This window comes from Amblyomma americanum, chromosome 1 (assembly GCF_052857255.1).
Source record: "Amblyomma americanum isolate KBUSLIRL-KWMA chromosome 1, ASM5285725v1, whole genome shotgun sequence".
NCBI lineage: Eukaryota > Metazoa > Arthropoda > Arachnida > Ixodida > Ixodidae > Amblyomma > Amblyomma americanum.
Genome location: NC_135497.1, coordinates 153053799 through 153125887, shown reverse-complemented (window position 1 = coordinate 153125887; position 72089 = coordinate 153053799). Strand labels below are relative to the sequence as shown.

Sequence of the window (72089 nt, the reverse complement as noted above, 5' to 3'; positions counted from 1 at the left end):
AAATTGAATGCAAGCAACATATCTCCTTTCAAATCAGGCGCACAGCATACAGCTCAAGTGCATTTCACTTGTCTCTGGTTTCACGCTTTGTACAGCCACGTGTGGGAATTTTCAGATGACGTCGCAGTGGGTAACTGGGTGTCGTTTTGCAGCTTCGCTGTCCAACCACCTTCACAGCCTGGATTGGAGCCACAATGCCTTTAATGACTCATACTCCCGGTCGCGATCCTTTACATCCGCTACGTCGCCAACCGGAAGTCACGGCAACGGAAGTGACGGTATACCGTCCGTCCGTCCGTTACGCTCTTCAACTCGATAAGAAAAGAATCTTTGTGCTCGATTGAATTTGAACCACAATCCTTCCGTTCCGCAGACGAGTGTGCTAACGACTACGCTACTTTCTGCTACCGCATGTGTAGTTCTGTCTAGGACGCTGGAGAGTGTTTGCGGAAAGGCGTCGAATCAGACGGACGCCTCCCAAACGCCCTCCAGTGTCTCTAGCATTTAAGATTCACAAACAACTGTGCACTTAATTACCATCTTAACTACACATACGTGACACAATTTAAGAAGCAACACTGCGCTAAAGGCTTTCGCCGCACCGCACTTTAGGTCAACAAAGTGCCCCCTGATTTTTTTTTTCAATCTGAACGATCAGCCAATGTTCTGGAAATGTTTCTTCGCATGTCCCGTAGCTGTTTATATTTGTTTATCATGTTACTTCCCGCTTGCCGAGAGACCCTCTTGCACCGCCGGCTCCGTATGGCAGTTAGAGGAAACTGTGAAAAAAAAAAAAATCCCGTCTTTTTGCACGCGTTCGACTTGCAGAGCGGAGCGCAGCAGTAAAAAAAAAAAAAAAATGTGCGTAATTGTTTGATCAAGTAGTTGAGTGAAAACTTTAAACTCGATTACGAATTCAGAAGGAGTTGACTGCAGAACATAGCATTAACCCACGCGAAGCCCGCCTCTGCTCACGAAACTTAAAATCGTATGATGGACTGAAATACTTAAAAACGTCCAATTGGCGCAGTGGTCTTCAGCATGCCTTGACAGAGAGCAGTTTGTCGTCTTTAATAGCCACCACTCTGATAGACTTAAAGTTAATTCTGGCGCTCCCCAAGGCTTGGTACTTGGGCCTCTTCATTTTGTCATATTCATCAATGACAGTGTTCAAGACAGCCCTGAGAAGATCAAGCTGCATGCTTGTAATTGCTTTGTTTATCCTGATTCCGGAAATGCTTTTGATAAACAGCTGTTGAACAATACTTTGCGAAAGGTGGGATGCATAAGAAATGAAAATTAACTTTGAGAAAACAGCCTTATAAAAAAATTACTAACAATAAAATGCCACAGAAGTTTGATTACATAATAAAACGGTTTACGTTGTCAGAAGTAGCTCAGTGTAAACGCCTTTAAAAACGAACTTTATAACCCTTAATAAACAAGTATAAACAGCCGCAGCTTACATAGACATATTGACACCATGAGATCCGACTGAAAACGAAAATTGTTCTTCCTTTAAAGAGGTTTAAAATCAAATTATCCTGCTTATTTTAGACTACGATTTCTGTTACACGGGATCTTTTCACCTAGACTAAAATTGTTATGGTAAAGGGTGTACAGAGAACTGCTAGTTTTGCATTCAATAACTGTACTTTGGTATGGTTGGTTTAACGTCCCGAAGCGACTCAGCCTATGAGGGACGCCGTAGTGGAGGGCTCCCGGTAATTTCGACCACGTGTGGTTCTTTAGCGTGGAGTGACATCGCACAGTAGAGGGGCCTCTAGCATTTCGCCACCATCGAAATGCGACCGCCGCGGCTGGGATCAAACCTGCGCCTTTCGGCTCAGTAGACGAGCACAATCACCACTGAGCTACCACGGCGGCTTTGAATAACTTCAGAAGATCTTCCTCTGAACTAATAGCCAGAGCTAATCTACAACAAATACCAGAAATAAATCGTTTTCTACCAGCTAAAATTGTAGCTGTTAATTAATGGACACTGTAAGATAGACCTCGCCACAGTAATACCTTTCTCGTCTGCGTATATCACTAGAAAATGTCACGCAAAAACTATTACACCCTCCCGCGCATGGGATAATTGCTTTAAGTACTCTTTTTTGCTCTAAAACAGGCCGCAAGCAGTGGCTCAGAGGTTACGGCGCTCGGCTGCTGACCCGAAAGACGCGGGCTCGATCCCGGCCGCGGGGGTCGAATTTCGATGGAGGCGAAATCCCAGAGGCCCGTGTACTGTGCGATGTCAGTGCACGTTAAAGAACCCAAGGTGGGCGAAATTTCCGGAGCCCTTCACTACGGCGTCCCTCATAGCCTGAGTCGCTTTGGAACGTTAAACCCCCATAAACCAAACCAAGCTTTTAGGCACTCGTTCCCTTGCGCTTATCTTCCTTGCCGTCGCGCAGGACAGTGGTTAAGTGTGCAACGTCAACTTCAAGCTTAACCTCATCCACCGGGCAAGCTTCTTTCGCGGCCGAGTCGCTTCTCGGCTTACGACTGCTGCTTCCGAAAGTGGTCCTGCTGTCGATTCGCCGTGGAAGAAGCTCTGGCCAGCTGTTGCTTCGTCCAGGCGAAACGCTCAGTGGGGCAAGTTCGCGCATAGCTCGGGCGAGACGAAGCGCTAGAAGATGACACAGGCACGAAAACGTTGGGACTCTCACTTGTCTCGTCGTCTCACAGTTTTCGTGTCTGTGCGCTGCCTTCCAGCGCTTCGTCCCGCCCAAGCTTTGTCCTGGTGGCTGTGACATTGGGTGAGATTGCCCCACGAAACTCTTTTCGCCTCTTGTAACCCTCCCCCCGTTTTTCTTCTAATTTGATCGCCGCGGCCAACTTCGTTGCGGTTCATGTAACGCCCATTTGCGTTTATGTTTCGTGGCCCCGTTTAGGCTTCTTTGTGCTGTTTTTCTGCCATGAAGCCGCTGCTTCTCAACACTTAACGTAGACCACTTATTTTCGCGAGTGCAAATGTCTGAACAAAAACTTGCATACAGCAGCGTCGCAGGGTTAGCTGAGCTATTTTAAGGGACACCGAAGACAAATAGCAGTTCGCCTGTGTTGATGCGGTACCGCGCTATAATCACAGAAGCCACTGTGCCTGTAGATCGTCACACATGCTGCTGGTTGCACACCCAAGAAGAGTAGGTTCGAAGCCTGGTGGTATCTAAACTTCTATCGGTTCTATTTTATTTTCGGAAGTTTACAGTGGTGTGTATGGACGGACGGGAGGACGGACAAACATTCGCGGAGAAGCCGAGGCGAAGATGCAGGCGTTACATGCTTTCCCGCATTAATCAGCAACTGAAATTATTTTGAGACAAAACAACCTCACCGAAAAAATTGTTCCCTACCGGAAGCGTAACCGGTAAGCGTGACTAAAATAGGGAAAAGCACCTTTCATGTGACACTGCTCGCCTGTTGTGTTATCATTCAAACTATAGTCCACGCTTTGTCGCGAAATGTGCGGAGAACACATGAAAAGAGCTTGTTTTCATTCCTACTTGAGGAAATGATGCAATATGACATCCGTGCCCATTCTCGCTGATCATTACTTCTTCGTAATTCATGCAGGCTCGCTAAGAAATAATGAAACCTTCGTGTTCTACGTATAAGGTTGATTGCTCAAGTGGTAACTGAACTAAAATATTTGGCCCGAAATGGCAATCAATGCTTGATGTTGCACCGTGAATGACTGCATGAAATTTGTAAAAGAAATGCCTGAAAGTGGTGGTTTGGGATATGAGATACGTGTTTGGGCATGGTGGGGATGTTGCTAGTTTATTGGGTGTTTCCATGTCTTGTGGGTCTAGACCATCAGGTGGAGCAATTTCATTCGTAGGCTAAAGATAATATTCAATCTTCATTGGAACGCACGTGCTGATGTTTGAGGAGGTCTCGTTGTGCGAAAAAGTGGAAACGTTGCCGCACTGTAGGTGTACGATGTGAGGCGTTGCTTGCTTGTTATGTGAGCAACATAAGTGCCGGTTGACGTCGGGTCGGGCTTTCGGCGTTTTCTTAATTGCTTTATCGTACTTCCATTTGCGTAGTACGTCCTCTGTGAATGTCATCCTGGCTCTGACTTTACTGAAGAACATGTCTGCTAATCTGCAGAGCTTTGGGGGCGTTAGGGCCTCTATCTTGGGGATTTGCGACCGCATGGCTGCATTTCTTTCTGGCTTCCGTAGCTTGTGAGAATCGCTCAGGTCGCTGTCGTGCCCAACAATTCTGGGCAAAAATATTTTTGAGCGGAAAACCTTCTGTTGAAGAACGTAATTTTTTCATATAATGTAAGATTTCACTACTACGATCAATATATCCCTAGATCACCCGACGGCAGTCTTGATTTTTTTTTGTATTCCCTTTTTTGCTATCGTCAAAAGCGTTCCCCATTAATTTTCTATGGCAGTTTTCATCGATGCGATCGATGGAAACACTTTAAAGGAATGATTTTGCTACATATCAGAAGAATGGGCCATTGCCTTAAATATTTCCATCTTACAATTTTTCAATTTTCAAAATATTTGTCCGAGAATATTGGGCATGATATAGCAGGAATACGGGCGAAACGTTCAAATCCTTACCGGGTTGTCGTAGAATGTTTTTTTTTTTTTTGAGAGACTGTAGGCTTGTCCATTCCCACGAACGCATCGATATCCGGGACACTATTTCTATGTTTATCTGAATAGACTATACGGCAGTCGGTTTACTCTTTTTGAGAGAGTACCAGCTTATAGAGTGCATCCTAGCTGATGTGTGCTTTATCTTTGTAGTTTCTTCCTTTGATCTGCGAGTTTACTGAGATTGTCTAGGGTTGCTTTCATTTTTTTTTGTTCATACATTGTCATTTCGGCTTTTCATTTGGCTAAGAGCCTCGGGTGTTCCGATGCTCGTGTGGATCGGTAGTCCCGTTATCGCTCTGCTAAGCTGCTTGCAGGTTGTGGTTGTTGATAGGCTGCCTATTGCTTGCCTTCGCCTGCTTTCTGGTGCTCGGAACCACCGATAATGAATGAATCGACGCAAGACGTGGTTTCTTAGGCATCGCGTCTACGGGAACACAAATTTCGCTTTAAATTCTAATAAAAATGTGAAGGAAGGAATCAAAATCCAGAGCAGACGACAACGCATACTGAGACGGGGAGAGCGCCTTCCGTTGCGTAAACTGGCTGCCTCGATGCCAGTGCGCCACGCGCCCATGCACCTAGGAACCATATATGTAAAGAGCAAAATCCAGAGCAGACGACAACGCATACTGAGACGGGGAGAGCGCCTTCCGTTGCGTAAACTGGCTGCCTCGATGCCAGTGCGCCACGCGCCCATGCACCTAGGAACCATATATGTAAAGAGTATGTGTCGCCATCTGGTGGGATCCTGACGAAATAGAGCCGTATAAAGGCAGACGCTCCCGTTTAAAAGTTGCAATATGTCGCTTGACATTAAAAAAAAAATAAAATGAGAAAAGCGTGCTGTTAGCTAGCATGGTCTATATGAACGTGTACTTCTTTTCTACTTACTACTTTTGCATTGCCTTTTAATGTTCTATGGCGTTACAGAGCACTTTGTCTCGCGCATGCTCTTACTGCGGGGCTTGCGCTAGCGTTTCACTGTGATCGCTAATGGACTTCATCTTCAGGGCCAGAGCCGTGACAAGGAATGTCCTTTGGAAAGGTGGGTGAGGGGAGTAGGTCGACACACTGTTCCCGGAGCGATGGGAAGCGGGGAGGCGAGTGGGGTTTGCCCGGCCCCTAGCTGCCCTCCTGAGTCGCACGCGAAGGCAATATGGTGTTTTAAACCCATCGTTTCTTCACCCAGTCAAGGGAAATGCTTTCGCAATGAGAACTAACAAGGGTTTCTTGCACAGGATACATTCGCGCTCATTCAAGCATACTGGCGGGGATTGTGTGATGCGAGCAGGGCTACACAGATGTGTACACGAACACGTGCGCGTAAATGCAAAGCAAGCGCGTATATCCCTGAACGCAGTTGCCCGGAAATACATGCACGGCTAGCAACGCTTATTAATTCTCGTATGCTCTCTCGCTCGCCAGCCAACGAAAACGCGCTCTTGCGTGCAGGCACTAGAGCCGCACACACATGCTGTTGACCTGCATGCAGTTGCGTGCATATGCCTAGACGCGCACCCTCACACCGACGTTTATGACACAATTGGTACCTCGGACAAATATTTCTACACTCTAAATTCTAAACTTTATGACGACCTAAACTGCTTGCTGATTGTTGTCATGTTAACCGACTGTATATAAATCCCTGAAAAACAATTTTTTTCTTATTTACATTCCATCAAGGGCCTCTGTTTCCTTCACTCTGTCTTGGTAATCAACCCGTACGTGCAAATCCTTAGCGCAATTGCTTAGCTGGGCGTTGAATTAGATCGCAATCCTCCATTTATTCTGCACATAGCTCGAGTGAAAACAAAATTTCGAGCGGAATAAGACTTATAAGAACACGTTGTAGTGTTTAACCCTTAAACGGTGCCTTCTCTACCATCGATCACCACGCGGCATTCGCCAAATGGCGCTAAATAATTTGTAATTAAATTTATTCTCTCAGCTCTTTCCGTTTCAAGAACCGAACGAGGGCTGTGGCGTCAAAGGTCTGTATAGGTGACGCGAGCATGAAGGAAACTGCAGTATGATCCCTCCTTTTTCGGTCCTTGCGATTACGGCTCTTGAGGCAGGCTGTCTTTTGCGTTGTAGTGAATAAAAACGATGAAGCAGCGATAATATTGTCCCGTTGTTGTTGTTGGTGTGTGAGGTCAACAACAACAACAACAACAACAACAACAACAACAACAACAACAACAACAACAACAACAACAACAACAACAACAACAACAACAACAACAACAACAACAACAACAACAACAACAACAACAACAACAACAACAACAACAACAACAACAATAGTGACGGCAGTACGGCGTGCAGGAAGAGAGCGAAAAGGGTTTCTAAACGAAACTCTTTATTAGGCTGACGCGCCCAAAAAGAACTGAACCACTCGGCGGCGGCGTAGCAACAAGCATGCTCGGCGGGTGTCGGAACAGAATGCCCGCCGCTCTCGGCCGTGCTCAATTTAAAGCTGATAGCGACCTTTCGAGATAAGGCATGCAAAGTTACTAGAACATTCTGGAACAAGGTAAAGTCGGCCCCGCATGGATGCGATCAATCGAGATAAATCTGGTCGCGTCTTACATCCACAAAAAAGTTGGTAAAGCTGCGTGGCGGAAACTTTGAAGAATGAACAAACACTACAAAGATTCGTGGAAATATAGTAGTTTTATTCATGTCTTACGTGACCTGTACTGGCCTTAGACATCATAGCCATCACTCGGCTGTTGCAACCTAAACAGATAACAGAAGAAAGTCAGTTATAATTATTTAGCGACCGTAGGCTCATATAAACTAATTATTAAGGTATACTAATGCCTTGAACATCATTACAAAGAAGGAAATACGCAGCCAGAGATTTCGTATCTTTATTCGTTTGACTTCTGGTTGTTACCATCAAAATGTCGAAGTGCAACCAACCCATGGCTTCTTAAGCAGAGGCGATATTCGATAAACTTTACCTTGGCACGTTTGCCTTTAGACACATCAATAAACCCTTCAGAGATACCCTGATACCCCAGAGGTTTTTAGTAAATAATAATGCCTCCAGGTTTGCTTCAAACATTAATTATCTTTTACGTAAGGTAAACACAATTTATCCATATTTCATCTTTTGCCTCCCGCAGCATGTTTCCACTGGATATTAGATCAACACAATTTGATGAATTTAAAAAGCAGCTCAACAGATATTTTTCTGCTACTACTACTAAGATTATTACTCAAATTATTTATTGCTTTCTCTTACTATTGTATAAGATTACTTCTTGTTGGGCTAGAACGCGCCAAAAATCACACACGATAGAAGGCAGAAAAAAAAGTTTTTTTTAAACGATGCTTATATGTACGACTTGAGGTGTGAATATGTTCCTTGCGCAGGCGCTGGCATAGCCACTGTGGCTATGCGTGTCTTATTTCTTGAATTGCTAACAAAGCGTTTGTATGGGCTCCCAGCGCCATCTGTCCTTATTTTAATGCGTTCGGATGAGAATTGTTGGTGCAAGCGGAAATGGCGACGGCCGCCTGTCAGTAGCCAATGACAGGTGGCCCACCTGCCACGGCGCGCAGGCGGCAACCTGCCCATCAGGCTGCGAACGAACTTCACATACTATCTATACGAACATAGTATACTACCTCGGATATAACGAACCTTAGTATGTCACCTCGGATATAACGACCTTTCGTGTGTTAGCCTTGGACGTAACGAGCTCGAGTGTGTTAACGAACTTAAGTATACCACCTCTGATATATCAATCAATCAATCAATCATTTTATTCAGACATGAACTTGTATGCACAGTACATGCCCACGAGATGAGACAAAAGGAAGAAGCTGCTGGCATTCTTCCTGACGACGCCTCACCCCGGGTATCTAAGCTTATTGTCATTTTCGGATATAACGAATGTTTGGCTGCTAACGCATGTAAACGATCCACCGAGGATCGCCTGAGTTTATTGTTAAGGCCGCTTTCTTGTTCTTAGTACGTGCTGCTTTTTAGTGATAAGTGACGTAGGGTGCTTTCCCGCCTAAAATACTTTGTACATTTTGAAATACTGTCATTGATTGCCGTCCTAGTGTACTATTAGTTCTATAAGTAATTTCTGCCTCTTAAGCTGTTTTCTCAACTGTCTAATCTCCGGGCCGCCGCGTTGGCTCAGTGGTTATGGCGCTCGGCTGCTGACGCGAAAGACGCGGGTTCGATCCCGGCCGCGTCGGTCGAAATTAGATGGAGGTGACATTCCAGAGGCCCGTGTACTGTACGATGTCAGTGCATGTCAAAGAGTTCCAGGTGGTCGAAATTTCCGGAGCCCTTCACCACGGCGTCCCTCATATCCCGAGTCGCTTTGGTGCGTTAAACCCCCGTAAAACCACAAGCTATCTAATCTATTTTATGATCATTTGTGAAGGATGCCCCATTACAGTCTTTGGCTCTGGCACCACTTCCCGCACGTGGTTGTGTTGTGTGGTTTTACCGTGTTAATAAATGTGATTTGATTTCTGATTCTGATTCCCGGATTGCTAGGGGCTCTCGCATAGACGGTACTTCCCAAGCGGCAGTTCCCTCTTCCTCAAATTCTTGATCACAATGAACCTTTAAAAATTATTTTTCCGATTTGTAAAAAAAAACGTATAAAACAGGCCTCAAGCTGCTTTCTAACCCGCCGCGGTGGCTCAGTGGTTAGGGCGCTCGACTACTGATCCGGAGTTACCGGGTTCGAACCCGACCGCGGCGGCTGCGTTTTTATGGAGGAAAAACGCTAAGGCGCCCGTGTGCTGTGTGATGTCAGTGCACGTTAAAGATTCCCAGGTGGTCGAAATCATTCCGGAGCCCTCCACTACGGGCACCTCTTTCTTTCTTTCCTTCTTTCTTTCTTTCGTTCTTTCACTCCATCCTTTATCCCTTCCCATACAGCACGGTTCAGGTGTCCAACGATATATGAGACAGATACTGCGCCATTTCTTTTCAAAAAAAAAACAATTATTACCGGAGCCCTCCACTACGGAACCTATTATCCTTTCTTCTTTCACTCCCTCCTTTATCCCTTCCCTTACGGCGCGGTTCAGGTGTCCAACGATTGATGAGACAGATACTGCGCCATTTTCTTTCCCCAAAAAACAATTATTATCATTACCCCTCCCTCTCCACCTGTGCTCAAATCACTATAGACACCCCTTCGATGTAGCCAGATTTTAAGCACTGCTGCCATCACAACGCGACCAAAAAACATATATCGATCAGAGCACTCCCCAGCAAAACCTGTCACGCTGATTGTACAAACTCACTTACTCCCTCTTTAGTGAGAACGTTAGAACACACAGTAAGTCTGCGTCACAGCACGTATGGTTGGTCACACTTCAACGATGAAAAATACGCTCAGGAGTCAGGACAGCAGGAGCAAACTGGACGCGCTCGCAGAACAGCATTAATGACGTTCATTTAAAACCTCCGGGCCCTGTGGAGCTCCAAACAAATTAGGAGATTGTGGATAAAAACTGCATTGCAAGTCGTGCTACGCATGGGCTAGGTGGTCATGCTGGTGTGAATGTGCGCGCGGGATTAACCTTATAGTGGCCTGTCGGCAATTGCTTTGCCTGAGTCACTGATTTAAATTATTGCTTCTCTGCCCCTTCCATAAGGCCAGTGTCATCTAAAAACTTCAAGAATGATTGTGACACTGACCGCAGCTCATTTAGGGAGCCATCAGGGTGCACCATGCGAGAGAAGTTGTCCAAAGAACCATTCAGTCTCCTCAGGTTTCTATAGGAGTGCCTCACGCTCCGCACAAAAACGCGAGGGCGTTAAAACAAAATTGATCACACCACCCACATAACAGTGTGCGCGCTTAAGTGAAGTGGCGCGGTGAATGTAGTGCATCCATATCTGCGTAAAGGCAGAGTTCGTACGCAGTCGACGCAACAGAGCAGCTCCGTCGCGCGGCAAAGCTCGCGCAACGCAAGGAGGTGGAGAGGCAGCCCGAAGGCAGAAAAGTGTTGCACCACTTGCTTCCTTACGAAGTTCTCGTCCTTTGGGACAGCCACTGAAGATGGATAAGACCGGACTTCTTGAGCAAGAAAGTCTGCCGCCGTTTTACCAGCGACTCCAACCTGAGATGTTAGCCACTGGACGCAAACTGTAAAACCTTTCAACTAGAACTTCCTCAGCCAGGTGAGAGACTAGAGGCAAAATTTGTCATCCTGAGTCGCTCGTTGCAGGCGCGCTTGTGTAGATTTGGGATCAGACAGAATGATGACTGTGGTTTGCAGAAAGACAGACGTAATTATATCCCGCCAGGTGGCACCTTTAGCACCTGGCGACGACGACGAAGTGTGTGCGCGTGCTCCTGTGTTCTGTGAGTTCTCATGGCAATTTAACGCAACGTGTAGCAGCCCCATGTTCTCTAAATAAACCCGTATCAGCCCTTCCTCGGCCGATAATACGCAATGATTTAGCCGAATGGACGACACTATACTCTTTGCAGGCACCCGGCCCAAGACTTTTCAAGGTCATGCACTAGTCGAGGCAGCAACGAATGCCACCATAAAGGCATGGCGGGTTCTGCTTCCACTTGCGTCCCGTGGGTGACCAACCCACGTTTCTTGTATAGGGTGTGAAGGGCTGCAAATAAGTGACTTTTCATCCTAGTCAACGAAGCAGGATCTGACCTGTCCGGGTATCTCCAAGGAGAACTAATTGTGGATGCAGTTTTTTCGAGGTCTGAAGACGTAACGGAAGGCAAAGAGCTTCTTCTTAGATCTCGCTAGAAGCTTGGTGTAGAACTTCCAGCGCGATCTTCAGGCCTAATCGGCTGGAGGTATGCATGCGTGAATCTTTTATTATGAATGCATCACGTAGATTTGACCAGCCGTAGTAAAGGCTGTCATCTCGTCGCTCAAAAGTTGCTGTGCCCCCGCTTTATCGAGTTATCTGGAGACTTATAGTGGTTTCCTTGTGATGTTTCAAAAAGAAACAAAAGAGAAATTTTTCCGCCGGTATCTGCCCGCATGCTCATTTCCCGATTAAAACAAACTGGTCAGCCCTGTCTCCAACAGGGATCTACAGAGGGGAAGACACAAAGATAAAGGTTCAGTGTCAGGAAGAGCGCATGGGTTTGCTCGGAGATCGTCTGCCTATTTTTCTACTTCCCACCGGAAAAGTTTGTTTTGGGGGGGTTTAGCGCCCCAAAGCAACTCAGGCTATATATGAGGGACGCCGTAGTGAAGGGCTCCGGAAATTTCGACCACCTAGGGTTCTTTAACGATCACTGACATCGCACAGCACACGGGCCTCTAGAATTTCGCCTCAATCGAAATTGGACCGCTGCGGCGGGGATCGAACCCGTGTCTTTCGCGTCAGCAGCCGAGCGCCATAACCACTGAGTCACAGCGGAGGCTACCGGAGAAGTGATAAGGGGAAAACGAAAAGACAGAGAGAATGAATAAGGAAGATGAAGCGGGGCTTCCAGATCCCAGGGGAGCTGGATTCGCCACTTAGGTATTTCACTGAAAGCCTGATAGTAAGGGATTTGTAAGATCCTGCCACTCTGAAAAAATAACATGACACTGTGTAGTTAAAGCTATCAACTGTGCAAGCAACGGACTGCGGAGCAGCTCCTGCACGACTGAGCCGAACGGCAGAGTTGTTCATGAAGGGCTTAGCATGCACCATCAGTGTCAAATCAAACGCGAACAAAACTGAAACACTTGCGCAAACAATGAAAACTATTAGCGGCTGGATAGGAAATACAAGCGGGGCATATTAGGCCTAACACTTCGAAAAAGCGGTCTTTACGCATTCGATGTGAGAGTCAACCGGTTTAGTATTCTGACTTCTTAGTGTAACATCTTCCAGTTTTTCAGTTCGCTTTTCGATTCTCTTATCCATGATTCATTTGACCCTGATAGTATGGCCTTGTAAAACCTGCTGGTTGGCGGCAGTGGAGCTGCGGTCGTTGGTTGTGATCGACTTGGTTGGTAGCTATCACCTGTCCGCAGCGCATGCCTTTTTGGTCTGCTTTTGACGCGTGCAGTATTTTGCGTCGAAAGCATGGCGACAAAGTTATTCGAGTGAATAAAGATATAGCGATTTATTTTTATAAACAAACGCGATGCTGGTTACGCTTGTTCTGCTGAACATCCACCTAATTCGGCGAAATAACGCTGCAAAACAAGCTGTACGCTTTCATAACCTTCCTTACCGAAAAGGTGCTACACAAGGCGTTTATGTCCAAAGTAATTCGGGTTGACGGCAGTTATTGCTGAGAATCGTTTTTATAGGTGAGGAAAGAGAGGAGACTGCAAGTTTATTTTCTATTTTATTATCCTCTGCTTGAGCTGAGACACAGTCAACCATTTCATTTTTACATTTCGAACATGTCGCAAGCAGTTTCGCATTCATTATCGTGTTGCATTTTTATTCATTTTTTATTCCAATGCTGCCACTCCAAAAAATGTTTACAAAATCCGTGTTCGCGTAAACCTGACCTGGATCGGCAGTAACAATTAAGTGCGTTCATGCAATTTACCGCGCACTTCAACACACGGTTGTGCAGAAAAAAAAAGTTAGTAGCAACAGCAGTTATACGTAAACGACTTCTTACCCCACATGGTCAAAATACAAAAGTGCAAGAAATACGGCAAGAACGAAAGGAAATGAGTACGCCAGTTGCAGTTTGTATATCTACCTGGAAGAATAGCACGCGGAAGAAGTTAGGAAAGCAAGCGCCGCGAATGTGCTTTTCTTCTACATCTAGAACTCAGCCATTGACGACAGCCACTTGAGTGTGTGTGTGTGTATGTGTGGGGGGGGGGGGGGGGATAGCAAGCAAGCATGAGCGCAGCGCAGGCACGGCACCACACAGGAAGGCTTCGGGAGCCTAGAGCCACGCACCCACATGATTTTCTCATTGCGCCAGTTAGCAGTTGGGAAACCGAATACGGGATCACAAGGCTGAAAACCACTCGGCTCAAAGCATGACCGGGCACTAGTCGTCTACTCGGTGGTGCCGTTCGGTGCTGCGTCGGGGGTGGCTTCTTCGCCCTTGACGACAACCTCCATGAAGCCTTCTACGTCGGCCAGTTGCGTCGATGAAAACTTGGCTGCGATGGACCTCGGTCCGCTCGTGGCTGGCGTCAACGCGAACTCTATCCAGGCTTCGCTCCTCGGCTGCACAGGTCTGGAAAGCAGAGGGAGGCAGGCAAGACGTTGTCAGAGCAGGAAGGGCGGGCGCACCGAGCACGCACGGGCAGCAGGGCCGTTTGTTTTGCCGAGAGAAGTGAAGGGAGAGCATTACTTTATGCTCACATTTTATCGCTGAAAGAGCGAAATTTGTTAACCGCTGCGTTCACTGTAAGTCACCTCTGTGATGAACCGCAACGGCGGAAAAAACAAGTAATTTAAAGGCTTCAAGAAGAGCAAGCTTGAGGGGGACTAACTCTCTCAGGGAAATGTAGTAAGGCCGGCTCAGTCCAGGTCCCTCGACGGCGAAGAAGCACCGGGTGAGCCTGGTCGGCAGGGGGTTCTGGAAGCTCGCGGTGAACTTCTGTCTCTTTCCCACGACGACGGGGCCATAAGACTGCATGAGAGGAAGGCACGCGCAGAAAACGGAACCCTCAGCTTCGGTCAGCCACCAAGGATACGAATCTGGTGACATTAATTTTACGACTGCTTGCTGTGACGTGACGCTCTTTGCCTTTTCTTGTACGTGATATTGAACCGCAAACGTTTTTAATTTTGCACAGTCAATTGGTACTGGTGCGGATGCTCAAACTGGAAATTTCCACATATTCTGGTTGAAATGTCTTGTTTCATGTCATTACAGCCCGCGGTATCTCTTTCCTATTTTAGGACATGCATCGACAGTCTGTTCATAGCCGTCGTGAACCCCCTCGTAACCGCTGTAAGAAAAAAATTGGACGTGGTTTAACCCTGGTTAAACCTGGAGTGACGCGATAGCTACAGCTGTCCGAGTGGAACTTGGTCACGTGACCAACCACGTGATCAGGCACGGTGCCACGCCGCCGGCAGCTGCTCCGCACCACGTGACCAACCACGTGGCAGCGTGGCGGCGCAGCCGCAGGGTGACGGCGCAGCCACAGGGTAGCGGCGCCGCCACGTTGAAGCTTTGAAATGCTACCGTAATGTATCTATCGCTACAAAATCTGTCAGAGCCGGAAGAAGGGCGCTTGCTCAGAGCGTAAACGTGAAGCGCGAGGCCAGGAGGACCGACGCGCGCTCAAGAAGGGGCGAAAACATCGGAGGTGTTTACCTTGATCTCAATATCCGGCATGGTGAGCATAAAGTCTTCTTGCACAATGTAGTCATACTTGACTTCCGGAACGTTTCCCATCATAGTGACCTTGAAAGACGCTTGGTCTGACACATCTCTGCTGTAATCCTTGTACCCCACCTCCAGGGTGATCATCTCCTCTGCAATGCGCAAAATCAAAAATCGCTTTACCCCCCTTGCGGCCCCTTTCTGTTCACTCCTGGCTTTAAACGAATATATTTTGATAAAAAGAGTGCATGATATAAAAATAGCTCTGTCACTGATGAGAGAGAGCATATACAGGTTTTGCCACGTCAGCTGGGCTAGGATTTAAAAATTTGCCGCTGTGGCCTCTCACTAGAACGAGTCCGAGTATTTATTTTCGTATTCTGCTTAATTAGATACTACTTCGAATTTAATTAGTTCACTCCTCAGTATTTGAATTAGCGTACAGCTTCCAGTTAGGCAGTCGAGGAACATCCCCCTAAACAATGAATAAATTATTCAATTTTCATCTTTCTAATTTTTACGCCTCAGTTTTTATCTTGTTGAAAAAGAAACTCGGTGATTGTGCAAAAGAGGAAAAAATCACGTAACCAACTGCGCGTCGCGGTATCCCTGCTCACGCCAATTTGTTTCACGAGGATTGCGTGGACACCTGGTATATATGTATGTGGACACGGAGCTTCTAAGCGTGCACAGCGAAAAGCAGTTCGTTTTATTTATGGTAAATATGGGAAGACAGATTCTCCAAATGCATTAAATCTAAAGAATATTTTAAATTCTTAGAAATAAGAAGAAAAGTTAGCCGTCTAGAATTGTTTCACAGTTACACCTCCGGTAATCTGAAGGCAGATATTTCCTGACTGTGGGAAATTGGCGTGCACTAAAAGAACACGACATGAACACGAACATTCATTAGCCCCAATTTTCACACGATCCAATGAGTATAAGTCCAGTTTTTTCCCCGAGTACTGCTGCGGAGCGGAATCGTCTTCCATTGGGTTTATGTAAATCCAAGTATTTTGTGAGGAAGTTGGTTGATTTCTTTATTGTATGGCTCCTAGCATTTTTCTGGTCTGTTCTGATGTATTATGAGTTGCGGCTGTTGTGGCTGGTGGTTTACTAGCTTTTATATTTTAGTCGCATGCCTCTCCTGCTTGGGCCAAAACTATGGCTCGTAGTATGTGCAAATAAATACTAAAATTCCACCTTAAGGAGGGCTCCTATGCCACGTAGGTCTAATGAACGATATCGTGACCTTGTCAGCCGAAAATGTGGCGTTTCATAATAACACTGCGCTGTCGTAAATTGAATATCTCGAAATGGCTTAGTTCTCAGTACTGTAACGGCTAAGCCGATCTAATTTCGTGGTGACGAACGTTCTGACGCCGCTATTCCCGGAATGTCGCTCTAACGGGTACTGCTGTACAACCTGCATTGAGAGCGTCCGGCAAAACAACAGAAAGCGACCACTGACAGAGTAAGAGAAAATTTGTTATGCTTAAAATCTTGCCTGACCTGTGCGTCCACAGCCTTGCCATGTCGAGACACCCCGAGTAGTTGAATATTCGCTAGCAGCAGTCGCACATGTGCACCCTATTTTGTTTCGCTCAGGAGCCTCACAGAGGCTCAAGTAATTTGCGTAAAAAATAATGCCTGCTGGGAACAAGCTGACACGAAAAACTGAGCCAAATATTTATTCTTAAATGAATATACACGGTACCGTAAAATACCGATCAAGCGCCCACCGAAAACTTGAAGATTATCGCGAAATATTAGGGGATGGGCGCTTGCTAGTTCCAGGCGTGAAAATCCAGAACGGGGACGTGGTGGAATGGGCCCTTACTTGGCTCGACGATGGATCATTAAATTCAAGATGGTGGCCCCCGAAAAAGGGTGGGGGTGGCGTGGGGAGGGGGGGGGGGGGCTTGGTATTGCCTGAACACAGCAAATGCGAGAAGAAAATTTTGAACAGTTTATTAGAAGATGTGAAAAACCTGGTGAATAAAACAAGGCTAACCTTCGTCACTGAAACCGTCGGACAACTTCAGTTCCAAGTACTTATCAGTAAGGGCGCCGCGACCTTCGGGCACGCATGGCGATCCCATTCCCGCTAGGCGCTGATTGGGCGCTCCGTCCTCGCTGCCGTAATGCCTCAGCCCTTGAAGGATTCCCGTATCACACCTTCCGATACTGCCCCCCACGCTGTGGACACGAAGTTCAGGACATGTTGTCCCGACAGCTTCCGTCGGGTCCCTTTGTCGGTATCCCTTGGAAACTGCTTGACCATGAGCAATGATCTTATTGCCGCGTTTACATCCCTCCCCTACCTCCACGATAAGCCTCACAAAGATACCGAACAATGGGCGCTTGATGCGTCATCGGGTTTTTGAGCGTACCTCGGATATGGGACGTAATCGCATGGGCGCTTGCTCGGTTTTTTGGGAAAATTCAAATTCTCAAAATGGGGGGGGGGGGGGGGGTATTCTAGTATGGGCGGATGCTCGATATTTTACGGTACGTTCGGCATGCTGCAAATTCGCTACATTAGGCACTGGATGGTTCCTTAACGAAGTTTCTGCAGCGCTACCACAATCTACCGGGGAATCTACCGGAAATATCCCACCCGCATGCGCTCTGGTCCTTCACTGTTAAACGCTGAATGTGTAAGCTTCAGTTAGTTGGAGTCAGCGCCCGTCCTGTGTACTTCTTTCTTTCTGTGTCCGCGTTTTTGTCCGCTGAAGAAACTTCGTCAAGAAAGCGTGCTTCACCAACTAGCCCCACAACGTGTTTTGTTGTGCACTGGACGGTCAAGCAAAAGGCTAAACTGCCTACCCGAATGATGATTTCTCGCAGGTATCATGGGCGCACCTCATTGGTATGCCTCATGATGCGACCGAAACACACTGGCCCTGTCCTCAGAGACAACATTCGACGGGATGTAGGCCAAGAAGAATGACTGCAGGAAGCTCCAGAGTGTGCTCACTTACCAGCACCTGGCTGTAGGTTGAGTGTAAAGTTCTGGTGCTTAAGCGCTCTTCGTGTGACTCCGGTGTAGTTGACCGTCTCCACGCGCAAGATGACCTTGCACGCATAGCGCTTGCTTGCGCTTTTGTTGACGGCTTTAGCACGCACCTGAAAGCATCGCCAAATTTTGAGGCTCTCGTCGTTTCAATAAGTTCAACGCGTGCCAAATGATTTTAGTATCCGTTAGTTTATTTCATCTCACCGCTTTCGCTTTTAATACTAAAAAGCAGGAGACCGGGTGTAACAGTGTGATAGGCAGCATGAAAGGTTAGTGGATACGGTGACACCAGGAAAAAGAATGAAGGAACTCGGCAGTCGTAAGAGTGTAGCTATATATAACGAGATGGTGGTTCTAATACGTAATCGGAGTGCGACAGTGCCATGCATAAGGATGCAATGCTACAATTTTCCGAAGGCATCTTCCTTTTTTTTTTTGTTGAATCATAAGCGAACGTCTTTATGGCACCGGGCGTGATCGGATTTCGGGTATAAGCTCATTAGTGAACCCGACTGCCGAAAAGAGGGATAGCCTGCCCCTCTTCCGAACGTACAGCTCCCGCTGCCTTTCAGTGGGCAGATAGCTGGCTGCCGATACTCTGTGGAAGGGAACAGTCGCATTTAGAGTTTCCGAGGAAAGGCCCCACGCCTCTGAGTGATACGCAATCAGCGACGCTGCCAGGTGGATGTCTGCGCAGGTCATAAACGGTCCCGCAAAGGGGGCAGGACGTTTCAGACTGCAGGAGGTATTCGGGAGATGTTTGCGCTTCCGGTGGCGGTGGATGAAAATGGATGAGGGAGAGGTTTGAGCCCGGGGGAAAGAATTTCGCTGTGAAGATAGGAGGAATGCAAATGGAGAGCTAGGACGCAGGCTACGAATCCAGTTGCAGCCGGGTCGTGGGGTCCTAACTAGGCCTAAAAAGAATTCGACAGGGCGACCGAAGCACGGGAAAGCGTACAGCCCCGCCTGATCAAGTAAAGATTCCTGTTTCAAGGAGCCTGCAGGTGAGCTTGAGCAACCGATTCTCTGTATTGTACCCTACAAATGTCTACATGTGAATCCTGAATTTATATCGATTTTGTTCAAGCTGATATCTTTGGTATTTCCCTCTGTCGGTTCAGCCTCAGCGTGCGTGGACGTGAAGTGGATCGCGGAAAGAGAAACCCTGGCACGCGCCCTGCCTCCAGGCTCATTCCTTATGATTCGCCGCTCCGACTTCTTGCCCCTGGGGGCAACGACAGCACAGGGCCCTCGAGCCAGTAATAGAGAGAGAGAAAAAAAGAATTGATATTCGAATGAAATTAGAATATGAGAGCTGCAGATGTAATATACTGGCACTGAAAACCGAAGTGAAACTGTTCATTAAAAGTTCTGCAAATAAAAAGCACGACAAGGGGAATACATTAAGAAAATTCGTACAGTAGCAAGCGGTAAATAATAGCTTTACATTTGACAACTTCATATATTTCACTTCCTCTCTACATTACTTTGAATGACGTGATCCCCGTACAAGTTTATTTGCTTCGTTTCGTTCACAAAGCATTCACTCCACGTACCACTATCCCAGATCCGACGAGGACGTCCTTGATGGGCTCGATGTTGAATTGCACATCGTCCATAGAGTCATTCAGATAGAACCGAGAATAGGCATGGTTGTTGTCTCTTAGAGCTTTCAGAACAATGTCCCTCTCCCTTTCGGTGCCTGCATGGCAAAAACGCACCAGTTAACGAGTGTCGAGCAAGTCATTATAAGTTGTTTTGTAAGTCTTCTGTGACAAGCAGGATTATTTACTTTCTGTGCTCGATTATGGGAGCCATTAATGCATAGAGAGTAGTTCTGTAAGCTACTGTTTCCGAGCAGTGTTGGCTGAGCACAAAGTTTCAAATGATGGCCGTCACTGATACTTCGACGAGGCTTGCCGCCTGCCGGAAATAAAATTTACACATGCCGCAGATCTTTGCAAAAATTAAGTAGGTAACAAGGTTTGTTTCTTAATTTGTCGTGGGGCACATAGATGTATATCACCTTCTAAGCTCTAAAGCTGTGTAAGATAAGGCGGACTCTTGTGCTCAGCTGTCGAGACCTTTTGGTATTCAGGGGTGCCGTAAGGGCTCCAGTATCAGGCAGAGAAGCAAACCACATTGCCTGGATACTTTTAGCAAAGACAGCATGCACTAAAAGCGCAGTTTTTTTTATTAGTACCTCTTTTTCTAACAAGAATCTCTCGAAGTGCCTTGTGAATAACTTCACGATCTGAAGGCTCATCCTAGTACTAGTCAAATGGTGCTTGATGGGACAGGTATTTTCGCGGTGTATGAAGCTATCAGTCTTAATCCGATTGTTACTGCCTTCGATGTCGCTGGGAGGCAGGTCTTGACGCAACTTGCGATTTTGTTTGGGGAAGTATAGAAACATAAAAGCGAGCAACACAAAAATATTTTGACTGGGCCGCACCCAGCAAGCCAACTTCGTTTCTCACTTTTCACAACCCGCTACCCTACCCTTGGTTTTTTTTAAGCATGGTCTTCTTTTATCGCCTTTCATTTTGAGAATTATCTAAGGTACTAACCCTGTATGAGTAGGGAGATAAGAGTAAACTGAGTAACTACAGGCCTACGCCACTGACATCTCCATCTTGCAGACTCTTGAAGCACATACTTCACAAGCACATAATTGAATTGTTTGAATGGACCAACTTATTACCTAGACACGGTGGCTCAGCAATTAGGTGCTCGGCTGCTGACCCGAAAGGCGCGGGTTCGATCCCGGCCGCGGCGGTCGCATTTCCATGGAGGCGAAATGAAAGAGGCCCGTGTACTGTGCGATGTCAGTGTATGCTAAAGAACCCCAGGTGGCCGAAATTATCCGCAGCCCTCCACAACGAGGTTCCTAATAGCCTAGTCGCTTTGGCACGTTAAACCTCAAAAACAAAACCAAACAAACTTTATTCAACGTTCTACTCGGTTTCAGACAAGGGCTTAGTACTATAAACAACTAGTAGAGCTTGCGTATGACCTCGCTCAAAGCATCGTTTGTAAGGGTCATGTTAACGTAATATTTACAGATTTATCTAAAGCGTTCGATGCGATACCTCATTCCATATTCTGAAAAAAAAGGTCCAAGTCACTTTATATAATCCTCGCCCAGTTGATTGGTTTTCCTGTTTTCTTACTCACCAGCTCAGTAAGAGTCCTTCAACGATACCGAAAACACCACAGTTGGCCTAACCTCATGAGTTCTCTAAGGTTTAGTTATCGGACCATTCCTCGTTTTGACTTATGTTGATGATTTTCCACGCAACATCGCAACCAAGATTCGTCTACGGGCCGATGACTGCGTCTTGTGTTGCTCAAAAACACCTTTCAGGATCACGATCGCCTTAGTGACTCATTTTAAAGTTTCTTTCTTGATGTCATAAGCGGAGTATGAGCATAAACTCAATTAAAACTGTTGTATTCACTTTAACTAACAAGCCGTCTCCTTCAGACTTCAATTATTGCTCCGACGGGTCATTATTAAACCGAATATCTGAGTTCAAGTATCCTGGGGTTGTGGTCGTGGTCAGCGCATATTGATTCAACACTCGGTAAGGCTTCGAAAAAGCTTTGATATTTGCATCGCACTTTATACAGCGCTCCAAAACAAACCAAACTTCTTATGTGGAATCAGTAGTCCAACCGCTTCTTTATTATGGGCCCGTAATCTGCAGCCCGCACACGATAACCGAAATTAAGAAATTTGATGCTGTACAGATGCAGGCCATTCATGTACAGGCCCTTCATTTTTTCAGCGTCATGATCGTGACTTCTCCCCTTATTCCATGCTGTCTGTGAATTCGTCTCCATTTTCAGAGCACCATCGCTATTATGCTGCGAGGTCTTTGCACTGTATTGTTAATTCTATTAATTGCCTCTCAACAAACAGTTACCTAACGTTCGCTAAACCATCCTCACCAAGAAGCTACCATCCGCTAAACAGTGCTCCTTTCTACTCATGCACGAACTTATTCAAATGTAGTTTTTTTTCTGCTAACTATAAAAAAAACTGCAAATCACTTTCTAAAAGTTATCCTGTTCTTCCACTGAATCAGTTTGTATCCAAAATTGAAACAATTTAGATCCCTTGGAAGACGCCGATAGAGCGAGAGAGAACAACTTTATTGAAAATGCCTGCAGAATCGGTTAGGCTCCCTCCACGCAGGGAGGACAAGCTTTTACCGCGACGCGGCCACTACGTCAGTCTCGTGCGTTGTGCTCCTCGAGGTCTTGGTGCCTCGCTACTTCCGCTGTTGAGCGTGCGTTCAGCTTTCCGAGCTCGTTTCTTACACGGCCCGCGCACTCGGAAAAATTTCGTCCCTCTCAACTTCGGCAACTTCGAAACGAGGGAAAAATTCCTCGTTGTCTGTGCGTGCACTCTCGTTTCTAAACTTGCAATTCAGTGTTCGTGTACGCTAGACAGACTGCAAAGAGGACGTACGTTGGCTACAACAATATCCTGGCCAAAGTAGCCCATATGGTTCTGTGGTTAAGTACACATATGTATATGCACATTTTAGTGAGGAAAGGTGGACACGGCGGACGGATGTAAGGGTAAGGGTAAGGGACGACAGAGCAGCATTCCAGACATACAGAGCATATATATTTTGCTTCTACAATGAGCTTGTTTTGTGCTTTGCAGGCGATAGCATCATGTCGCGTGTAAGCATGCGGAGAAAAGTCGGACTGGACGTCATCTGTAAAATTCGGAGGAATGCTAGATTACCCGTTCATCGGCCTTGGAAATGGATGTGCCATATCTTTGATAAATGGCACGTAAGAAACGGATGCAAACGGGGCTATAATTGGAACAAATCCCTAACAGGGCATGACAATGAATTTCCGAACGTATTTCCAGCACACGCATTAATACTCACGTACCCTCTGGGAACTTGTACTCGTGAGTGATGTCTTCCCTGTCCCATCGACCCACGGCCTTCGTGCTCAAATGCTGCCCAACCCTGGAAGCATAGAAACGATGCCGTGGTGGGTCACACAGCGACAGTTGCGCCGAAGGTAACTAAAAGCGTTTGAACGTTTCCAAAAGAAGTTTTCGAGATTTTGAAAACCTACTTATCGGTGCTTTTCTTCAGCATCTTCAGAGGTTTCCTAGGGCTTTCATAGCGCCAGTAGATTTGGTCAGCGTTCACTTCAGCAAACACAAAAGTGCAGTCATATGGCTTAGCAAGATCTCCTGCCTTAATAGCCTTCACACTTGCCGGTCCACAGCTGAAGATGCCTGCAATAATAAGAGTGGCAGTTATATGGGCGTCCGCATACCTTGTAAGCTCCTTACATAAACGAAATGTGCGGCACTACAGCAGTTAAATTTTTAACCTAATTGCAGCGAGAGCTGTGTTTAGCGACTGCTAACTGAGAAACTGAGGAGTCGGTTATGCGCTTGACTTTAGGGTGCAGAAACTTGAAGCCCTGAAGCGTGAAGCTTCACTCGAGCGTAACGCTTAGCTTGACAGCCAGCGCCGGCGGTCAGAGCGCGCAACCGCTGGTTTTACGGCGAAAGCCTTTCATGGCTCATGAGTGGCGTGGACAGGATGTGTCAGGCTTTCACCAATTCATAACCAATCTACAATTCAATTCATAACCATCCAACAAGCCAATCCATAATCCAACAAGACAAACCATAATCCACAATCCAATCGATAAACCAAAAAGGCACGAATTGTCAATGGAGAGGATATTTGGGTCATGGCGGGAATCGACCCCGGGCCTTCGGCGTGCGAGACTGGGACGATTCCACTGCGCCACGATGGAGCGGCGTTTGCAGCTGAATAAATACGCTTCTAGTGAATACAGAGTTGCCTTAGCAGCGTACATGAGTAATTATGAGCATATAAATTACAGATGTCGTAATTACCCGAGTACAAAAGCACGTTTCCGGTAACTTTACTTCTTGGATGGATGGATGGATGGATGGATGGATGGATGAATGGACGGACGGACGGACGGACGGACGGACGGACGGATGGATGGATGGATGGATGGATGGATGGATGGATGGATGGATGGATGGATGAATGGATGGATGGATGGATGGATGGATGGATGGATGGATGGATGGATGGATGGATGGATGGATGGATGGATAAGGCTGAACCCTTTAAATCGGGCGATGCTTCAAGCCACCTAGCCATGGCTTCTGAAATTTTAATCTTGTCTTGATTTTAGCCAGCAATCAAATAACCTTCGCTTGGTTACTTCTACCCGCTTAAAATCTACTTTTCCTTCACTGTCCTTAAACCGCAATGCTTTGAATAAATCAGCGCCGCTGCTTTCCACTGCAGGGTGAAGCCCTTTACAGAAAAGTGTCAAGTGTTCAGCCGTTTTCTCCTCCTCTCCACAAAAACCGCACAACGTGTCTACCTCGTAGTACCTGACTCTATACGTCTTTGTCCACAAAACTCCCGTCCTGGCCTCAAACAACAAAGAGCTTCCCTACAATTATCATAGATATTTTCCTTGGCAATTTCCTGCTTAAAGATCCTATATGTTCCGAGTGCCGATTCCGTCAGCATCCCTGTTTTCCACAGAGCTCTCTCGGTTTCTTCAACCTTTTTCTTAACCAATAATTGCGGACATGCCCCATACTGCTGTCCAGATATTTGCTTGTCAATTTTCTAGTTCGCTTTCTCCTTTTCTTGCTTGGCGTGTCGTAGCGCCATGATGCGGCACCCACTGAAACTCAGATGGCGCCATAATTCATGCACAAATGTTTTCGCGTTACAGCACGTAAGTTGTCTTGTGCCTCCTTGAATTTGATTTCTTATTCATAAAAATGTGAATAAAGGACTTCGACTAATTGCGAAGTTATCTTACTAGAACCTGCTTTGCCGCTGTTCTCGTTGAGATGGGCTCAATATTGAAACTCGAGTTGCATGCAAGACTTGTGCCCGTTGTCGTGTTATTTTGAATGACGAGGGGGCAAATTATGCCCTGCATAGTCTACTGTGCCGAGTGCATCGCCGGTCGGGTCGGCAGTGCTGTCACACAGGCCCGTTTGGGGGCTCACAGGCGACTGCCCGTTTGGGCGTATTTGGGGTTCGGGCCTGGTTCTCCGCGTTCATAGCGGTTTGATAATGTTTATATGTACGCTTTTACAGATTTAGTATCTGCGTTCTAATACATCGCCCATGGAAACTGAAAAACGCAAAAATTATTTATTAAAGGTGCCACTTATTTCTTTGATTTCTTCATGGCGACTAGCAGACTAGTGTCGGAGGCTTGATACATGGACAGTAGGAATCATTTTTGCAGCACCCATGAAGGACTTTAAATTGTATTTCTTTCATGCAGCTTCGTATTTCTTTTCCTTGTCTAGATCAGCATTACTTTGAGCACTTAATATCGTAAGGTTTAAGCCACGAAGTCTTGGATACTGTTAGACGGTCTTATTTTGGCCTAATACTTTTCTTGTTTTTTTTTCCTTGTTTCATGAGCGAAAATTTCGCCGTTCTATACAATGTCACGTAGTGCATTATGTATTTGTTTGCATGTTGGTGTGCACATGCTCTTTTGCTCTGTATTTTTACTTTTTTTTAACTTGTCCTACTGGGGCCTCGGGCACCTCTCAAGCTACCCTCATAGCTTTTCGTCCAGGGCGTATTTCCTGTATTTAACAGAGAAAAATAAACATTCAATTCGATTCAAGTGTTCGCTATCGGAAGTCAGAACTGGGGCTGTGAATTTTCTCAGAGCGTCCCCATTCGCAAATGAAAGCATTGAATAGGAAAGATGAGCAAATAACTGCAAATAATTCCAGGATGCACAGGCAGCTTTTAACGAAAAAAAGTTCAACAGCGTTCAAGTCGAAAAATTAATGAAACGCTGGCCACTAGGCAAATCAAAAGAACAAATAGCTTCAAGCTGGACATGTTCGATTGAATACAGCTATGATGTAACAACTGACTGTTTAACAGCTGACCGATAAATGATTGCAGTATCACTCGTATCGCTTTTCTAGATAGTGCACATCATAAAATAAAAAGTAAAACGAATATTAAAAAAGCCCCAGTCTTGTTCTAAAAGAAGTGAGACGGTACTAAGAAGTGGCTAAACTGGAAAACGTCTTGTCCCACCGGCAACACCTTTTCTTTTCAGTCGCAAAGAATGTCATCAAAAGGAAAGGCTGTGTTACCGAAGTTGAAGCCAAATATCATCTGTTAGATTGAATGTACAAAACATTCTCCGGGTACACAATCCACGCATATGTGCTGCAGTTGTTATCATCGAAGCACGGTGAAGCATAATGACAGTGATGCGTACGCGGGAAGAAAGGAGGCAACAGTCAGTTTTCTTACTCCCTCGACCTCAACTTCAACGAAGAAACGACATCTCTGAGCGTCATGCTCTGAATTAAAATTGGAGTCAAATCGTTGGTTTCACTTACTCAGCTTCCAGACTTCAATGACTTGCGACAACCTAACCTTCTCCGGGTACTTTTAGGCTGACAGTGATAGCAGCTTACATTTACAGCCCCGTTCATCGGCTGTAATTGGTGACTCAAGGTGAGATGAAACTCATGAAGTACAAATCTCGGGAGTCGTCGGCTCTTTTTTTGGCACTATTAAGCCGTCGTAAAGAAGCATTTTTTTTTCGCGCTGAAATTTTCGCTTTGTTGGCGTAGATTTAGGCCTTGCTTCGTGAAATCACTTATCTGCTAAAATACTGGTTTCTTGCGGTATTGCTTTGCATAGTTACGTGGCGGCATCTATTACTGAGCGGAAAGTGCACTTTCCAAAGTCTTCAACGCAAAGTGAATCACGTCAGAGCTTGCAGATTCTCACAAATCTTAAAGGTTCTGGAGCGGCAAGTTAGATGCTTTTATAAAGAATGATAGAACAGGCACGGCGCTAAATAAGACATTATGCTGAATTCTAAGTCATGCATGCGCCAGCTGTGGCCACTCTATCACTTCGAATTTTCAATGCTCACCTCACTCTCTGCCTCCCCTGCCTCTCTGTTCCCGTAACTGCTCATCAGCTATCTTTCCTCCACATTACATGCACTGCCCAAGCCCATTTCCTTTTGTTGATCTTATCTAAGCTAGGATATCGTTAACTCCTGCTTTTGTTCCCAGCCCTCTCTGCTCCTTTATGTCTCTTGAAGTTGCCACTACCATTTTAATTAAAAAAAGCTCACTGCACTCTGCTCCATTTAATTTCCAGCCATTTAGATAACCTGCATTTACCGTTCTATAGGGTAAGTATTGACAAGATATTATATGCTTTCCTGTTGAAGTATGCTGGTGAGCTGTTATTAATGACCCGCGACTACTTTCGGAATGCTTTGTACCACATTCATAATTTCTATAGTTATTTCGCTTTCGTAATACGCATCTGCGGTCACTACCCAGCCTAGATAGTAGTATTTCCGGTCCCCTTTCAAAACCATGCTGCTTATCGAGAGCGTTTAACTACATTACTTTAGTTTCCTTCATATTAATGTTTATCCCCACAGTTTTCCTTTGAGCATTTAGGTTCTGAGTCATGTCCTAAAGTTACTCTGCAGACTTTCCTAGTAGAGCAATGCCATCAGCATAGGGAAGGTTACAGAGGTGTTCTCTATTGATTCTTGTCCCCAGCACCTCCCTAGTCAGCCCCAGCCAAGTAACGCCAGTAGTGGCTCTACAATAAGCGAGCACCTGCATGAGCGCAACCAGAAAGCACCCGAGCTGTCGCCCAATAAAGTACTACGCAGCCTTATTATCACTTCTTCCATGCCGGGAACCGCGAACACCACAACCGGCGACGAGTATGGCGGAAGCAAGGCAAGACGCAGGAAAGAAGCGCTGAAGCTGGGCAAACGAAGTACCGAGGCAACAGTCTGATGAGCAAGTCTGGATTCAACCGCACCTACGACCAAAGGCAACAGGACGTCGGAGATGGCAGCATCCAGTCAGATTGGTCAAGTAGAAGCCTTCGACGAAACTGTGAGTGACTGGCTATCTTACGAAGAACGCCTGATTTCCTCTTTTGCGGTGAACAAAGTTCAGGAAAACCTCAAGGTGCATGCTTTGCTAAGCGTCATTGGGCCGAAGTCGTACAGCCTCTTGAAATATTTGACCGCACCACATAAGCCATCGGAAAAGACGTTCAAGGAACTAACTGAATTGCTTCGTAATCACTTCACTCCGAGAATGTCTGTGATCGCAGAGCGAGCAAAATTTCACAGATGTCAGCTGCAACATTAAAGTATCGCACAGTACGTAGCCGAGCTCAGAAAACTCGCTCAGACCTGTGAATTGCTTCGTGACAGGTTTATGTGCGGCTTATTCCGCACCGATATTCAGCGATACTTATTTGCAGAAGGCAAAACGTTGACATTCCAAAAAGTCATTGAGCGCGCACTTACGTTGGAAGAAGCTAAGAGAAATGTTCAGGAAGCGCACGCTAGAGATGCTGTCAACGACTTTCACAAAATGAGCGCTGAAGACGCAGCCAAAAGAAAGCATTCTTTCGAGTGTTATCGCTGCGGCCCTGACAAGCATTTTACCCGCGCCTGTCCGCATATCGTATATAAGTGCACGAACTGCGGCAAGAAAGGCCACGTTCAGCGTGCCTGCCGTGGTCCCAAGCAGAAGCCAACGAGTTTAAGGAAGTTTGGTTTGTTTAAGGGCGTTTAACGTCCCATAGCGACTCAGGCTATGAGAGACGCCGTAGTGAAGGGCTCCGGAAATTTCGACCACCTGGGGTTCTTTAACGTGTAGTGACATCGCACAGTGCACGGGCCTCTAGAATTTCGCCTCAATCGAAATTCGACAGCCGCGGCCGGGATCGAATCCGCGTCTTGTTTAAGGAAGTGGATAAGCACTCCTGAAAGTGTCGACACGGGAAACGTCCAGATGCTGTCTCGAAAAACCTGGCGTAGCATCACCGTCGAAATTCAAGGTGCACCTTTGCGTATGGAGTTAGACACAGGCGCTATACGGTGTTTGTAATATCAAGGCAACAGTTCAAGAGACTTAGACCGCCTTTAAAATTCGACCCGACGGAACTGCGACTGAAAACATACACAGGAGAAGTCCAGCCCTGCGGCGTATTTAAAGCAGCCGTAAGGTACGAGGCCCAAGTCGATGACCTTCCGTTGTACTTCGTAGACTACGGCGGACCAGCTCTTCTATGACGCGAGTGGCTCGAAAATTTGCGCTTAGATTGGGACGAAATCTGCGGTTTGCACAAGCTATGCTACGATTTGCACCTCGACGCAAACCAAGAGAGCTGCGGCAAGAGACTGAAAGTACTCCAAGACAAATATATCACCATTTTTGTCGACACCCTTGGCAAAATAGAAGATGAGCAAGCTACCTTATTTCTCAAGGATAAACGTCCAAAGTTTCTCAAAGCTAGAAACGTGCCTTTCGCACTGCGTTCAGCTGTGGAGGAAGAGCTGTGAAAGCTAGAGGAGATGGACGTCATTACGCAAGTTTCTACTAGCGAGTTTTCCACACCTATCGTGCCGGTAAAAGACGGGACAATACGTGTGTGCGAAGATTACAAGATGATCCTGAACCCTGTTCTAGACACAGAGCCGTACCCTCTCCCTAGGCTTGATGAGATACTAGCTGCACTTGCCGGAGGGCGGTATTTTTCGAATCTGGATCTAAACAGAGCCTACAAACAAGTGGAGATGTCGGAGGACTCTAAAAAGCGTCTCACGCTGAATACGCATAAAGGGCTGTTTGCTGTAAACAGGCTACCCTTCGGAGTCGTCTCAGCACCTGCAATGTTTCAGCGTATTATGAATAACATATTGAAGGGACTGCCAGGAGTAACATGATATCTAGACGACATTCTTGTGACAGGAGATACTGCCGAAGAGCACCTCAAAAATGTTGAAGCTGTGTTTCAAAAACTAGCGCGAAAAGGTGTCCGAGTCAAGAGCCAAAAATGCAAGTATTGGGCATGTTATCAGTAAGACTGGCGTCAAACCAACAAAGGAAAAAGTTTAAGCTCTACTGAAAGCCCCGGCGCCTACTAACGTGGCACAGTTGCGCTCCCTACTCTGTCTCATTAACTACTATGGCAAGTTTACGCCGCAGCTGGCAACGCTTGCAAAACCTTTCTACAGATTGTTACAGAAGGACGCCTCCTGGTCCTGGGACCGAAAATCTGAGGACTCATTTCAAGCCATCAAAGCAGTGTTGTCATCAGGCGAAGTGCTTGCGCACTACGACCCGGCCCTACCGCTGCAGCTGTCGTGCGGTGCGTCTGCGTACGGTCTCGGCGCCGTGTTATCGCACGTTATGAAAGACAACACTGTAAGACCAATTGCTCACGCTTCCAGGAATCTATCAAAGGCAGAAGAGAACTAGAGCCACATTGAAAAGGAGGCGCTTGCCCTAATTTTTGGCATTAAGAAATTTCATTTCTATATTCATGGTCGGCAATTAACGTTAAATCACTCCATAAGCCGCTACAAACAATTCTTGGTCCGAAGAGCGTCATCCCAGCGGTAGCTGCCGCAAGACTACAACGGTGGGCTGTAACGCTTTCAGTTTACAAGTATAACCTTGTCTACCGAAAGTCAGCCGACAACGTGGACGCGGATTGTTTTTCGCGACTTCCGTTAGGAACAACGGACGGTGAGGACAACACGAGTGAGACATTTTATGCGCTTCGCTTGGCATCTCTTCTTGTGACGAGCAAAGAGATCGCGCGCCACACAGCTCGTGATCCTGCTTTCGGCCTAGTCTTGAACTTCACCAAAAAAGGGTGGCCTTCGCATGCTGATAAATTGCTGAAACTCTACTTTGACAGACGCAGCGAACTGACTGTCCACGAAGGGTTCCTGATGCATGGAATGCCGGTGCTCGTGCCACCAAAGCTACAACATCCAGTTTTGGAGGAGCTACACCAGGGACATCCAGGCATCGTACGAAGCAAGAAACTCGCCCGAAGCTACGTATGGTGGCCATCCGTGGACAAAGATCTCGAAAATCAAGAGCGGACCAAGATGGCTCAACGCAACTCTCTGGCAGCGCACCGGGCCAGTGTCGTACGAGGTCAAGGTGCAGACACCCTACGTATCCTGCACGTGGTGGCGACACAAGGACCACTTGCTGCGATCCTCGGCTGCGACAATGGCGTCCCCATTTGCGATGCGGGAGGAGATCGACATCTGTTATCCAGAACTTTCAGACGGTCCGCCGCCATCAACCGCTATCTCCGCAACTAGCCCCGTACCCGTGGTGAGCGGAAACAGCCCTACGAGGCGGTACCCTCAACGAGTCAGGAAGCCGTCTGACCGATACGAGCCACCGTGACTCTCCAAATTGCGGTGGAGGAAGTGATGCATGCCGCCGAAGTGTTACCGGCGTGATAAGTGACGCACCAAGTGACGTCAGCAGTGGCTCTACAAAAAGCGAGCACCTGCTTGAGTGCAGCCAGAAAAACATCCAAGCTGTCGCCCAATAAAGTACTACGCAACCTTCTTATCGCTTCTTGCTTGCCGGCACCCGCGAACACCACAGTCACCTTGCCTGACACCCTTCCTGATTAGTATTCTATCGCCCTTCCTGTGGAGGACTGTATTTGCCAGGCAGTTTATATAAATATTCCCCAGTACCTTTGCGTACGCCTCTTCTACACCCCGGCTACGCTACGCTTGCATGATTGATGGGGTTTATACTGAATCAAATGTTTTCTCCTTATCTGTGAAGGCTATATACGGGAGCTACTTATATTTTGCGCATTTATCAATAACCTGATCGATGCTATGAATGTGGTCTGTTTGCGAATATCCTCTCCGAAAACCAACTTGTTCCTTTGATTGATTGAAGATGTCGTGGTCACTGCGATTCTATTAGCGATTATCTTAGCACGTACCTTGTCAGCAATGTACAGTAGGCACATCGGGCTAAACATTTTCAATTCGTTGATATCCAATTTCTTATGGATTAGTATAATCGCATTCTTTCATGCTACCTGTGCACTTGAGGTCATAAGGTATTTCGTATACAGGGTGGCAAGTTTTTCTAGCGCTATATCTTCATGTCCTTCAACAGATCTGCAGTTACTCTATCCTTCTCTCGCGCTTTTCCTCTTTGCATTGCTTGTAAGGCTTGCATTACTTCCTCTTTCGTCATTAAAGGAGTATCTATTTCTTCGGCCCCACTACTAATTCCTAAGTATAAAGCTGCAAAATTAATATAGGCTGCACGAATACAGTGCATGACAGATTTTTGCGTCGCTGTATTGTTCTGTGTCGCGTCTGCGGCAAATCGACCGTTAAACAGCGTACATGAAAATATAAGCATAAACAGCACAACCACGTAAATGGGGACAGGGAATGCGCTTGAACAGACTTTTTGCCCGCGGCTGAGTGTGTGTTGCGCTTCATGCTTCAACATTTACAATAGTAGTCGGCCAGGGAAAGGCAATGAAACACATATAGGCTTCGATGCAGATGCAAATGCTGAGGCTGCTGCCCCGCATAATAAAGAGAACAAATAACGTACGAAACATACAAGTAGGCAGATGGTGAACGTCGCATGAAAAGTAAAGCTATAATGATTACAACTTTTCATCGTGCTAGTTCTGCATTGTGCAAATAAAGAAATGCAGCGAGACAAACGCCCTCAAGCGACGCAGTGAGCTGCAGCATTGGTTTGAATATTGCGCAAACAATACCTTTATGCAAGCAATATCTTTAAAACAAACCAAAAAAAATTGTCGACACGTCGGGCATACGAGACAAGACTACGGCAGCAATACACGCGCCTTTCCTTTCCTCAAAACCTCTTCCTTTTCGCAACTCAAAGAGCGACCGAGCAAGGAAGGGGCGCAGGGCTTGGCGTGGCAGTTACACCGTCTTCGCTTTGCTGTTAAGGTGGAAAGCTGGGCTAGTTGGTTGTTCAGTTGTTCTAGATTGTTCAGTTGGTTCAATTTAATGTTTTGTTCTTCTTTTATCAAGAGCTTCCATATAAGTCCATGGCTATCCTTTACGTCTTTATTGGCACTTCTTGCTGTGCTTCATCTTCTTTCAGGTCCAGCTTGGTACCATTCATATGATCTTCTGCTTCTAGTGTTCTTTAAATAAAATGGCGAATTTGACTAATTACAATTTTCGGCGCCTTTTCCTCTGCTCGTCTACTTATGAGAGCTCCCGTGGAGCACATTCATCATGTCCAGGTTGCTTTCTTATTCGTCTGGTACTTTTCCTTCCTTTTCTTAAGCTTCTTGTTTCGAGCCCAGAAGAATAACATTGTATTATCTCTTGTCCGTATTATCTTGTATTGTCTTGTCTTGTATTATCTCTTGTTTTGTCCAGACCCGTAGAGTATCTGTTACGGGTCCAAGTTGGACTTATTTTTGGCAATGTGGCGGCGAGTTTGAAGGATGCTTCACTCCCGCCACCGGTTGGCCCGGTATTGCACTACCTCCGGGATCAGCCTTGTCTTTAGCGCGTCTTTACTATCCTGTCTTTCTATCCCCTCTTTCAACTATCCTTCTATCTGCACGTGGTAGCGATTGTGGCTCGGCTTGAGCCAGTGAGCAGGCCTGTGCACTTTCCTTTCCTTCTTCCTGGCAGTAACAGACAGACAGACATATCTCTTCTGCTTCCAATCCTACCTGGGCGTGGAAATTTCGTTTTTCTTCGGATAAAAGACTGCGAACGTCGCGAACGTCGCAGCCAGCAAATGTAGACGTTAAATGCATTCCGGACTGCATTAAAAGGAAATGTGTTTACCGCTCAGAAACCATTCAAGACATCTAAGATTCGCTTACTGACTGGTTGGGTCATGTCAAGATGATGGCATTCTGAGTATAACACAGTTTTTTCTCTAGAATAGTTTGGTCCCTGTTACAGCCATAAGCGGCTTGTTCACGAACCCGCCCATGCTGCCCTGTACGCTTCATCCTCACTAACTACTCTCGCTGCACCATGAAGAGTATATTGCCATGAAATGTACTTCTGTCGTGAAAACTACTTTTCATCGCCCAGGTCTTTCCATCTGCCCGACGCAGTCGAACCCGGATATGTCCAACTCGAAGGAGATCGTGGAATAGTTCGATACACAGATAAATCGCCATACCGCGTGATTTTTTTAATGTGTACAGATTATCATTTTAAATCAGTGAGAGAATCGTCGGTGCGGTCTGTGCAGGCGGACTGTTCAACAAGGCGGACATTACGTTCGTGATAGAACTGCCCATTTAGACCATTAATTAACTAAAATCAACTAATCAAAATTTTATTTTTTCATTTGAGCCCTGTCTGCAACAGCGGGACACATATGTCTCACTTGCTGCAAGAGCCCGCAAACGGAAAACGATGCTCCTACGTTCTATATTTTTGCGTGGGGAATACAACCGCACGCAACTATCAAACAATCCATTCAGTGTGTTTTTATATTTCGCTAATAGGCCACCGTGGTGTTGTGTGTGTTTTTACAAGCGCGGGAGTAGCGTTTAAAGAGACCCACCTTGGAGGGGAGAATAATAATAAAAAAAAATTCTCAGCTTTTGCGCCTTTTCATTCAGTCGACTGTCTCATAATACTTCTTGAAGCAATTTTCAGTTCTAATATAAGTTGTCAGATCTGTGAAAAAGACCGAGTTAAGGATACGTACCACTTTTTAGGTGTTTTTGCGAAGTCATTGGGGACAATGGTGTACCACTTTTTTTTTCTACAAAACCAATAGTCGAAGCGGCTTAAAGGTGATGTCGTTCAATCTCTGGAGTCATTCTGAGAGCAATTTTACGTTTTCTATGCAGGTGAGAAATGTACATAACTTCAGCCGCATGACGGGTTATGGAGCAAGATTATGTATTGCGAAATTTCAGGCCGTCAACGTCGAAGGTGAGCAGAGTTTAATTTTTTTTTTAATCAGCCATCTGTTTCGAAATATCGAACGACAAAAATACGCATTTGAAAGCTCGCTGAGTTAGTTTTCCAATACTGCTCTCCAAATTTAAAGCACTGCTCGCGAGCTTTTTGGCCCGCGCAAATGCAATTACAAGTTTTTAGGCAGCTTTTTTGTTCTCCTTCGTGTCTTTAAAAAGCTACTTTAAAAAACACGCGCTGACAGGATAAAACCAAGGAACGGAGATGGGGTGGAAGAATGGCGAGGAGGGTATCGCGAAGGTGTGGTTACCTCCAGACATTTCCTGAGGGGTCGCATCAATGACCTGCCAGCCGTCGTACTCTTCTTTTCCAAGATCCGGCCGTTTCATCCAGACTTCGTTCCACACATGAAAGTTCCTGCGGGGCGTATGAAACACAGTGGATGTATAAATTAATAAGAAAAAAAAATAAAGGCGAAAACTGACAGCGCGCAAAAAAAAAAAAGAAAAAGTTTGTGAATTATTTCAGTCGGAAGGAGCCACTGTTCGTTTCTAGTTCGCAGCGTTGCCACACCGTACCATTAAATGCACGCCAACCGATTTTGTCCTCCATTTCATATTTGTGCGGCGCAACTTTGTGCTGTGCACAAGAAAGCGCATTTGCTTCTTTAAACGGTAGTCTCCACCGCTGTTTAGCTATCACGCTCGTTGACGCGAAGGAAGTGTCGCTTTTCGGAGCTTTTCTTCCCAGCGGGGAAAACTCTGAACCGAGCGTAGACGTTTATAAGACATAACAAAACCACCTTTTGAAAGTATAACCACGATGCATATAACAACAGTAAGTTATGTACGCTAATGTACTGTCATATTATGGGATTCACAGATAGCACCAAAGCTTCACCGTGAAACATTGTTTCAGCTCGTATAACGCAATTTTTAGTGATAGATTAGTGTTTAAAACCGTGTTTAACCGACGAGAACATGATTGGTGTTGTCAATATACGGTGACATCTTTTAGTTTCCACCTTAGTCTCATGTCGTGACAGGTTTCGGTAACTTGATGATGATGATTATGAATATTTATGGCGCAAGGGCAACTATGGCGAAAGAGCGCCATGGCACAAGGTATTTTCGATTTCTCAAGGTGGGGTCAAAAACCCATTTTTCAAGCATTTCACCGTGATTAAGCCGAGCACCAGGCCAGGGGAAGCTTGTACCTATTGTATCACTGGTGGGTACCCCGCGGCACTGGGAATCAAACCCCGCACCTCCCGCATGCGAGGCGGATGCTCGACCACTTGGCCACCCCTGCAGTGCTTTGGTAAGTTGTAGGCAAACTTCGTGCATGGAGAAGAACGGCTGACGTTTAGAGAGCACGCAAAGAAAAAGAAATAGGGATCCTATTTTGTGGCATCTATTTTTTCAGTTAATTATTTTGCCTCTTGACTGTTGGTGAGCGCCGGCCATGACGCCAGCCAGCGAAAAAATCACTTTTCAGCCATGAAAATATTTGTTACACAATACGGCATTCGCCAAAGAAAGCGTGCGAAAGAGTGGGCATTATCAGTAGGTTTGCTCTAAACATAAATACAAACTTTACGTCTCAACGCGACAGGATATTATGTAGATTGTAGTTGTTAAAGACCAGATTTTTCACAAGTAGACGTTACAATGCACATAATAATAATAATAATAATAATAATAATAATAATAATAATAATAATAATAATAATAATAATAATAATAATAATAATAATAATAATAATAATAATAATAATAATAATAATAATAATAATAATAATAATAATAATAATAATAACAATAATAATAATAATAATAATAATAATAATAATAATAATAATAATAATAATAATAAACAGAAGGATACTTGTATTTTATTGTTTACATGTTTTTGTCGCATCGTTCAATATCTGCCTCGTGATATCTCACCAGATTGAGTCGGTGTTGAGCTTTTCAACAGCTTTGCCCTGGTCGTCGTAAAACTGATCCACCGTTGCGCTAGCGTGAGTGTCATGGGCCGAGTAGTAGTTGGTCACAGTCCTCGCTGGGATGCCGAGTGCTCGACACACTACAATGGCGGAGGAGACCATGCTCATTATTTTAAACGAGGATGCATTTTTGCATTTTACTGCTGCTACACCGCATATACATTGTCGCCAAAAACCACCACGTTACAAATGAATCTTCCATCATGTCATGAGGAATTGGCATATATCATTCAAACCTCTCAACATATGATTTCTAACAGAATGAGTGTCATGGCTGTACAGAAAAAAAAATCGAGTTATGTTCCTCTGCGCCTCCCCATACGCTTGATATAAAGCCCCTTGATAATCTGTGGCGCCCTCTCTGTTTTGAGTTGTACACTAAAGTAACAAAAGGAGTATTCTTACGGGCGCGGGAGATGGCGGCAGCCCATGCACGCGGGAACTGCCATTCAATCGAAAGGAAAGAGAAGAGGCAGGGGGTAGGGATGAACGTCGACGAAGCGCGTGTTTCTCACTGTCGACGCAGATAAGCATGTCACCTCCAAAGCGACACCACGGTGAAGAAAAGAACCGATGCCAGGGAGTTAACTAGGCACACGTGGGCGATCCTGATAACTTTTTAGAGGAATCTTTGCCTACTTCCTGCTGCCCTTCTAGTTATATACGTTGGCAGTGATTCCTCCTTACGAGTAAGTAGCAGTTGCTGCTATATTGTGACAAGAGCGAAATTTCGTGGAAGCGACTTTTCTCAGTTTCTCAGTTGTGAGTCAAGCGATAACGCTACGCGTTTAGTACTCAAAAACAAGCGAAAAATGTGCGTTTTTCGAAAGTACACCTGCTAGCGCAGCATAGGAGCTGCAAGTCATGGTCCGCGATGGGGGGAGAGGAGGAAAGTAACCCAAAACTTGTAGATCTGCTGAAATACGGTGCATCTGTTTCCCCCTTCATCATCTAAGAGATAACTGACGAGATTTTGCTGAATAACGCTTTTCCTGTAGATTCTGCTTTTAGTGGAATGAGGAAAGTGCGCAAAGCAAATTGATTTGTGTGAAAGAGACCTTTGCAGACATATTTTGTGATGCTGCAGACGACAGCCTTCATAATGCGTAGATCACCTTTTCTGCGATATGTTCCGTGAGGAACATGAAAAGAATGCACATAACAGCAACACTCCGGAGCAGCTTCTGTCACATGAGATTTCGGCTCCTTGTAGAGCACTATGAGGAATTTTTTTAACATTGATTTTTCTATTAAGTCTGGTGAAGGTGTTTCGGTGTGTGCATGTGGACTGCACGGCAAGGAAGACATAATGTTCGTGTTATAGTGCGCTTAAAAGGTAATTCAGTAACTAAAATTACCTAATGGATTATTTTCCGATGCCAAATTATATACTGCGAAATTGATGGCCATCAGTACTGAAGGCAAGAGGTGCAGAATTTCTGAATAGTAACTGTGGTTCAACATTTCGAATGTGAAACAGACAGTTTTGAACATTCTTTAAGTTGGCTTTCCCATTGACCAAATGGCCACATTCAAAATTTTTGCGTCATGTGTTTTTTGAAGTTGGAGGTGCTAACGTGGCTCCTGTGATGACACTACGCACAGCTGCCAAGCGCTAGCAAGCACGATCAGTGGTTCGTCTTCGTATGACTGCTGGTTAGCGACGCCATTTCATAGATGTGCAACGCTGGAAAGCCAAGTTGCAGATTTTTATAAAAGTCGAACGTTCGATGTCGGGAGCCACAATGATAAACAAATGTTTTAGAAACTGGGCTTGCCTTTCTTGCTGCCACCCTTCAAATTCGCAGTATGCGCCATAACAAGAACTTAGAATGTTCATAAGTACATTTTAGTCAATTGAACGTTTTTTTTTAAATTCTACTCTGTCACGTACACAATGTCCGCCTTAACGTACCATCCACCTGCACAGAGCGCATGTAAATCTCTTTAAGAACTGAAGCTTCGAAGTGTTGCGCCGTTTCTGCTTTACTTTTTGAGGGCACGCTCTTGAATTTCATATCAGGGAAGTAACCCGTGGCGACATTTCCTTACCAATGATGCAGCCATAACCATCCTGACGCACCACATGCAAAGCCACAAAGAATAGAAAGCGATATAAAAAAACGCAGGAATGGGCTCACATAAGTCTTTATTGTAGGAAACTTCTAGCACTCAACTGTTTGGAGTCACTGACGACATTTAAGATAATATCCTGACTTACCACTCGTAATACACTTTTGAAACGTGCTCGGATAGGAAGAAAGGAAGAGGAAGGAATGGGGTTTGTTTCTTAATTAAGTGCAAATTTTGCAAAAGCGGTGCACAAATAACTTCCAGCGTAAGACTTGGACATATCAAAGCCACACTTGTCGCTTGCGCTGCCGCCAAGTTCTTTGTGCTTAAGGGGCAAGCTACCTATTACATATGTGCGCATGTACATGGTCTGCACACGAGAATTCGTGTAGCTCACCAGCGGTAGTAACTCCGGCAAAGACCCAACACTGCCCGTACTTCACAGGCTTTCTGGTCTTGAAGAACTGCTGGAGGATCGGGTGACTGCCAGTCCATGACACCGGAGGGACTCCGCCAGCAAAATTGCTGGTCCAATTGCCCATGAGTACGCCCTGATCGTCGGACGAGTTCACCTGTGGTGACGGCACATGGTTCGTCTTACGTACTATGCATGACGTTTTGTGCGGCTAGGGGCCAGATGTGGTGTCTACACACAGAAGCAAAGTATCGATACAAATGCGCTTATTAACGCTATATTTCAGCGTGCTTTCTACATAGCTCTTAAATCAGACTGGCCCCTCAGCGAACAATACCCGTACGGCAAGGACTTATTCTTGTATGGCGTTTCAGCTCTATGCTAACAGAAGATAAATCAAACAATAAAAAATATTCACAGGTGGATACCTTCACTCCACAAAAAAGAATTAGTGACATGTGGCATGATGAATACATCAATGTAGACATTATACTTACAAATGAATGTCAAAACATTAATCTAAGATTGATGGATGTAATTGAAAGTGTTGCTCAAGTTAGCAACATTTTTTTTTCCCGAAACATTTTTGCGCCTGCTAAGAAACGCACTTTTTTATTATTGCATCAATAACGGTTCTTGAACACTTTTGACAATATTGATGTTTCGTTGCATAATTTTCCTGCTGTTCCTTCTACCTGCATCAGCAAATGATTCACTGTTAGCAGTTGGTGCTTCGCTCTGGTCGCTGATTCAAAAATACCGAGCGTGGCTGATATACTCCTCTGGAGATCTGAAAGCATTCGGCTAGGTCAATAATGCTTCACGTTCAACTAAAAATATGTCAATTTGAGGAGTTAATGCCGTCACAGCGACACTCACCACTGCTGAAATATGGCGCGCAACCAAGACCGGATTGGCGCAATCTTGCACAGGCAGCTTTCCAACATTCCTCAGCAGGTGCAGACAGCAGTCCAGGACATTCTCTTCGAACTGTAAGTGGGAATCGGCGCTCTTAACGCTGTATGGCTTCACCGGCGTTACCTTCTCATTGCTAGCTGAAGGCAGAAATAAATTAAAACTAGCTACGATTTGTGTTCACTCCGAGTGTCACAGAACTGCGAGTGGTCCCTTTGGAACACCTGCATCCTGTCGTAACCTGCTTTCAGAATGAGCAGCGCAGTATTGTCATCCTTTATTTAAAGGTGCATGACAATAATTAACGTGTAAAAATTGCCGCTTTATTTACGTGCTGCCGCTTTCTAATTGAAAAATTCTGAGTTTTTCGAATGCTTTAGAGGTTGAATAATTGATTTAGTTGATTAATTAAGTTAATATGAAGTGCAACACATTCCAGCTTGCTGTTCTCGACCTCCAATAATAATGCGCGAGCTTCACCGCGGCAACGCGAACCCCTGCTTTTTAATTCTCAGCTCACGTTACACAAGTCGCGCTGTGTATATATGGCCACGCGTCTTTTTTCATTATTTGGCGTGCTTATTAAAGTATTGCTGCTATGTATTTCGACTTGGTTAGTGATGCGCCATCTTTGAGAAAACTTCAGCTTCGGCGGAGTTTATTTTCTCCGGAAAAACTAATAAACCTGGCCTTACCGTCCCGTCTATGCAGAACTGTCGTCGGAGAACTTACATGGCCGTACTTCCAAGGGCTGGGTCTCAAGCTATTGTAGCTTCCACGCCAGATGATGCCGGTGTGCGCAAGCACGTACTCGAACCTCCCTTCGGCATTTTCCATGTAGACGGTGTCATCTACGCATTAGGCAAAGAGGAGCAGCTTGTTTTATTTCTTGGTCTTCAGTGCACGGGCCCAAAATGGTGCCCTTTTATGCCACCGTTAAGCTTCGTTCTCTTACTCAGTTCAAAAGTTGTTTAGACCGACAAGCAAGCGTTTTCTAACTGTCTATTGAAGGATACCATCGTTACATTGTTTATGTAACTTACTAGAAACCTTACGATAGTTTAATGCAGTTACGTATTAAAACCTAAGGCGTTTGCTTCTCAGCTGGATAGTGGGGCCTTTTAGCACTCCTGGAAATCCTCAGGTCCGGTGGATGAGGACGAAAGGTGTTCTCACCTTCGAGAGATTCAGAATGCTGAAGATTACTCGCACTGCATGGGCGAAAAACTAACTTTATGGACTGCATATTTTTGACAAAGGTCGTATGTATTACTCTTAAACTAAGTTTTTAAATTTGTGCTGTGACCGCTATTTTCTCATATCGAATACGCTTATTACGCCGAACCAGGAGTTACATTTTCCATAATACTAAAGCCTTTCCACAGCCATCGAAATTACCCAGCGTACTGTTACATCGACGCTTCTCTTTCTATGTTCATTTCGGCACTAATGCAGTGAAGAATAGATGGTTTGATCAAGACCACTAAAGAGGCATTGTCTGTCAACGAGCTCACGTTTTCGTCCAGAGACGGTTAGCATTTTCTGCGTCAACCAGAAGAGGGATCAGGTTAAGGCATGCGATACCTTTGCTCCACGGGTTGAACAAAATGTAAAGGGGATCTGGGTATGTGTAAGTGGAGCCAGATGAATCCATTGCGCTACGCAGCTTGGAGTCAACATCCATGTACCAGGATCCGACGATGCAGGTCACTGGTGCCATCACCTGAGGAAGAGAGAACAGCGACAACGCGGCTGGTGCTCTGACAGCTCTCAGCACACTCCTCAACGTGAGGGACTCGCTTTAAGCTATTCTGCTCAAGGAATGAATCTGTCCTCTTTGCATAAGCGCCGCCTGTTCTTTTATTATCGTATGGAAGAACATGCCGTGCTTTTGAAAAAAACAAACAAACATATCAGCAGTACATGTTATAAATTAAACTAAAACATTCAAGCGGTGAATACAAGGTGCATATCAGCATTACTAAAGAGTTTTAGTATGGGGGGACCCTGTTGCTTCGAGCCAAAAGGGATAAAAGGGTCTCCATGCGAGTCGCCACTGGTCGCCAATAACGAGGTGCCAGAACCTAAACACCTTTTGTCTCTCCTCATCCTCCTCCCCCAAACATCGTTTGGGTTTTTTGGTAAGCCGCCGACGCTAAACCACGAACATCGAAATAGCGTGGCCTCCTAACGCCGAATAGGGTCGGGCAACATGGCGGCGTCCGGTCGAAACATGGGGCCGCTTGCTTCACTGTTAATTCGCCTTTGCCGCTTCATTGGTATATGTTTATCGTATTCACGGTAAATAAAGTGTCAATAAAGTAAAGCAAGACGGCCGCACACAGTGCATATAGGGGGCTCGAAAGTTTGAGTTCCCTATTCTGAAACCCACTAGTATTTGTATTAGTACTAATATTTCAGCTTTAGTATTCGTACCAATATATATTTATTAGCCCTAAAATTTAAGCATTAATACTAATATTTCTGCTGGACGAATTTTAAATAAGCTGCACGCGACCCTTCGACGAGAGAGCAAATTCAAGCGTGTGTGTGTGTGTGTGTGTGTGTGTGTGTGTGTGTGTGTGTGTGTGTGTGTGTGTGTGTGTGTGTGTGTGTGTGTGTGTGTGTGTGTGTGTGTGTGTGTGTGTGTGTGTGTGTGTGTGTGTGTGTGTGTGCGTGCGTGCGTGCGTGCGTGCGTGCGTGCGTGCGTGCGTGCGCGCGCCGTCTCAATGATGGGCAGTAGCCGAGGAAGTGCCCTTGAACCAGTCAAACTGAGAGCAATTTTCATCGCTCTTACCTCAAGTTACACACCGACAGTACTAGCATGTGATGGAGTCATAGCTTCTGTCATTTATCGATGTTGTGTTTAAACATCAGAAAACCCATTTCGCTGGAAGAATGCGATAATGTAGCGGCACTATCATCAGCAGTGCTTCGCCGCCTCGGCTCGTGACGCGCTGGCTGCGTGGGGCCACGTGCGGCGTAGAATAAAATGCAGTTGATTTCTCGTTCCCGGCCTGCTTGCTTCGTCCTTGTCACGCCACGTTAATTTGTAGAGGACTAAGCCTCTGTCCCTCTACAATAATAATACGTGGCTCTCTTTTCTTTCGCAGGAGCGCGGCACTGGTACCCGCCAGGTTACTCGTGGTAGGAAAAGGAAGTGAATTTTTAAGCATATAATGCTTGTAAACCCCGCTGCACAATTTTCTCAAGAAAGCCGACTATGAATATTTGCGAGCAATTTTATTCGACTTCACGTGACATAATGACCTTTGCCGATACAAGCATTTTCGCGAGCCGTTTTTACACTGACCGCGTTTCGATGAGATAGGTAGAGAGGCACTGCTGGTTGCCATATAAAACTCGCTGATGTATCTACTATCGCACTAATGGATAACGTACGTAAATAAAGCACAATTGCCTGCACTTTATAGTAACTTAACGAAATCTATCTAGAATTATGCAGTTGCCGGTGTTAATCAAAATCAATGGTAGCCATCACATATGCCACGCCTGGCGGCCATCATTTATGGTTGCCGTTGACACCTGGCGTAGCACGCCGCCTACGTTTCGGTTACTCGACGTTACATGCTGTTTGTGCAGCCGCATGAAAATGGGCAAAAGAATGCAAATGTAATAAATGTAAACCGGTACTATCAGCTTGAATTAAAAGCGTTCAGGCTTTAACAACGCTTAAAGTGCAGCCCACTAATTTGATGGAGCAGTGAATGCGGGGCATTTCAGCGAAGCCCGCAAGTAATTTCGAAATTCAGCTTCTTGACGGACAAAGGTGGCTCTTGCCGTATAGTGGCACCAGTGGGGCGAATTTCTGAGGGGAAGTGAATTGAGCCAAGTAATAGGTCGTCAGTAAACTAAATTCTAATCGTTAAATTTGAACTGCTGCAGTTCGGCGCCTGGTTGTAACCAGAAATTTGTAGCAGACCGTTTGTAATAGCCACACCAGTTTCTAGAATACAGCGAACACGATTCTGCTCTTCGCTGCACCACAATGAACTCTGGCCCGTCCGGTGCGCAAAGTAAAAACAGCGCTGTCAAGGCGCAAGTGTCGCGTGACTGGAGCTTTCTTTTTATATGGGAGCGAGAGGGGAAGGTGGGGGGGGGGAGGTTGTAGCAGCCCGAGCGTCTATTACGCTTGTAAGAACACAGAAGAGGACTTCGCAAGTTTGTCGTCGAATGACGTTGCTTCTGTATCTTGAACAACCGCGAGTGGTTAGGTTTTCACGCATAGATTATACACAGAGCACTTCGTATTGGGGGTTTATGAGGCGTTATTTTTTAGTCAAAGTTAAGGTACAAGAAAGAGCGTGCAGCGATGGTGTAGAGGGACAGCATCCGCCTCGCGTGCAAGGGCATCAGGGCTCGGATCCCAGTGCCACGCAATTCTCCTCCGGGTTAAAAAGAAATCCGCGTGTCGATGGGATTGCATAACCAGGCCTGGGGTGCAACCTAACGCACTCCACAACGTACTCTCCCACCTGAATAGGATTTAGCGTAGTATTTGGCCACAACCTCTTATATGAATACGCCTAACTACATGCGTTAAAAGACAAAATAGGGCAACGCCATTAGCGATATGGATACCGTAATTAAACTAGTCGAACAGTTCTACATAAGTCTGTACTATAACCAATGTAATCAGGACGTTAAGAGCGGCAGTAGCGCAAAGCAATGGGACATCTCGCCAGTAACGAAAAGGAGTAAAGCCATGGGAGCAATGCAAAGAGGGAAAGCAGCAGGCGAGGATCAAGTAACTGCAGATCTGTTGAAAGACGGAGGGGAGATTATGCTAAAAAAACTAGCCACCCTGTATGCGCAATGCCTTTTTACCTCGAGCGTGCCGAAGCTTGGAAGAGCGTTAACATTATCTTAATCCATAAGACCCATAGGCAGCGGGCAAGGGCTTGAAAAATTTCAGAGCAATAAGCTACTTTACGTTGCCTACAAGGTATTTACTAAGGTAATCACTAATAAAGTCAGGACAACCTTAGACTTCAGTCAACCAATATGGTCAGGGAGGCTTTCGTAAAGGCTACTCGACAGTCGCCCATATTCACACTATCAACCAGGATTATAGTTTATCGTGTTTAACGTTCCATAGCGACACAGACTAAGAGGGACCCAATGAATCAGGTGATAGAGAATTGCGCAGAATATAACCAGCTGCTATATATAGCGTTCATAGATTGCGAGCAGGAATTTGACGCAGTCGAAACCTAAGCAGTCATGCAGGCATTGCGTAATCACAGTGTAGATGAGCCTTGAGTAAAAATACTGAAAGATATCTCTAACGGCTGCACAACCAGGGCCTTATGTAAAATACTGAAAGATATCTGAAAGAAATATGAAAGAAACACGGCAGCACAGCCGCCATTGTCCTCCATAAAGTCAGCAATAGCATTCGAATAAAGAAGGGTGTCAGACAGGCAGACACGATCTCACCAATGCTATTCACTGCCTGATTACGGTAGGTATTCCGAGGCCTGAATTGGGAACAGTTGAAGATAAGAGTTAATGGAAAATACCTTAATAATCTGCGATTCGCTGATGGTATTGCCTTGCTAAGTCACTCAGGAGATGAATTCCAAAGCATGATCAATGACTTAGACAGGCAGAGCAGAAAGGTGGGTCCAAAAATTAATATGCAGGAAACAAAAGTAACGTTCAACGTTTTCGGAACGGAACAGCAGTTTACAATCTGTAGCGAGGGGCTGGACACTTATTGATGGAATACGTCTACTTAGGGCTCGTAGTGACCGCAGATCCGGATCACGAGATTGAAATAATTAGAAGGATAAGAATGGGGTGGAGCGCATATGGCAGGTTCTCTCAGATCATGAATAGCAGGTTACCAATATTCCTCAAGAGCAAAGTATACAACAGCTGTATCTTACCGGTACTCACCTACGGGGCAGAAACATAGAGGCTAACCAAAAGAGTTCCGTTTAAGTTAAGGACAGCACAGCGCGCTATGGAGAGAAAAATGATAGTGGTAACGATAGGAGACCGGAAGCGGGCAGAGTGGGTGAGAGAACGAACACGTGTTAATTGCACCCTAGTAGAAATCAAGAAGAAATGGGTAGGACATGTAATGCGAAGGCAAGATAATCGATGGTCATTAACGTTAACGGAGTGGATTCCAAGAGAAGGCAAGCGTAGCAGGGGGCGGCAGAAAGTTAAGTGGGCGGATGAGATTAAGAAGTTTGCAGGTATAGGGTGGGTGCAGCTGGCAAAGGACAGGGCTAATTGGAGAGACATGGGAGAGGCCTTTGCCCTGCAGTGAGCGTAGTCGGGCTGATGAAGATGGTACAAATCAAATTATTCAATCAAAACATCAATAATTCGAGTTTAACCAGGTTATTTATTCTAGTAGAAATAATTCTGCAATAACATTTATTACCAGGAACATAAAATTCATTTATTTTTGCTTTCCATTTGCTTAAATAAAGGCACGGTATGCCACGCTAAGAAAACGCTTGACAAATCACATATTTCTTATTTATATCAATTAGTGCAGTTAATTCGTCTCCTACGTTATATTCCACATGGTCAGCACATCCGTGTCTGTGCTGGACCTGCCGTTTTACACTGTAAATACTTTGATTCAACATTAGTTTTTTTTCATACGCATAACAACTTTGAAACAGGACGTCGTTGGTGGATAGCCCCTGTACAGTGATTCCAGCGAGGCGCCGGTCAATGCCGGTGCTCTTTTCCCTCGCAAATAAAACATATTTTTAAAATTTATTCTCAGATTAAGCCATGTCAGAAATAACAAGCTTAAAATATGCTTAAAATCAGCTACAGTTTCAGATAACACAACTTGAAGTACAACACATCCCCCTATAGATTATGCGTGGTGCCATTAGCCTTGTGTGCTACTAAACGACATTGTCTTGAATACCCATTATTTAGAAATCCGCTTTCACCTCACCTGGTTTTTAAGAAGTCCCGTCGGGGGGCGTAATCGGGCTATACCGGGTTTCACCCGAAAACGAAGGCGCTAATTTTATACATCTAGTTTCCTGCTGACGATGCACCAGCTAAGAGTGGTCTAAGTAATGCCTTTTTTTCTTTCAAACGAATTTGGAGACTCCTTCGGGCTGTACGTGGATTAGGCCTGAAATCCGGAAATGACATTTAAACAGGTGCTGTCCTACATGCAAACCCTTCGTGATGTCATTGTGCTGTTATCGGCATCGAACGTGAAGGTTTGTGCGAAAAAGTTAATCGTCCCCAAACGCTGACGGTACGGATTAAGATGACGATGATGAATTTTCAGTGGCACAGGGATAGGCTCGCCCAAAAAATGCCATGATACAATGTTTTATTGGTCCATACAAGGTGCGGTCAAAACACCAGATCAGGGGAAAGCTTTTACCCACAGGAAACCGTGGGTACCCACCGGCACTGGGATCGAACCCCGCACCTCCCGCATGCGAGGCGGATGCTTAAACTACTTGGTCGTGCACTGCTGCGGTAGTACGAGTGGAATGAGGATGGTGTACATGACGCCGCCGCCCGTGTGGTCAGGCCTACATCAGCCACAAAGGAAGCAGTGTGAATGTCAGGCTAATGAAGCATATGAACTGATGCACTTTTTTAACCACCCCCTAGAAATCCCTAGGTGCCCCTAGGTGCGAGTGTGAACCTTTGTTTTACAAGGCCACATTCATCCTAAGGTACCTACAGAAGCTGACTATAGAGCTTTTTGAAGGTTTTAGGCTGATCGGAGTAGAAGGCGCATGTATAAGTGGAGCCTCATTATCTGTGAGAAAACGAGATATTCACTTCTTGAACTTTGTCAAGTTACATGGCCATCCAGTCCTGCCTGAGAATACGCGAGTGCATTGAGCGGACTCAGGCCTTGACGCCCGCACTCATTTTTTGTTGATGGTTTGTTTCAAGAACTCATGCACAAAAAGCAATTGTCGACAAATAAACACACTTGATAGTTTGCGCTATTCCTGTTCGTGCAGTTTTTACGCCCCTCTGTGGCTGTCCGTACCCAGAGTTGCGCTTTACTCAAGTTAATTGTGAAAATAATGATACTTCTTTTTTTCTCTTCGAGAAGTGGTATACGTTTTGTCAATATATTTGCACGCATATTTGTTTTACCGTTGCTTGGTTTGGTTTGTAGGTTTTTAACGTCCCAAGCGACTCAGACTATGAGGGACGCCGCAGTGAAGGGCTCCGGAAATTTCGACCACCTGGGGTTCTTAAACGTGCAGTGACAACGCACAGTACTAACACACTTAGCAGGGATTGCTAAGTCTTAATGTGCGCATAAAAATATGGTTGTCGACAGGGTACCTCGACAAGAAGAGATTTTTCTTCTGTCTTTCTTATAGCGGCGCTCCATGCACCTGGCGTCAAAGCCTCAGCCCCCGTGGAATCTACAGGCACCAGGGAGACTGTTTCCTTGCTGTACGGCGTTGCGCGGTCCACACCTGGGAAGAAAAGGAGGGTGGAACGCTCGCTGCAAATGCGCCCTACACTCTAAACACTAATACGCCTATGTGAGAGCAAAACTGGAGTAAGCTGTCCTCTAGCGCACTCCATTTTATACAAGGAATGTGCGCTAAAGGACAGCTCACTCCCTTTTTTACTCCTTTCTGTTTAGAGCGTACGTGGCGTTTTTCTGCTAACGCTTACAGCGGAGGAAGCAAAGGCAAAGAAGAGAATACATAGCAGCAGGCCATGCTCACTTACAGGTAGCAAAGTGCGAGAGTATTAAGCAAGGAAAAAAAAATTATTTATACGAGCTCGAGTGTAGTATTAGTACATAAAATCTAACACAGATGCTGCTTGAGTAATCACATGTCTTAGGTTACAGACAATTTTTATGAGCGACATTACACTACAAGCGACGCGTTCTTATGCATTTTTTTCGCAAACGTTAAACTTGAGTCATATGTACACGTTCATGACAACGTTAGCAGAATTGTTCTGCTGTCAAGCAGCAGATGTTTTTAAGTAAAGCTCCGTACTGATCATGGTACAGTTTATTTGCTGTTACAGTGAAAGAGATGAAAAGAAAAGCGGTGAAATTGCACAACTTTTCTTGAACAGGACAGGGGTTAAATTAATAACTTTAGGCTTTGCTTTCTAGTGATCCAGGAGAAGGTGAAAATAATAATGCTTTCATGTTCTTCTCTGCAAAAGACGGCAAGAACACTTTAGCGTGACATGCATTAAAATTGAGGAGCTACTGATTAATAAGCATGGCTATAGTAAAGAAAAACTGAAGCAGAATGTTGTAGAGAGTTTGTCCAAGTATGGCACTGATCCTGGTTCGTGTAGAGGACAGTAATCTTTTGTTGTCGAATTACTTGGTTTTTGTTAGTGCTATGCGTTGAAGGAACGACTCAACGCCCCCCCCCCCCCCCCCCCCCCCCCCCCCCCCTGAATTTACTTTTGGCAGACGCCGCTATAAGCTTCTTATTGCTGTCATAATCGTGCACTTATGTACTACACGTGCCATCATTGTTGCTCATTGGAGTAGTTCAGAGATAACGCTATAGAATTTATGCTGAGTGCTACACTAGAACACTAACTAGCTGCAGATTCGAACAAACGATGAAAGCAAGAAAGTCGCTGGTATATGCCATACCCAGGGCTTGTGGGATCGTTTATACATTTTCCCATGGGCTTCAGAATTATTGATTGGTTATGCCTTTATTTGGTCCATATTTGGTAGTCATTATTTATTGGCTCTAAGTGAGGTTTCTCCACACTAGCAGCAAATGTTAAGCATCGTCATCTTCAATGCCTGTGTGGCGTGTGTGTGTGTGTGTCTTAAATGGTTTCTTTCCCTGGGCATACCTTCAAGACGGAAGAAGAGGGACAAGGCGTCGCTCGACGGGTTGAAGGGCCTGTTGAGATTGATGACCATGGTGAAAGACTGCCCCCGTCGAAGCACGGGGGCCGGATTTTGCGATTTAGTCCGGGCGAATCCTCTCGTGAAGTGGTTCTCGGCGTTGTACGTCACGTACATGTCCACCGAGCGCACCTTGACCACCTCGTCCGGGCGGCCGGCTGCACAGAACGCCCACGGTAAGCAGTCTGGGGCAAGCAGTCAGCGCCTGGATGCTTGGGTTATTGGGGAGAACTTAGAGACGGGATGGATTCACGGAGCTTTTCGCACGTACGATGGGCTCGGCCGGTACCTTGGTTCTCCCCGCTGCGGCTATCGGGAATGGTACAGAAGCCAGCTCAGCTAATCGCTAACTCTGACACAAAGATCTTCGTGCATCTGACCACAGTTCATTCGTGCTGTTGTTGTTACGCTTACCTCTGCAAAGAAGTGAGATAGTTTTGAACAAGCATCGATTTAAGAATTATTGTGCTGAACCACTCGTTCACTGCTGATTTTAGACAGCACTTCGGCGATAACTGCGTGCTCCATTGCTAGACCGCTGCGTGATGGATCAAGTCAATGGTCGTAATAAATATGATTTTTCTCGTAGGATCATGCACCTTGTTACACCAGCGCAGTATTTCTTCAACTGCATTAAGGAAGGCTCCGTACTGCCAGCAGTGCCCGGTTTGTGCATGCTCAGCAGCCCTAATTGAGGAGCCGCGCAGTGTGACAGAAGGTCATTGCTCAACGCCCTGGGGTCTTCCATTTTGATTGGATTCCATTCTCACTTTTGAAAACATGTACGATTGCATTTGGTGCAGCCGAGGCAATTCGAGCCACGCTTTACACGCTACCACATCTGTTTGCAAACGCAGATACATTTTACTAATGTCGTTCAAAAAGTAGCGACGGTTGTCGCTAACTTTGGATCTCTGTTTTTACCGCGGTTGTTTGGACTTCACCATTGAATTGCTAGCAAATTGGTTAAAGCACTATATCTGGCCACGCAGCGAGATAAACTGTTTTAAAACGCGCAATTAAAGGACAAAAATGTTTCGTCAAGCTGATTACAGAGTGCGATTATGACGCGCAGATTGAAGACACATCAATAGAGGACAACGCTGTAGTTGTGCACAGAAGCGCATAAAGACAGACAGGAACAGTATGAGAGAAGGTATACATACACCGCCACTTATCGACGCTCCGTCCACATTAAAGTAAGCTAAGTTGCTATCCGTACTCCGTTCTGCACCTTGCGCAATAGTTTGCAATAATTATGCTTGTTCATTCGTCGGCCTCTTTGCCATTGGCCAACCCCATCTTTGATATCAGAGCCGGCCATTGCTACTAGAGAGGTTTAGCATACAGGAAATGTAGTAGCATAGAAGTATACCGGATTAATGTACCCCTACTGCGCACGCGCAGTTTCAGCTGCGCGTGCACAGCAGGCATACGTTAATATGGTATACGTCCACAGTCGTACGTCTCCGCTATGCTAAAACTTTTGATTGCAAATTTTATCACAGCGCATACGCGCTAAGACTGTTAATATCTCCGTGTGGGCTCGTCGGTCAATAATCATAGAAAATGGCTGCGCAAAGTAAAAGAGGACGACATCGAAGAAACACGTACAGAGCACACAGGACAAGCACTGATCCTGTAGTCTATACTTCTTCCACATCGTCTTCTTTTCCTTTGCGCCGCCATTTTCCATGATAACATTCCGTTTTAGAGAGTTTATCATAGCGGAGACTTGCTGCGTGGGCATATACCGAATTAACGTATGCCTGCTGCGCACGCGCAGTTTCAGAATGTGGAGCAAGGTGAGGCGCGCACCTGCTGCTGCGCTTGCGCAGTTGGTATCGGGTAGTTCGGTACACATCCAAGATAGTGCATCGCCGCTATGATAAAAGTCTCTATTCTTTCTTGGTTACCTGCACTGACGTCAAACGCAGCAGCTGCCATCAACGAAGGCACAAAATTATGAATACGGAAAAGAATCGCCACACTGGGGTTATGCGTGTAACGGACTATCAACTTACATTCGTTTTCACAGTGCCAGCTGACAGCCTCTCGTGATAACTTTCAACACCACAAGATGAAAATAAAGATGAAAAGATGAACAGAAAGAAGGAAAGAAGGAAGGAAGGAAAGAAGGAAAGAAAGAAAGAAACAAACAAAGAAAGAAAGAAAGAAAGAAAGAAAGAAAGAAAGAAAGAAAGAAAGAAAGAAAGAAAGAAAGAAAGAAAGAAAGGCTCCTGTTAACAACGACGCTCAAACATAAAAAACATGCATGTGAGACGAGGTTATGTTAGCGCAATTTGTTGTGAATAGAAGCCATGAGCCAACTCGCTCAGCATGAAGTACTGCTGAGAAAAGAAGGGCGAAAGAAAGAAAGCCGACAGAAGTAGCTTCAGGCAAGCAATTGGGGCCACAGGCCAAGTGGTCTCGATTACCCAGAGTGATTTAAAAAAAATGCTTCATTGCTACGAAGGTTCCGCCTTCCGTTCTACGTTTCTTAACCACGACGGAACAAAGTGGGATCGTCATGTGGTTGCTTAACTTAAATGTGCTAATTAACTTTTAATTGACAGTTTTAAAGAAATGCTTCGATGACTGTTTTTACGGACACCGCCATGGCAGACTAAAGCGGGCAAAAGAATTTGGAAGGATCCGTCCTTCCGTGAGATATACAGGGTGTCCAGGCTAACTTCAGCCAAGGGTTAAAAAATAAGATATTTGAGGTAGGCGAGGAAAATCACTTACATACAGCTTCCAGCCGGCTTGCGCATCTAGGCATTTTTTGTTTTGCAATTAATTAATTAGCAATTAAGATATTTTTAAATGCGTAAATATTGACTTTAGGCAGCAGATGTGAATGAATGAAAAACTTTATTGAATTCTTTTGGTCAGTTCCGGAGAGTCTCCTGGCAGCTGCGTCTTGGCGCTTGCCGCAGCCGCCGCCGCCGTCGGGGGCTCCTCAGCAAGGGTGGTCCCTCATTCCGGAGCTCCACTGGTCCTGGCCACCTCGCACGCGTGCTGCACCAATGCCCTTTGGGCGGTGAGCTCGCTGCTGGTGAGCAGGCCCTCCCATTGCTCCGCACTCGGGTTAGTCTGTTTGTGGAAGGTGTAATTGTGTTTACACTCCCATGTGACGTGGTAAAGTGTCGGGACGTCCCCGCACCAGGGGCATCTGTCGCTGTACTGGGTGGGGAACATTTTGCTTAGGACGTGTAAGTTAAAGAAGGTGCCAGTCTGCAGCCTCCTCCAGCTGACCGCTTCTTGCTGTATGAGGAGTTTGTGGGGCGGGGGGTACTTGAACCTGCAGCCTCTGTAGTGATTTAGGATGTCTGCGTACGTCGGGTCCACCATCGAGGGATTCTCGAGGTCCTCCGTCAGCAAGGCTCGGTGCGTGATCTCGCGAACCTGGCTGTCAGCCCTCGAGTTGCCCTCGAGTCCGGTGTGTGCCGGTACCCAGAAGACCTTTTGCTTCGCTTTGAATCCCGAGGCTCTCGCGCCGAGGAGGATGCGTAGGGCCTCCCGGCAGATCCTTCCTTGTTGATATCGTCTGCAGGCCGTTTTGGAGTGCGTTATTATAATCTGTGACTTGTTTCTGCGGTAGCCTTCGACCGCTGCAAGCGCCACAGCGATCTCCTCCCCTTCTGCCATCGTACGTCCTCTCGCGGATGCGCAGCTGATCGTGTCGCCCGTGTGGTCTACGACCGCCACCGCCACTCTCGTGATGTTGTTGCGTCTATCCCTCGGATATAGCAGATGTGAATAACAAAGTTGGAGAGCACCTTCAGAAACCCCCATTCTATTTATTTGTGATAAAGAAAGCCCCATGTGTATCTTTTTTCCGAGCTCCAAAGAAAGCCCGCGAAAAAAAAAAAAAAAGAAAATCACGTGACTAGCGCATTTGCGCGCCACGATTGTGCTGCTCTCAATCCTGGCTTGAGTGAACGAAATCAGCTGCTGGCAAGGCGCGACGACCCCGTTGCTCCGGCAGGCCGATATGTCGACGGTGGTTGCGACGCCCGCGCGAGCTAGTCTGCAAGCGTGACTGTGCAACCACCGTCGACACATAGGCCTGCCGGAGCAATGGGGTCGTCGCGCCTTGCCAGCAGCTGATTTCGTTCACTCAAGCCAGGATTGAGAGCAGCACAATCGTGGCGCGCAAATGCGCTAGTCACGTGATTTTTTTTTGGTAGTTCGCGGGCTTTCTTTGGAGCTCGGAAAAAAGATATGCATGAGGCTTCCTTTATCTCAAGCAAATGGAAGGGGGGTTTCTGAAGGTGCTCTCCAACTTTGCTATTCACATATGCTGTCTAAAGTCAATATTTACGCATTTAGAAAAAAATGTCTTAATTGCTAATTAATTAATTGTAAAACAAAGAAATCGCCTACGATGCGCAAGCAGTTGGTAGTTGTGTGCAAGTGGTTTCTCTGGCCTAGCTTGAATATCTCCTTTTTTAACCCTTGGCTAAAGTTAGCGTGGACACCCTGTATACCAGCTTCTTACCTTTGACCCCTCCAATTTTGGAATTCAGTTTTAAAATTGGAGCGGAGAAGAAAGCTCTTTGTGACGTACAAAGAGTGTCGAAACTTCGCCCGCATAATGTTCTTACAAATGACGCTTTGGGGAACCTCGTCGCATCGCAATGTGAACTCCCTGCGATCGCAAACAGCGCCTGCTCACCTAATCTGTAGCTCCACTCCGGATCCCGCAAACGATTATCTGTCTGTGGCCAATACGATCCGCGAGATAAAGTACGGTACGCTCAGTATGCTCGCACATGCGCATGACGTCGTGAAAACGCTGCGCGTCCAGCTGAAAGCTTCTTCCTCCGCTCACTAGCCAGTGTGTTACGGCGCTGCAGTTGGCATAGAAACAACCAGTGCAAATTTTCCATCGCCGAAGCTATCTCGAGGGTTTTGGTTGTTAAAAATTTGTGACAGGCCTAAAACGCCTGTCACGAGTATCTCCTTCAAAACTGTGGCAACGCTATAGCCTTAACACTAGTGATTGAAAAAGTTGTTAAATTACACACAATAAGCACTGAATGACAAGTGTTCGCTGAGTTGAAGAGGCACACAGTGGAGATGGGACCTTCGTTGTTGTAAAGCCCTTCTTTTTTTGACCAACATCTTTATTATCTACAAAAATGACCACTCGGTGTAGTACCGCTTACCAATTCTGCGCCAAAACCCATGAACTGGTCCAGTTCATGCTGGCGCAGATGTAGTTCCATATGGAGCGCAGCACTCGACCATATTGCTGGACAGGTGATTGTGTGCATGTAATTCTGTAGCGTCCGCAGCTTTTCATCGGGTACCTTGAAAGCAGCCTACCACGAACTTGGCGTCGTGTCTTGAATTTAGGAAGGAACGACGTCACTTGAACGATACAAGGTTCGCCACTAGTCCAAGGCAGAGAACACGCCTAAGAGATGTGCACGAAACAGGTGCGCCCGAAACAAAGGGGCGAAAATAGTCTGCCTCGACTGCGAATGTCGCCGCAGTGTCGGCAATGGAACAATGGCTGGACGCAAATGGCCAGCGCTCGCATGTCTGCACGACCGAGCTCCTGTTCTGTAACCTTGAGCGCGAGCAGGCTTAGTCTTTAGTTGCCTATTTTAGTTCATTTTTTTATTTCGTTTACCAAAATGCTACGCTAAGAAGCGTCTGATTGCCGCTGGTACCATACTGCGTATGTCCCCTTCACTTGTCGAAAAAAAGAAATTTAGCACTTGAGCCTGTTGAAACTTCCAGTATTCTTCTTAATGTAGTGCGACTGTCTAGTTTCGGTTCCTTCTATTCATCTTTTTTTGTCAAGGTCTAGAATGTCCTATGCCTTAGTGTCTAGGTCTGCTTTTCTATGCCTTGATTTGGTCCGGGTTTTGGTGTTGAGCGTCTGGGTGCATCCTGTACCAGGTTTTTCAGGGAAGTCAAGTAATTTTCAAAAATAGCCTTTTTGGGGTAGAAACATGGCTTTTGCGGCGCAGTATTACCATTATTATCAAGCCAGTGAATTGTCTTAAGTAGTAACCTGGTTAACTAATTTCTGATAAATAACTTTTTAACTACAACAGCTAGGCGGCTGTTTGCAATTAGAGATTGGTAGCCGGTCGTTAGTAATAGCCATATTAATTTTTAGAACTTCGAAAACGCTATTATTCTCGACTCTGTGGCTCAACAAAATATGGCTAGATCGTACCAAAATACATGCGATTTCGAAAAGCACGCGGGCAAAGTAACCTTTCCAGTGTACATAACTAGTCAGAAAAAGCCAAATTTTATCGAGACACAGCGCCAAGAGTAATCGCGTCTTCCAAATTGTAAAAACTGATATGGCTATTACTAACGACTGGCTACAAACCTCTGATTGAAACTAAGGGTCTAATTGAAATAGGTATAAAGTTAATTATTAAAAATTTGTTAATCAGCTTACTACTTAAGGCGATTCACCAGTTTTCTGGTGTCCGCGAACACTGGTGGTACTATGCGGAAAAAGCCATATTTTTACCTCAAAAACCCTATTTTTGAGAATTACTTGGTCTTCCCTGAAACACCTGGTATTAAACAAGCGAGCATTGCGAGCGCCGTTTTTACGCAATGCAGCACTGCCGCGCTTATGCTTGCAAGCACAAATGCATTCGAAACATTAAACCGGTTCTGGTGCAATTTGAAATAGCAATGATCTTCAAAATAAGGGACGTCGTTGTGTTCTGTACTTCATGTAATTGCCGTTGCCTTACTGAAATCTTGAGCCTACGCTGCTGCAAATGTGACCTAAACTCAATTATATTTATCTGAAGCAGTAAAAAGGGAACTTCATTCAGAGATTGTTTTCATTCATACCGTACAAGTATTATTATCAAATAATAATAATGCAACCTCCGATTCATTGAATAATTTTAATTGACAGAAAAGGCTGACTGCGCTGGTGATAAAGAAAATGACCGAATAAATGCAAACAACTTCCGGCTACGTGTCTTCGCTAACACGACTTTTAAAAATCAATTTTTAATAAGGGTTCCTTTAGCAAGGCTTTGCCAATTTGAGTGGTAAAAGAGAAGTCAATTACATATTCACCTGATCATTTTGATAAATATTTTAACATCCAACAATTCTGTCACTGAATGTCGCCTGCAGAAGTCTTTTCAAGCCACAGGCGGCAATGTTGCTCACTAGCTAGAGACCGGAAAGATTCAACAGTGAATTCATAGGCTATAGCAACAGCCTAATGGTTCCGAGGTGCATATTTACCTGCCGAACAATAATTCTGTAAACATTCATACAGGAACGCGCGAATCACAGTAGTATGTGGCCCTTTCAGCAAAATCCAAATGGACACCACTCGTCCGCTACTAATGCTGCATCTTTCATTCGCAAATTCAGTTATTGACTCTCGTACACTTAAAGGCAAGATATGTGGCTCACTGGTGTTCATGTATTTCTGAAAGGTCTAAGCATGTGTCACCAATTAATGCATTAATCACAGTGAACATTTTGTCCGCATATCCGCCATACATGCAATGTTTCCTCAAAGCTACACAACTCGTTTGAACATTTGAACAACATTCACTGGAACATAAGCATACAATGCATTAGAACAACTGCGCCTTCAGCTGTTTTTTTTCACAATTTCGGCGCACGAAATAAAGACGGGAACATTTGTGCGAGATTATTAACCGTTTAAAGCATGCACACATACGCAAAGGTCATAAAGAAAGTCACATACGATAGGCTGATTTGTCTATAATGGTGTTAAATACATGCCTCTACGCAAGGGTTTCTTTTTTTTAAGCGATATTTATTGCGCAGAGCATAAAGGGACTATGTAGTGACGGTCGAAAGAATAGGATGGTTAAATGAACGAAAGTAGGTTGGTGCTGCTTAAGAAGCGTGGTGTGGTTCTTTCAAGTGGCAAACTGTACAAAATAGCCCCAGAATGCTCAGTCCTCTGTTTTCTTCAAATGTTTGAGCTATTGGCAGGAGGAAGCAAAAAAATTGGTTAAATTACGGTTTTGCCCATTTGTGTTCTCCGCTTGCTTGTTTGCCCTCTAATATCTGTATTTATGGTAGTTTCTGTTCCTCACCCTATGCTGCGACCACCTGCAGCTTGAGTCAAGTACAAATAAGATCTGAAAGTTTTTTCTCCGAAGCGCACTGGCAAGTATGCGGACTAAAATAAATCTCTTTCTGCATAATATATCAAATTTAATCCAACTATCTGCAATTTCAAGGGCAACTTTCGATATCTGGTCACTACTAAACGCACATAAACAATTTTCTGCTAGTTGGTCGTTATATTTGAACCCGTAAGTGCGCATATATTTTTTCGCATAAGAACCGAATTGGTCCGTGCAGGTAAGTAAAAAATTAAGAACAAGAAGCTCTACTGCCGGGTCATTGGAAGACTACAGAAATTTCTGAAGTTTGCGTTCGCCACGCACAAGTTCTTTATAAGCACTCAATATTTCAACGACAGTTGTAACATTCAGACTGCTTCCTTTAGTAAATTAAGAGAAACTGCGAGAAGCTTCTCTTAATTAATGAAAAAAATTACGTTAAGAAGTTATGGTAACACTTTTCTAATAGTCAAAGGGATTTGCTTAAATGTATAAGAACTCTTAACGGCCTACAGACAGAGTAAAAATGAGTCATTGTCTCTAGAAAAACCGTGTAAAAATGGCTCATTGTCTCTTGAAAGCATCATTATAGGCCAGAACAAACTAATCGATTCTCTCCATCGTCTTTCTCCAGTGAAGACGATAGTAAGCCGATTCGCGGGTCTCATGTTCAGCGAGAGTTGTTTTTGATCAACGTCAACCCATGATCAGCACACAAATAAAAACAGTAGAATACACGCTTTTCACTGGTTGATAAACATAAGACAAATGACTCGGTTGCGCCACTCGCGGCGTTTAAATAGTGGCGGCGGCGGCGTTCAAGCGTTCAATGAGTCTGAGTGCAATATCCACTGAGGTTCACCTGGCTTCACGACCGCACAAAGATGGATCGCTGGATAGCAGTAGATCAAGGCCCTGCTGGACAGCTGCTCATTTCAGAGGCTATTGATTCCGATATACATCACAGGCAGTGCAGCAACGGTTGATTTTCACAAGATTTTCCGGTATAAAAGTGCCAATGTCAGCATATTGTACAGGGTGATTTTTTAATTGACGGATTTTCATATTGAAAACTGAGAGAGATAGGTCGATGAGGCCTTTTGAACTGGATTGTACAGCAAGGAAGAAGCTATATGCCTTATGTGGATCAGTTATTACACAATTAACTGAAATAATTTTTATTTTCGATTTTATGTGTCAGCTTATATTGCAAAATTGATTGCCGTCAAGGTCCGCTGGACTTAAGTTTTCTTAACCGGCAATGTGGTTAGAAATATTGGCCATCAAAAATACGCATTTGAAAGCTCGTTGAGTTGGCTTTTCCGCAATACATATTTATAAAATGGCGTCTCATGCACTTACTATGCATAAAATACGGGCGAGGTTGGTGTATTTGATAATGTAGAAGAAGTTAACGATTTCGGTGATGATACCACGCACAGCGACGCCATTTCATAAATAGCTATTGCGGGAAAGCCAACTCAACAAGCCGTCAAATGTTATTTTTGACGTTAGATATTTCGAACCCCAATGCCAATTTAGAAAATTTAAAAACAGGGCTCACTTTATATGTTTACAGCCATAAATTTCGCTACAGTTAGTTAACTAATAGTTTAAATATTGATCGATAGGAGGTACATACTGTCTGCCTTGTGCATCCAGTTCAACACACGGCACTGACGTATCTCTCACAGTTTTTTTTAAATAAAAATCTGTAAATGTAAAAGAATTCACCCTTTATATGAAGCGCTGTTGTAACTGTCAACGGAAGCAAGATAGCAAAATAGGCGCAGTGTCGCCCCAGAGCATACACTTTTCTCGTTAGGCGGCAGTCCTGCTCGCGACGCTTGAGCAGAACATATGGAAGACAAGACGTCTCTCTCCGCGCACTGTTCTGCGCTTCGATGCTTTTGCTCTGTAGCCTCAAAGGCATGCGTTGCCATATAGGTCACCAACAAGTCCTTTATAGAAACCTCAATTGCAGGTGCCTTAAAAGATCCGCTGACGCTTCAGGAAAGCTTACATAAGTTCAGAGTATTCCCGCTGTCTGTATGAACCTTCTAGATGGCTATTTGGCGCTAAAACATGGCACGACGCTAACGCCTCGCCCAATATGGACGAAGGACACGCAGCGAAGCATTGCCACGTCGCGTGCTGCGATAAATGTCACAGATGCTAACAAGTGCTCGCTATTGGTTACCATCACGAGGGGCGCACGCGTATAAGGACAATTTTAGCCGAGCACACTAAACATTTAAAAAATAAAAAAACGAACACCCTCTCTTCATTAGGGGAAGAAATTGAGTGTGTTTTTGTGCTTGCGTGGGAAATGGAAACCGCAAGAAATTATTTTATGGGCAAATTAGTGAATTCTTGAAGTGAAAACGTGTCCAACACCGACAGCAGGTGAAAAATGTCAGTACCAATGTGGGCATTCTATTACGGGTGTACATTCTGGACTGCACGTTATTTCCGCGGGCTCTAGATCAAAGCAAGTGCAGAAAAAAATTAAGCTAGAATGCCACCGCTCAATTCAGTGCGCTCCGCTCATATGCACCGTTCGAGTTCTCACTAGCACGTTTGGCTCACCGTAATATACGTCGCTTTGTCTCCATGCAGCCCCCGCGTCTTAGTTTCTCACAATATGTCCGCTCTTTTGGAAGCTTCTTTCGTCGTCATATAAACTCCAGCGCTCTCAGAGAGGGCTTTTCATTTATTGGGATAATTTCAAATTTCAAATAATCACGTTAGCAAACATTAAATTCTACAAAAGTTCTCTTTTAGGCCCTTCGTGCGTTAGAATGCAACAAAAGTGATTATTTTTAAGGGTCGTTCATCTTGTCGCCGACATCGTAGATGACAGAGACAAACTAGGTGGCCCGCCGTGGTAAAAACTAAGCATAAGTCAACAAGATTCATAGAAAGAAAACGAAGGACAAGACGCAGAAGCCTGAACACTTGCCCGTTGTTTTCTCTCTGTAGCCTTCTCATTACTGACGTGGAACATATGCCATTCGTCTAGGAGTGTCTCGAATCCTACATTGTCTCCTCGAGAAATCACGCAAAACATTGTCTAGTAGGTGCAACTAAAAATAGACGACGCCGTGTTGGTTGATGTCAGTCACCCACGATGGAGGAAACTGGCCAAAAACGAAGTATACGTTCACATATGGCTTGAGCGGGGTTACGAGGCAGAGCCTAGTCATCGAAACAGTGGCGCCTAGCTATCAACGAGCGGGGCTGTGCGCGATGGCCGGTCATTCCATATGCCATTTAAGCTGGCAAAATGAGTGCGTCTTGAGGTACACTCATTTTGCCCGTCACGTCGCACTCTGCGTACGCATCTCCTCTTCTGTGTTGGCGTGCACTGCTTGACTAAGCTATTCCTCTTATCCAGGAACCGTTACTCACGTTGTCCTTCGTCATCGTTGCCCTGAAGACGGCTGCTCACATCCCCCATAGCTTAGACCGAGTGATCCGGACTTGAAGACTGGCGAAAGCTGGCGGGGAGCAAGAGTGTCCGAGTAGCTGTCCTCCTGTGACGGCGACTCCTCTGCCGGCAGTGGAGAAGACCCCAAGTGCGAAGAGAGAGCGGCGTCGTTCTGCACCTTGCAGGTGCTCCGGTGGGCGGCGGCGATGTGACTTCGAGGAGGGTCGTCGAGCAGCGGCTGGCAGCTCTGGGCGCGGACAGCGGCGAACTAGCGGCGGGGGCGTGTGCGTAGCTCTGGACGCAGCCAAGTCCGGCGGCCAGCCGCGGCCTGGCGATGATGCATCGCTTGTCAGGCGCGACAACGGCGTTCGACAAGCGCACTGCAGCCGGCCACTGGCGTTAGGGCCTTTGTGCGTTGTTTCTGCTCGGCGTGAGCAGCACTGCTGCGCTTGCTGGGCATAACGGGGCATATTTACCGCACGCGCAACGCCCTCGGCATGAGGAGTCATCGCTCGGAAAAGTTCAACGCCACTCGTCTTCAGGAGCCTGATTCAAAAAATACCGGTCCCAGCACGCTCGTACTCGTAAAGCATGTATATTGTGCCAATTAAGGTACATGCATTTTTTTCTTTGGCTGAAAAAAAAACGAATAACGTAAAAAAAATTAACTGGGTGATGGCAATCTTGGGGCTCCTTAATACTAAGGATGCCGATTACAAACCTTTCATTGAGAGCTGAACACAGTTACAAGATCCGCCTCCTGCAAGCCTGAGAGCGGTCGTGCTTCCGTTCAACGCTTCCGAGTAATGTGATATCGAAGTATAAATTTTTAATTCCTCCCATCTTTCTTGGTGCCCACTATGATGCTTCATCCGCAATTTGAAAGCTTTGCTTCTAAGGCAATGCATTTAGTAAAGTGCGCTTTCTACCTATCCTGTACCAGCTCTCCTTCCATTAGGTACGGCTCTTAATTAGTTACCACAGTTTCAAAACAGAATAACAAGCAGGGATTACAAGCCCATGGGATTCTATTGGGACAGCGGGTTCCACAAAATCGCTCGGATCGTCGTACTAGTACACATGCGCTAAAAAAAAAAGATATACGCCCGTATACGGGATTTAACCACTAAGATGTCCATATAATCACATTTCTCTTGATAGTAGTTAGTTTGCAGTGATTTTGTGAAACTGTTCGTAAATTTTCGATTGCTCTCTGCTCACAAAAGTCGATGATGTCATGACTGGTCACTGCCACGTTTATGTCAGCCGGTCGGCACCACTTGCGACGTTCCCCGAATCCTCTTCGCTGCCACTTTGAACGCACGTTCTAACAGCTGTAGCTTTAAAACAGTTTCAAGCAGTTCGTTGATCAGGCAAATTTAAGAATAGTTCAGTAGTTTATGCCTGCCTTCCGGCAGCCCATAGCATCCTTTAACACTGAGATCACGCCAATACGCGATTTGTTTCAGGAGACATCTAGTAAGGAAGATATGCAAGATACTGACGGAATAAACTCTGCAGGGGGCCTTTTACTTGGAAGACCCCTCATATCTACATCAATAATCTCCTCTTTCTTGTGAACTCTCGCAGTCACGTATTCGCCGAAGACTGCGTCATTTTTAGAGAAATGACCAATGCGGTCGATATTGCACTACTTTAGTCAAGTCTTAGCACTGCAGCGAAATGCTGCAGAGAGCGGTGAATGCAGCTAAATATTTACAAATGGAGAGTAATTCTTGTATGCAGAAAAACTACCACCAGGCCGCCGTAACTACATGGAAAACCTTTCTTTAGAATCAGTTGCGCCATGTAAATACCTCGGTGATTATATCGCTGCAAACGTAAGCTGGCCCCTTCATACCGAGCACATGATTAACACCGCTAATCGCATGCTAGGCTTCTTACGGCGAAATTTTTTAATTTTCTTTTCTTTTGGAGCTATTGCTATATCAGGTGTTCCAGGGAAGTCCACCAGTAATGTTTAAAAATAGGGTTTTTTATGTAAAGAGTAGCCTTTTGCGGCACAGTAATACCAGTGTTGGCGGGCGTCACGAAACAGGCGAATCATGTTAACTAGCAAAGCTGTTGACTAAATTCTAATAGATAACCTATTAAGTATTACGATGGGCACCCGACTACAATGAGAGGTTTGTAGCCGGCCGTTAGTAATAGCGCTAGTCCTGTGTGGTCCTTTCATGTGTTCGTCTTGGATGCGGTATAGTTATTTTGTTCCGTTAGTAATCAATCAGTTTTCATAATTTCGAAAACGCGATTACCCCTTGCCGCTGTGGCTCAACAAATGTGAGCCATTTCTCGCGCAATTCGAGAACCGTGCCCCTGCGGGGAGCGCAAAGCGGCAGCCATCAAATCGCGACAAGTCGCGACAGTCTCGGCCCCTTCCACGACGGAGCAGCGAAGTGGCGCGGATCGGGGACCACTGCAGCGCCGGCGGGACAGATATTGTCACTTGGAACGTCGCCACGCAGTGTCGCCATTTGATGGACGTTGTTTTATGCTCTCGCAAGCACGCGTTTTTCGAACGGCGCGAAAAACGGCTTAAATTTGTTGAGCCACAGTGGCTGGGTAATCACGTTTTCAAAATTTTCGAAGCTGATATGGCTCTTACTAACAGCCGGCTAGAAACCTCTAATTGCAGTCAGACGCCTATCGGTAGTAGTTAATGGTTATCTATTAGAATTTGGTCAATCACTTGGCTAGTTAACATCATTTGCTTGTTTTTTGACGTCTGCCAACATTGATATTACTGTGCCGCGAAAAGCTTCTCTTTAGCTCAAAAACCGTATTTTTTAAAAAATTTAGTGACGCGCTTCCTCTGAACCACCTGGAATTAAATACTAATTCGCTTTGTTTGTTTTAGTCTTCCTAATCACAGTCGCAAAGCTAGAATGAGTACCATGAAATCCAACCTCTGCCTGCTATCGCTGTCTCGGGAAAGTGTTTCTTATCGCCATGTTTCACAAGTTGTACTGTCATCCTGCACACCGTGATCACCTCGGCAACTTTATGTATCCAATTGCATTGATCATCGTCGTAAAGCCGTCATTAAGTCTCCTGCAACATTAAACGCTTTTCGGAGTAATTTTTACTGTGAACCGCACGCGAGTGAAACCACCTTCCCGCAGGAATTGTCTGCATTAACAATTATGAGCAGTCATACCCTACAGTTCTGGACGAAAACACTTTTCAATGAGAAAGAGTTTATGAACACATTTTTTTCACTATTGTAAGATTTCACTTTAAAAATCAATATATCCGCAGATCTCCAATCGGCAGACTTGCCCGTTTTTGCTTTCGTCAAAAACGTTCCGAACTGGTTTTCTGCTCGACGTAGCGATGGAAAAAATTTACAAGAAAGAGTTTGCTACTAATCGAAAGAATGGACCATTGCCTTCAATGCTGCCTAAGAGCAGCCTACAATATTCCAATATTTACATTTTTTTTGTCCAAGAATGCTGGGCGTGGCTCCGGTACTACTTAATATTTATGTAGCTACTGCAACTTCTTCTGTTTGTGTGTTTTATTTACCACTCGCAACCTTGACTGTACAGTTCAGCCTCGGAGAGGTGATGACCCACCTCCCTTTCCACATCACCGTCAAAGCCGCTGTGCCTAGACTGTGTGGCAGGAGCAAGTTGAAATGACAAACACGCTTTCATATTTCTTCGTTGAAAGGAATAATAATTTCTCTTATTTCTTGTTTTTTTTTTCCTATTATCAGGCATTGAGGAATCTTGTGTACCTTTTATGACTGCTTCTCATGACCAGCGCACGGAGACATTTTGTCATGAGCGGGACTTTGTTATGATCATGGTTGTCATTGCTCGAGTGCCTCGAGGCTATTCACCCTGAACATTTTCGAACGCAAGAGTAACTAAGAGAGCAAATCTTTTACAATACTGTAATGCCTCGAAACATTTTATAAATGTATTTGGGAAGAAATAGCGTCGGAATTAAGAGCGTTTATAATATAACAGCTATATGTCTGCTCATGCATGCTGGCAATAATGCAGAACAGACATCCAGTATGCACCTGCGTTTCTTACCTCGTTGAGCAGTGGGAGGCAGCGCTGTCTAACGAGAGTATGGGAGAGCTGGGAAAGCTGATTTGCCGAGCCAAGATCGCCGCAGCAGCAGCAGGAACCCTGGGCTAAGGGCTCCATTGATGCGCTACCAAGGTTTTTGCGAACACAATAAAAGTTTTCCTCTCTGTCTTCCGCTGAAAAATGAAGAATACTTACTCACTAATGATGTATACTTACAGAAATTGTGTATCGCTAAATATTCTCTGTCATAAATCGTGATCTAAAACGGGGCGAAGCTGTAGAGTGTTGAACAAAGGGAGCGCAGTCTGCTGCATAGGGCTTTCTGGCAGGAGGAAACACGGAGTAAGATTGATAATCAATAAAGCATAAGCGGCGAAAAAGACAGATCAATCAGCGTTAGCGAAAGAGTAGAAACCTCCGTTAAAAATTTAAAAAAATGCAAAAATTGAAGAAAATAGAGGCCTGTGCCGTAACATAAAATCATGAAGACAAAGTGGTCAAGAGGTTAGGAGAGGGTGCCGAAATACCCACAAACAGTTCAAAAATGCAGCTCACTATTTCAATGGGTGACTTCAGTGCTAAAGTAAAAAAGAAATCAAGAGTGGAAAATGCACTTCGAAACCATGGCGGGGATTCCAAGAAATATCTAGGATAATTGTTGGTAGAAGGTGTGGGAAGGAATAGGTGAAGAATTATGAATATCGTCTTATGTAAGCACACGAACAGAAAGTGGATATAGGAAAGCCCGCCGGGAGAGATTAAAAGTGAAAATAGACTCCATGTTGCACACCCATTCCGCCATCGTACAGCGGTCTACAGACATGTCTAGAGCGCTCTAACGGCACGCTCTGTCGTGCATTTATGACAGTCACTGCTGTCTGGTGGGTCCGATGTAGCTTTTAGACATCAGGCGTTAAAAACGGACAATGGCAGTGTCCATGCACGATGGTGGCTTGCTTCCAGCTCTAGGCCACTCCTAAATGACCCAAGTGCACTCTTCAGTGCGCGGTTTGAGCGCTCTAGACAGGCTTGTGGACGGCTGCACAAGATAGGGAGGCGCTAGCAGCGCGAAGTTCCGAGGACCACAGGAAGATGAGGTCTAGAATTAGCTTAGATTAAGAAAAAACAAAAAAACGAAGGTTTCTGAGAAGCAGATAAAGAAGTTAGCAGTAGAAAAAGAGAAGAACAGACGATTTAGCGTGGTTACGCCAAATGCGCGTTAACTAGCACTTCGGTTTTCACTTCGGTTTCGGTCCGAGGCTCAGTTTAAAGGGGGCAATGCGATAGCGGTGTGGTCTGGATCCACTGTGCACGGATGGAAGTTGATGAAGACGACGACATCCAAAGCACAGCGCAATTTATTTCAATACTCACCGCTGTGTTTCCTCGATTTTCATTGAGATTTCCTCAATATCTCTCAAAATTCGCTATTTATTTCCACAGATTCCTCTATTTATATTTATAAGCCGCTTGAGATAAACCTGGATGAATTTTCTCCTGTTTCGATCTGCAGCCACCCCTGGCCAATCCCCCACCGTGGGTAGGCGCCATCGCTTTTGAGACAACAACAACAACAACAACAACAACAACAACAACAACAACAACAACAACAACAACAACAACAACAACAACAACAACAACAACAACAACAACAACAACAACAACAACAACAACAACAACAACAACAACAACAACAACAACAACAACAACAACAACAACAACAACAACAACAACAACAACAACAACAACAACAACAACAACAAGAGACGCAGTCAAACACGCGGTATGTTCGGCTACAGCGATGACGTAGTGGTCTAATGCAACCACAAGCGGAGCTGATCTGTTCGCGCCGCCGCGGATTCGAAGCCCACTCGCGGCCATAGAGTTTTTCCATAAAGGTTTTTGCATGCCTTCTACGCAACGTGCCTTCTACGCATCACTCATTACATTAAATGGAGTGTGCGGCATCAACATAGAACCCACTTCAAAGGTGTCTCATCAACAAGACACTGCCGCGCAGTGAAGTTCACGTGCTCTGATTGCTGATACTTGAAAAGGGCCAGAGAACTCAAGAAACGCGCCTCTCACCACCTGCTTAATCCCAACACAAGTCTTGCCAGGCTTGCCTTGTTTCGTCGATGTAACGATGCATTATCCTATAACACTTTCCTCCTCCGACGCTCGCATCGTGAAAGTCGCATGCAGCAACAACATATTGCGGGGGACGTACCCTGGACCGTGCACGGAACCTTTCTCGCATTCTTTTCCTATCCAAATTGCAAAAGACTTGAAGCGACCTTCAAAACAAAACTGTTCGTCTCCGGAGCCTGGATAAATTTAAAGGAGTTGTTGTAAATAATGATGCCAAAGTATGTTTATTTCGTTCCCCCCCCCCCCCCCCCCTCTTTTGGCCTGCCCGTGGCGATTTCTCCGTCTCGCCCACGTTCTAAATTGGTCATACGTTTTCTTTGTAATTTCCTGTAACTGCTAGTAATCTATGCATTAGACACCATGTTTGTGTTTCCCCTTCATTCTGTCACTGCTCTCGTATTTCTTGTTTATTGCTTGCTTCCCTCTGTACGGTCAAAAGTGTGTTTATAAATTGGATCAAATTTTTTGTACCCACCCCTCTCGTATTTTCCCTTATGCAGGGCTCTTGGGGTAGTTCACATAAATAAATAAACTGTTTGTTGCACGGAAACAGAGTTTAGATGTAGTACAGTGTGCTGTGAACTTATGGCCTCAAAGGAATAAGACGCATTGAAGAACGCTAGCATTGTACTAATCAACATGGGAAGTAATAAAAGGCTATACAACCATTTGCTTATTGTCGACTTGTAAAAAGCATCTGCCAAAACCAGTTCTAATAGGATTAGGAAAACGCTTGAATCCAACCAGGCCAGGCAACAGGCAAGTTTTCGGGTACCAGCAAACAAATAATATCCATGTTATAAATCAAATTATAGATATCCGCATAGTACAACGCGTCCGTACATATGACTTTAATAGACTGAAAAGAAACATTGGATTCAGTTAAAAGGTTGTATTCAGTGCAAGCACTGCGATACCAAGCCATCCGTTAACCATACGTAAATCTACTGGAGAATACTGCGAGGACTGCACGGCTACCACGGCTACCATCTTGAACTACGAAGGGCGTGAAATTTAGAAAAATGGCAAGCGACCATCACTGATTCTGCGCATTTCATCAGTACCTGTTGTGCATATCAGTGATGACAATACTATGCATTCTATCTTATCATCAGTGAGGCAACAACCAATCTGACTGAGGTCTTTAATACACCAAAGTCTGCCACAAACGGAGCATGCGGCCAAACGGGTTGAACTGATGCTAAAACACCTGCATAGCGTCATCAAGAATTGCTTTTCTTTTCTTGCAGCAGCTTCTGCTTCTCAACAGTGGAACTCAGGATCCTAATTTTATTTAGGTTTCGTCTCTTATTCACAAATTTCAGGGTCTTGTCTTCGCTGTCGCTTCCGTTGTGCTTTACGGGATCTTGACGAAGTTGGCGCTTACACGTTCTCGATCCCGCTCACGATCGACGGCGTTGTTGACCACCTTCTCCTGGACTTATTGGCGGTATAACGAGGCCACATGATATCTGCAGAAGTCTTCTTTAACAGAGTAACGTAAAGGGTTTTTAAGCATGAAATATCTTTTGCTCTCATTCTCGGCAAACTCAGGCGAACATCGGTCCGAAATCGCGGCGAAGCCAACGCCAAAACTGAAGCTGTCCGAAACTTTTGAAAACTTTCTGCCCGAATAGTATCCAGTGAGAAAATGAACTTTCCCTTCCTGAGCGATATTCGAACCAACGATAGCGCAAATAGAGCAGCTTCATTTCCCGATGCCTCTGACCAGTCGGCCATTGCCGCAGCGCCTCGCGCTGTGCATTGTATTCGATACATAGCACTTGCACTCGTTCTAAGCTTCCAAGCACTCGGCGGCAGTAGTGCTACCGCCATTGCCCGGCTGCGGATGCGAATGAGTCAAGAGGTAGAAAGTCTCGCTTGTATATTGCCAACGGCAGCTCTACATGTAGCCGCACACGAAGGTGCAAAGGCAACCAGGGGGACCAAACTCGTTGATGAGGCCTAGGAATACGGGCGAGCGTTACGAGTTTAAAGTGGTTCTGCCTACAGCAAGAGGGAATTTGGGTGTCGACATCCCATTTTGATGACATCTGCTATGAAATGTGAGAATTTGGCATTGATGATACCTTAGCGGACTGTTTCACGCGCGTTTTTACAGCGCTATCGTGTCAGTACACACTTACGAGAACACACATGCTCGAGATATATAACGCGTCGCGAAGTGGCGTGTGTGTGGGTTCTGACGTACACACGATGATGATGATGATGCTGGGATTTGATGGCGCAAGGCCAGCTTTGACAAAGAGCGTGGGATGGCACAAGGTGTTTCTTCGCCCACTCAAAGCGGGCTCAAAGACTGGTTTCCCAAGCATTACGCCCGAGAGAAGTCGAGCACCATGCCAAAAGAAAGCTTGTGCCCATTATGTAACCAGCGGGCCCCGGACAGCACTTGGGATCTAACTCCGCACTTCCCGCATACGAGGTGGATGGACAAACCACAAGGCCACCGGTGCAGTCTGTCGTAAGGAACGGGCAATGGGATCAGTGGACGAACAGAATTTCTCACAATTTTGTAACGCTATTTTCGCGGCAACTGGCATGGCCCAATAGACAAGAGTAAGCGGAACGTAGCAAAGACAGAAAAGGCCAGAAAAGACAGCTGCACTGAGCATGTACCGGCACGCATGTCTGGAAGGATAATAACTGGCGTCCAGGAAAGAAGAAAAAAATCTGGAAAATACAAAACTTAAAATTCACGCATGATAGGGTACATTTCAAAGCGCAGTTAACTACGCATACACAGCGATATATATAGGAGGCATAAAAATAAGCAGTCGGGGCTTGCTGTTCACAAGCTATCCCCTGATTTTCCTACCACGCAACATCCTATGATATCCTTTTCTTCCTAAACTGCGACCTTGACCTTGATGATATACTCTGACGGGAACCTCGCTGAACGGAGAACAACTCATGCAAGTATTTTTATCATTTAGTATGATTGAAGCAGTCTCTGAGTTTATTGCGAAGCAAACCTTCTAGAGAACCAAACTTCCCAGTGTTTCTACGCACGAAAGCGTACTCTATTCTGCGGATTCAGGTCGCTTTGTTCTCGTTTATCCTAGAATATATCGAAAATTTCGGAATTTCCACGCAATGCGCTGCTTTAAACTGGTATTTCTACTCAAACCTTTCTTTCGCAAACATTTATGGCTTGGCATGCATAGTTGAGAAATGCGCAGCACGGTCTGCGGGGAATGAAATAAATTAATGAAAAGAAAATTTGAAAAAAAAATGCCCTCCGAAATTGTGTAGCAGCCTTAGTTAACGCACCCAACTTCTACCTGGTTATTTGCTGGCACAAAAGTGGAAGCTAGAGCTAGGGCCAGAAAATCAGGGACCGAGCGACCCAAAGCATGTCGCGTAGAAGAACGGCTCGTCACCGGTCACTCTAGAAGTTGTGATAGCACGGCGTACGGTAAGGAAAAGTGCCGGCTGACCGCGCACTGTTCCTATGCGCGAGCAGCTATGACTTGTTGGCGCGATCTTTACAGCGCCAACAAATTGTGCAGGCAGGGTGTAGCATTTTGCGGGGCACAATAAGAACCAATCCGTGCAAACATTTACGCTCCTCTCAGAAAACGCCGTTATTTTCTTCCTGCCGTGGCGAGCCAGGGCAGGGCGATTAAGTGCGTGCGAACAACGAAAGCGCTGACGTCACACAAGCATTGTTACCCAGGTTTGCGCTCTTCGAGAGGAGCGACTAAAACAACTTGCAGATTTAATAATTTAATAGATATAAATTACCGAACTGCACCGTGGAAGGGGGGAGGGGGGGTCAGATAATATATAACCTTTAACAAGCCTCTCCAGTCATGATTAATAATACAAATGAAAACAAAAGAAAGCATTCGAGGCGATGGGCGCTTCCTGCGCACGTAATGACGGAGGCCGTGGAGCCGGGCTCCTGTTTACGCGGGCGTAGCTCGGCGGGCGACCTTGGAGCGGAGCGATCCTGCTCCCAGGCGCAGACCACAGCTGTGCGAGACCTCCTATTATTCGCCACAGCGTCATTCGTATGCCGCGGCATTCCCATGTCGCAAAGATGGGACAATGAAAGCTCCAATGAAGCCAGTGGTTAGCGACGCGCGAAACCTGGCCACCGTTCGCTCGATGCATTGTACTGCGCGGCACAGCGACCCTGCGGACAGCGCATTCTTTGCCGGCCGCCCAGCTGTGCTATTGCGCCCGCTCTGCCTGCCCCACACATCCGTGTGTTTCGCAGGAGGCT

The 72089-nt window shown here is 45.5% G+C and overlaps 1 protein-coding gene and 2 pseudogenes across 1 annotated transcript; 2 read left to right on the top strand and 1 right to left on the bottom strand.

Annotated features, from left to right (window-relative positions):
* Positions 1-12933: 12933 nt before the first annotated feature.
* LOC144113964 (annulin-like) lies at positions 12934-61973 on the bottom strand. Its single transcript, XM_077647380.1, has 16 exons — positions 61604-61973; positions 50021-50233; positions 48509-48645; positions 41762-41900; positions 40910-41028; positions 40142-40252; positions 39245-39419; positions 36716-36854; positions 35077-35183; positions 23037-23202; positions 22845-22924; positions 19484-19629; positions 17893-18037; positions 14900-15060; positions 14067-14206; positions 12934-13807 (listed from the first exon to the last, which is right to left on the bottom strand). Exons 1-16 carry the CDS (start codon positions 61650-61652, stop codon positions 13624-13626), a joined length of 2211 nt encoding a protein of 736 aa, XP_077503506.1. The 5' UTR covers positions 61653-61973; the 3' UTR covers positions 12934-13623.
* LOC144116386 (uncharacterized) lies at positions 28399-29372 on the top strand (annotated as a pseudogene).
* LOC144116700 (U2 spliceosomal RNA) lies at positions 33228-33379 on the top strand (annotated as a pseudogene).
* Positions 61974-72089: the final 10116 nt, after the last annotated feature.

Bases quoted from the DNA above. Each gene is read 5' to 3' on its own strand.
- LOC144113964 (XM_077647380.1), bottom strand. From the start codon at position 61,652: ATGGGGGATGTGAGCAGCCGTCTTCAGGGCAACGATGACGAAGGACAA. The intron at 48,646-50,020 runs GTATGCCCAGGG...TTTTCTTCCCAG, and splicing joins CCTCTTCTTCCGTCTTGAAG to GTGTGGACCGCGCAACGCCG. The intron at 41,029-41,761 runs GTATCGCATGCC...CCTAATGCGTAG, and splicing joins GTTCAACCCGTGGAGCAAAG to ATGACACCGTCTACATGGAA.